The 72,089-nt window shown below is 43.4% G+C and overlaps 2 protein-coding genes and 3 long non-coding RNA genes across 8 annotated transcripts in view; 2 read left to right on the top strand and 3 right to left on the bottom strand.

The window, feature by feature from the left end:
• LOC100380715 (v-rel avian reticuloendotheliosis viral oncogene homolog B) overlaps positions 1–8,597 on the bottom strand; it is a 10,254-nt gene extending 1,657 nt beyond the window's left edge. The window contains exons 1-10 of one of the 4 annotated variants that reach the window (XM_082956167.1): positions 6,885–8,597; positions 6,461–6,648; positions 4,439–4,768; positions 3,505–3,671; positions 3,197–3,288; positions 2,924–3,055; positions 2,639–2,743; positions 2,204–2,419; positions 1,981–2,052; positions 1–229 (exon numbers count right to left, since the gene is read on the bottom strand). The exon at positions 1–229 is cut by the window's left edge and continues 1,657 nt beyond it. In XM_082956167.1, the coding sequence (XP_082812293.1) occupies positions 1–229; positions 1,981–2,052; positions 2,204–2,419; positions 2,639–2,743; positions 2,924–3,055; positions 3,197–3,288; positions 3,505–3,671; positions 4,439–4,768; positions 6,461–6,523 (1,406 nt within the window). In that variant the 5' untranslated portion in view covers positions 6,524–6,648; positions 6,885–8,597. Of the gene's footprint in view, positions 230–1,980; positions 2,053–2,203; positions 2,420–2,638; positions 2,744–2,923; positions 3,056–3,196; positions 3,289–3,504; positions 3,672–4,438; positions 4,769–5,282; positions 5,625–6,460 lie in introns of those variants that run through there. The other 3 variants (XM_082956166.1, XM_082956165.1, XM_014213473.3) reach the window with 3 other exon arrangements.
• Positions 8,598–9,656: 1,059 nt separating this feature from the next.
• Positions 9,657–20,120, bottom strand: LOC145858065 (uncharacterized). The gene is made up of 5 exons (XR_014378866.1): positions 19,973–20,120; positions 16,863–16,895; positions 12,364–12,421; positions 10,199–10,383; positions 9,657–10,108 (listed from the first exon to the last, which is right to left on the bottom strand). It is a non-coding gene; the product is annotated as an uncharacterized LOC145858065 (long non-coding RNA).
• LOC145858064 (uncharacterized) lies at positions 19,196–21,154 on the top strand. Its single transcript, XR_014378865.1, has 2 exons — positions 19,196–19,658; positions 20,944–21,154. It is a non-coding gene; the product is annotated as an uncharacterized LOC145858064 (long non-coding RNA).
• A 16,930-nt stretch (positions 21,155–38,084) lies between these two features.
• Positions 38,085–40,042, bottom strand: LOC145858063 (uncharacterized). Its single transcript, XR_014378864.1, has 2 exons — positions 39,580–40,042; positions 38,085–38,295 (listed from the first exon to the last, which is right to left on the bottom strand). It is a non-coding gene; the product is annotated as an uncharacterized LOC145858063 (long non-coding RNA).
• A 430-nt stretch (positions 40,043–40,472) lies between these two features.
• Positions 40,473–68,222, top strand: LOC123744717 (uncharacterized). The gene is made up of 13 exons (XM_045724370.2): positions 40,473–42,234; positions 42,335–42,367; positions 46,797–46,854; positions 47,119–47,261; positions 47,412–47,546; positions 48,184–48,374; positions 48,476–48,507; positions 49,001–49,131; positions 53,513–53,613; positions 54,364–54,593; positions 61,146–61,468; positions 61,720–61,776; positions 64,271–68,222. The coding sequence occupies exons 1-13, from the start codon at positions 42,195–42,197 to the stop codon at positions 64,522–64,524; spliced, it is 1,728 nt and encodes a 575-aa protein (XP_045580326.2). The 5' UTR covers positions 40,473–42,194; the 3' UTR covers positions 64,525–68,222.
• Positions 68,223–72,089: the final 3,867 nt, after the last annotated feature.

The raw sequence follows: 72,089 nt of genomic DNA, 5'->3' as shown, positions 1-72,089 counted from the left end.
GGGTCATTGAACAGAATTCGTGAGAGCATATTGATGTCGTCTGGGCTCACGTCCTCATTGAAGAAGTTGTCCTCCTGGGGGTCATTGTAGTGGATCTCCCCCATGGTGGAGGCCCCAGACTGGGCAGGAGGATGCAACTCTTCTGGGACCAGCTGGCTCTCTGCTGGGGGGAAGGTGAATGGCTCGAATGGCTGAGAGGTGGAGGCTCCTGCTGCAGCCACATTTTCAACTGTGGGTGATAGAAAGGACTTTCAGTGCATTCGGAAAGTATTCAGACCACTTGACTTTTTCCAAATTTTGTTACGTTACAGTCCTATTCTAAAATTGATGAAATTGTATTTTTTCCTCATCAATCTACAGACAATACTCCATAATGACAAAGCAAGAACAGGTTTTGGACATTTTTGCAAATGTATAAAATAATGAAATATTACACTTACAAAAGCATTCAGACCCTTTACTCAGTACTTTTCTAAAGCACCTTTGCCAGCGATTACAGCCTCGAGTCTTCTTAGGTATAACGCTACAAGGTTGGCACACCTGTATTTGCGGAGTTTCTCCCATTGTTCTCTGCAGATCCTCTCAAGCTCTGTCAGGTTGGATGGGGAGCGTCGTTGCACAGCTTTTTTCAGGTCTCTCCAGAGATGTATGATCGGGTTCAAGTCCATGCTCTGGCTGGGCCACTCAAGGACATACAGAGACTTGTCCCGAAGCCACTCCTGTGTTGTCTTGGCTGTGTGCTTAGTGTTGTTGTCCTGTTGGAAGGTGAACCTTCGCCACAGTCTGAGGTCCTGAGCAGGTTTTCATCAAGCATCTCTCTATACTTTGCTCCACTCATCTTTCCCTCGATCCTGACTAGTCTCCCAGTCCCTGCCACTGAAAAACATCCCCACAGCATGATGCTGCCACCACGATGCTTCAAGGATGGTGCCAGGTTTCCTCCAGATGTGACGCTTGGCATTCAGGCCAAAGGGTTTGATCTTGGTTTCACCAGACCAGAGAATCTTGTTTCTCATGGTCTGAGAGTCCTTTAGGTGGCTTTTGGCAAACTCCAAGCGGGCTGTCATGTGCATTTTACTGAGGAGTGGCTTCTGTCTGGCCAGTCTACCAGGTCTAATTCGTGGAGTGCTGCAGAGATGGCTGTCCTTCTGGAAGGTTCTCCCATCTCCACAGAGGAACTCTAGAGCTCCGTCAGAGTGACCATCGGTTTCTTGGTCACCTCCCCAACCAAGGCCCTTCTCCCCCGTTTGCTCAGTGGCCGTGTGGCCAGCTCCAGGAAGAGTCTTGATATTTGCATATGTCTTCCATTTAAGAATGATGGAGGCCACTTTGTTCTTGGGGACTTTCAATGCTGCAGACATTTTTGGTACCCTTCACCCAGATCGTGTCTCGGAGCTCTACGGACAATTCCTTCGACCTCATGGCTTGGTATTTACTCTGACATGCACTGTCAACTGTGGGACCTTATATAGACAGGTGTGTGCTTTTCCAAAGCATGTCCAATCAATTTAATTTACCACAGGTGGACTCCAATCAAGTTGTAGAAACATCTCAAAGATGATCAATAGAAACAGGATGCACCTGAGCTCAATTTCGAGTCTCATAGCAAAGGGTCTCAATACTTATGTAAGTAAATAAGGTATTTCTGTTTTTTATTTGTAATACATTTGCTAAACTTTCTAAAAAACCTGTTTTCGCTTTGTCATTATGGGGTATTGTGTGTAAATTAATGAGAAAAACAACAACAATTGAAGGCTGTAATGTAACAAAATGTGGAAAAAGTCAAGGGCTTAGAATACTTTCCGAATGTACTGAATATAAGAACACCTTATTGACACTCAGATGTAGTCTTTTATTTTGGAGAGGGTGCTGTGTAAGCAGCTGTTATTGTTCTCGCTTTCATTTTCTTTTTTACTTTCTGTCCTGAAATAGGTGCAGAAGTTTAAGCTCGAAAAAGAAAGAGCCGAGGCCAATCCTCACCTGCCACACAGGACCTCTCTGTGAAGCCGATGTCCGACTTGATCTTCCTCTTCCGCTTCACTTCATATGGATCTGAACACGGCATCAAAACAGAAAAAAAGATCTTTCATCCCTCTGTTTGAATAGCTTTTGTCTCTATAATGTTATATTATTGCACAATACATAACATGTTATAACACAGCATTATGATATCATATACATAACATTCATAAGTTGTATTAACCTGTGTTGTCGGGCTGGTAGGTAAATGTGACGGGGTCACTGTCCATGTGGTCCGAGAGACGACGCAGGAGGACATTTACTTCCACTTCCTCCCCCACATCCTGTTCCTGGTAGGACGGGGTCTTGAACACGATAGCGATCTGCCGGTGGACGTCCGTCTGGGCAAACTCCGCCTTGGCCTCCCAAGACCCCCTCTTAAAGATGATCTCTATGTCTTCTGAGCAGACAACACACACACACACACCAATCAGCTTGTATAGTCCTGCAGGCTGTATGACTTCAACAGCGTATTTCCAGAGAGGTGTCATTACACATCATGTGCCACTTCCATCTAGTTGTTTAAACAGGATTTTGACTTCCCCTTTAATTTGCTAGATATCAGCGTGCTCAACACAGTGTTTGTATATTACAACTTGGGAGTCTGGCTCCATCTCACCTTTCTGGACTTTGTCGCAGAGCATGTAGATCTCAGTCTTGCCGGTGCATGGCCCTTTAACAATGTTCAGACGGTTGATCTTCAACTCAGATGTCGTGGTCGCCTCTGTAAACACACACACACACACACACTGAGCACCTGCTGGATGGTTCAGGAAGGAAGTACATTTACATAGCTGTGGTGTTACGGTACTGGTTCGTATCACGTTTGAAGACTATTGTAAAAGCAGTCATGCACAGTTGTCAGTGTCAGGAGGATGTTTGGGAGGCAGGGGGGTGATCTTACTCTTGTCATAGACGGGGTTGGACACTATGGGGTTCAGGAAGTCCCTCTTTCCATCCTCCCACTCCAGCTCACACTGGAAACACAGCCGCACCACGTTCATGTCCATGTCCTCGATGCTTTTAGAGTGGCCCGCTGGGAGGACAGAGGAGAGGATATTACCCTACTGCTAATGACAACACAACTTTATTGTCCAATAATATTGGATTTATGTAATTGGGTAAGTTCTGTGTGCGCTTGCGATGTGCTTTGTGTGTGTGTCAGGGCTCTACTCACTTTTAAAGGGGTCGATCTTCTGATTCCGTCTCTTCTCGAGTGAGGCATCCAGCTCCTTCCGCCTTACACACTGGATGCCCAGGTTAGCGAAACTGCACACAACACATGGTCGGTTACCATCCATTAAAAACAGACATGTTTACACCAACCTAGTTTACACTAATCTAGTGCACTTTCCTGGCAAAGCACTCCCAAAGAGGTGAAGAATGAATGAGAAAGACATAGGATATGGGCCTCTGGTGGACAAAGGGAGAAAATGCGCTTGTCAAGAAAAGAGCGATGAATAGAGGAGAGAAAGAGAGGGGCACCTGTGACGTCGGTTGCTGTGAGGGTTTAAGCAGATGACACAGATTCCGGTACCGTCAGCACAGTCTTTACCCACAAGGCAGTGGGGGTGTGGGCGGTACGGGTAGTCTTTGGTCACCAGGGAAACAGTGACCATAGCTTTTTTTATGTTCTGAATGGGACCCTGGAGCTGAAAGAGGGAGGAGAGAGGGGAAAGAGTGTGAAGACAAGAAAGAAATGGGGAGAGAAAGCGGGGGAGGGACAAAGAAAGAGAAGGAGGAGGAGAGAGATATGCATGAATCAAACCGTCTTTCTTCCTCCAACGCAAGTGAGAGCATGATTAAAACTGAATAAATGTGCAGTGATGAACCAAAACTGTGCATCTCCCTTTCAACTGTCAAACTTCACACTTGTCTGGTTGTGTTAATCTTAGAGGGATGCGGTCTGAATTGTAGTATGTGGGTGCGAATCAACAGTGTTTAAAGGGTGGGGGGGGGGGGGGGGGTAATCCCCTTAGTTTGAACCACACAAAGATGTGGATTTGTGGGGTACTTTCTATTTCAGTTACATGTAATTCCTCCCCCTTCCCCTCTGCCCCTGCTCCTTACACTAGCAAGGCTCTACATGTTGAGGGCAGCAAAACCAACAAGGGGGGAAACACCTTTATTCTGGGATAGATGGTACATTCCGTTAACCCCCTTCCACTTCCCACACAACATACAAATCCAGTGCAGGTTAGGGATGACATTGGGAACACAACTTGCAGTAAACAAATATAAGGACTAGGTTCTATATTAATGAGACGTTAAACCAAGGCCCTGACAGAGTGGTCATGATGAAAGATGTCCCTTATCACAAGAGTAAGGGCATTAACTGACTTCGCTAAGTTGTTTTAAATTAAAGTGTTTCCAATCAACTTCAAATAAAGACAAAATACAATATGGATCTATTGGGTACCTCTATAGCAGGCAGGGTCTTGTTGGAGTCCCCACTGGAGGCCCCTAGGATGCTCCCTGCCGAGCGGCCCTCACACTCATAACGGAATCTCATGCCTCTCTCTTTGGGCTGCTCCACCACAGCCAGGGTGGGCCTCTCCAGGATCTGCTCCAGCAGATCTGTGTCTGTCTGGGCCTGTCGAGAGGGACTATCTGGCCCCCTGGAAGTCCCTGAACCAGAGGACCGTCCTCGTCGGTTTGAGCCCGAGTGAGAAACCCCACGAGTGGGGCGAGGTGCTGCCATATCTCTGGTGCTAGAGTGGTGCTGGGGCTGAGGGAAGAAGCAGGGCGGCTGCGGAGAGACGTCATTTAAAGTCAATGGCCATGTTTAAAAATCCATGTAAAGAACACAGCAGACGACAAACAGTTAACTTTGCATCCAAAACATCATCATGATGGTACTAAGAGTAAAATGGTGAGAGCGTTTTCAAAGATAAACAATAACAATGCAGGTTATCTACATATTCCCACTCAGTACACCACTTTCTATGTCCTCATTTGACACATTCTGTTGCCTTGCCCCCCTTTCAACCGTTAAACTAGAGAGCACCCCCTTCCGTTTTTGGTTAACCCCTCTATTCTTCCGTCTCCCTTCCACCCGCTCAGGCTGCTGAGATGCATGACTGTTCTTCATCCTTCATGCCTCCATCTCTCTAGCTCTGTCCATCTGCCCATTTCTCCTAGGTTCTCTTATACGTCAAAATGGTATACTTATATAAATAAATAAAAACGGCCTGTGGTCATTATAGACAGACGCAATCTCTCACACACACTTTGCCCTTCACTCTCCAAGTTCAACCACATACCTTCTAATTAACAGCTTGTTTGAAGAATCCCTAGAGACCAGCAACAGGAAAATCTATTCACCAAAAACAAACCGGAACAAAGAAAAAAAAGCTGGCCGACTTAAGGGATCGCCTTCTCCGTTTGTTATTACAAGCCGCCCTACAACTCAAGTCTGTCTAAACAAACCGCCAGAAGTTAATAAGGCTGTATGAGCAAAAAGAGGTGCGTGTGAGGTCATTGTGCTCCACCTCAAAGTAGCGTCAACAGGCGGAGTATATGTGTGTGTGTGTGTAAGAGTAATAGTGTTGGCATGCCTTAGAGCCTCTACACAAAAGCAACTAGGATCGAGCCGGGAGGCGCATGTTCAGGAAACAGGAAGTTGACATAATCTACAGCAGATCGACCAATTAGAAAAGCCTCCGAATGTGAACTTCCACCCTGAAAGGGTTGGGTCCCGGAAGGAAGGGAACTCAAAACGAAAGTAGGAATCAGATGACACTCTCTCTCCTTTTCTGCCACCTCCCCCACGAGATGCCACAACATGCAGACGGGGGTGTGTCAACTCAGCTCACAGTCTATCTCAAGGCACCGCTTTGACTCACAGATATACACAGACCACAACTGTCTCACTGTGAGTTCCAGACTATTGGAGAACAGCAACCCAGGGCATAATAACAAGGTCAAAGCACCAGTGAATTGAGTCACCACGCTTATCCATGGAAACTGTGAGTAATTGAGTTTCACTTATCCCTGAGGTGTGTCTGTCTGCCTTGGCTCCCACAACTAGCCCATGAGGAAGCGATAGCACACGTCCCTGATAAGACTAGACCTTAGCTGTTTTCTTGACTTTATCTCCCAGCTATTACAACAAACGGAGATACCAAGCCCTGACAGTGTGAACTGATGTGACCACCTGAGTGGCTGCAGAAACAAATCAAATCACTACACAACAACTACAAGTTTTGAGCTGGTGTGTAGGCCATCTGTGGACCCCAGGAAAAGTAGCTGCTGCTTTTTCGACAGCTAATGGGGAACTTAATGAAATGTCAAATACCAAAAAAGTAAACCCCTCCATTTTTCTATTGAACTCTATGAATCAATGGCCTAACAAAAACTATCATTTATTTAACATCCATTTTCCTCCAAGAGTGGCTGAATATATATTTTTGTATTAGATCCCGAAAGGCCTGGTACTCACCCTGGAGGTCGTGCCCCTTGGCACCAGTACTGAGGGCGTCAAGGAGGGGGTCTGCCTGGGCATGGCCCTGTGGTTCTGGGCCTGGAGGTCAGAGTCTACAGGGGGATGAGGAGGTCCGGGGAGGCAGAAACCAGACTGGGCCTGACAGGGAAACTCTCGGTCTGCAGAGATCACCTCTTGAATGATGTCTAAAAAAGTAGACGGAGTGGGATGAGGGAGACTGCAAACACGCTGATGGGGCCTGCAAACATTGAGCTGGTGGGTTGGCCATCTGAGTGTGATCCATGTCTGTATGTGTACAGTACCAGCTACATCAAACCACGAGCATGATGCACAGGCCTAGGAGGCCCGTACTTAGACTATAGGCCTACTTGCCATTTAAAAAAACAAATAACTATACATTAATAACAAATAGCCTACTCACCCAAGTCATTTGCTGTTGTACAAAGCGGGAGAAAAAGAGTTAACTCATTAATGATTACTTTGTGACAGGCAAGACTATATACATTTATGACAGTGATTGTAATAGTCTAAGTATAACAGGTAAGTATATGTATTACAATGTAATAGTATAGGTTAAACAGGTAGCCTAAGACTAGTGTAACGTCTCTGAAGTGGGTGTTGACTCTTCTACTCAACTGTCAGTCACGCTGGGGAAGACAGAATGACAACACAACTCAATTGAATAGCATGGCAGTGTGTGCCGTTTAGACTATAGGATCACTTGTCTGGGCGCCTGCTGTCGGTCCACTTTTTGACACAGACCCGTGACAATGCGTTTACACTACAAGTAGATAAATCATTTATGAAAATTATACTATTATTCGTGCATATGTGAATGACGTGGAACAACACACATGCGACACCGTAGATGCATAACTCAGATTCCGTTTATTTAAAAGAAAAAGACACTTACTTGCAGTGCAGTTTTGAACACTCATGTTTCTCATGGCACGTTACGATGTTTGTCCTGGAGCTGAAAACCTTGTTCGAGTATTTTTTTGAATGCCCTATTTCCCCTGACCGATCATTTCGTGGCCATGGTAGGCTACTGCAATCAAATATTGTCCTCTCTTCGCTCTCGTACTTCGATATGGTTCAATTGACCTTTCGTTTTTAAAAAGCATACAAATTCTACCTCTCTTGCATGCGATGAGCTCGTGCATATGTTATGGATAAAATGAGTCGCCTCACGAGCGCCCTGTTCGAGTGTGCGTTTAGTTCCGCACTTGTTGGATGGATCTGACTGGCTGTTCGGTTGGGTGGAAATCCCCTTACATCACTTCTTGGGAAACCCCCAGCGGCAGTGTTGTGCCGGCAGTAGCCATGTAGAAACTTCAGATAACGGCTCATTCCATCAACTATATTTTGCAAACTACTGTAGTATAATAGCCACAAGTGCAATGACCCGAGTGTGAATATCCTGATATATAAAAAGACCCTTCCTCATGGCCGGTTTTTACGCACAATGGGATCGATTATTGTACTTTAAAATATATCTACTTGCACCAAGTATATTTCAGAAAACAGTTAAGTATATTTCATTGTTTAATGAAAAATAGAGTGGGATATTTGCGAAACGTCATTGTGCTAAACGTCAGGAATATTTGCAGGTCTGCATACCCACACCTCCAAACAGCACTGGCCCTAGCGTTCTGGGGGGCATAAGAGAAATTATGTTGACGTAAGAGTGACAAAAAAAATAATCTATGGGGGGTGTCATGGCAAAAAGTGTCCCGCCAAATCACAATGGGATTCGATAAACTATTAGCGTTCGTTGCTATATCAACCTAATGCATCGAATTTTGGAGATCATTACCGCGACAATTTCGCTGTTTTAAACGAGTTTTGTTTAGCTAATAGGATGAAAACATTACTTCCAAGTGCTTTTGGGTATCTTGTTAATTAACATTTCAAGAACATGAAATCCATGTCTTAAACGTTGCTACGTTTCGGAAATAGCAGAGAAAATGTGTGACCTGTTTGGCACATTAATGTTACTTACCTTACAGATCACAAAGTCAGCTAATTTCCACACCATTCATATGCAAATATGTTTGATTCATACACGGGCTTGTCTGGCTGGCATGTTTTTCATTTAACATGTCCTTCCCTTATCGACACTGAAATAATATACTTTCAGTAGTCCTCTATTATGATACTTTTTTTCTATCTCGCATAGCTCATTAGTACACCCTTGTGGTTGAATATATGTATCTATTGTAGGTCCTAGAATACAACAATTAATCATGTTGAACTAACAAATACCATAAAGGGATACCTTACAACTTACAACAATGAACACCTTGTGCAACAGCTGAGAAAGCCAACCTTGGATTTTTTTTTTTGGGGGGGGGGGGGGGATTCTGCAACTTCGGGCACTTTGGCCCTACAAGCTTTCAGATTTTTTTTTTATTGAAACACCATTTTACCAGTATTATAATTGTCTTTGATTTTTCTAGAAATAATATCTGATAATGGCTGCGATCGTACTATTCAGGAATGTATATATTTTTGTAATTTTTCTAAGACAGCCATAGACAAATGTCATTTACATCACGTCATTTACATGTAAAGAATAAAAACATATTTAAAAAAAATAAAATCCCCAAAATTGACCCTGAGGACATAGAAGTTCCGTAATTGCAGAATCCCCCACTACACTCACATGACAATCATAGACTGAAATACTGAATTCTTGTGTGTGGAATAGAGAGGTGGTGGGTGCTGTGTGGTGGGAGGTTCTGTCTGTCTCTGAAAGGGGACTCAAAGAGGAAAACTGTAAAGTCCAGGCACTGCTGCTCTCTTTGTTCTGAGTGTTTGCAGTGCTAGTGTTTTTAGTTAAACTGTGTATGTAATCAAACACATGGCACCTGTGAGAACATTTGATGGATTAGTGCAGTGTTATAAATGGGAGATATTTACTTTTCAACAGTTGTTTAATGTATAGCCTACCTCAAGCTGCCCCCCCCCCCCCCTCCCCTCCAACTCAGAGCACAGAGAATCAGATCTCACTGGCTCTGGTGGATGGGATACCTCCTATGTGTCTCAGACAGTCGATGGTCCTAAAGTAATTTGGAGAGGTAAATTGAAGAGGTACATTTTTTATAAGCTCAGCATAACTACCATTTCTTGCTTTCTCATGTCACCCAAAGCTTAATATCACGTTTCAGGTAAAACCCAGATGCAGACAACGTCGAATTAACAACAGTTTATTTATCCAACAAGGGCAGGCAAAAGACAGGTCAAGGGCAGGCAGGGGTCAGTAATCCAGATAGGTGGGGCAAAGGTACAAGACGGCAGGCAGGCTCAGGGTCAGGGCAGGCAGAAAAGGTAAAAACCGGGAAACCAGGAACAATCGAGAGACATGAACAGAGGGAAACCGATTGGTAGGCTTGACCAAACAAAACAAACTGCCAACAGACAAACAGAGAACACAGGTATAAACACACAGGGGAATAATGGGGAAGATGGGCGACACCTGGAGGGGGGTGGAGACAATCACAAAACAGGTGAAACAGATCAGGGTGTGACATTTAACATACTTTGTCTCATGGGAATCATCAAAATGTAGGGTGTCAGGGCTTTCAGTGGTCGACCGTCCAACTGCTTCAACTGGAGAAGATTGTTGGCTTCCACGAGGTAACCCTAGGAAGGCAAAGAGAAAAATATCAGTGTTAGGGAAACTAAAACTAGCTTCAAATGCAAATAGTTATTATCTGAGATTTTTCTATTCACCTTAACGGATGGTGACCCCAGCTAGGAGTGAAAGGGCAGCAAGGTTTCCCAGGTCTCGCCTTCCTTGCATCCTTCTTCCAAACCAAGTCATTCGCCCGGATGTCGAAGCACTTGGTTCCCTTCTTGATTCTCCTCCAGTAGCTCTCCTTCTGTTTCTCCTGCGCCTTGTCGATGTTCAGTCTCACCTTGATTGATAACATACAGTACCGGTCAAAAGTTTGGACACACCTACTCCTCATTCCATGGTTTTTCTTAATTTGTACTATTTTCTACATTGTAGAATAATATTGATGACCTCAAAACTATGAAATAACACATATGGAATCATATAGTAACCAAAAAGTGTTAAACAAATGCTTTTCCAACAGTCTTGAAAGAGTTCCAAAATATGCTGAGCACTTGTTGGCTGCTTTTCCTTCACTCTGTGGTCCAACTCATCTCAAACCATCTCAATTGGGTTGAGGTTGGGTCATTGTGGAGGCCAGGTCAACTGATGCAGCACTCCATCACTGTATTGCAATCATCTCTGATGGGTGGTCGAATGTTCATGGGCAAGGAATAATTACTACATCATCTTCACCCTTCAACCAGTATTCTACAAGAGCACAGACACAAGGGACAACAGACACACCGGTCTCTACGTTGCAGGTGAGCTGAAGGTAGTCATCAATGACCTTGGAACACAGATGGTATTTGCACTGGTGACAGACAATGCTGCGAACATGAAGGCTGCTTGGTCTAAAGTGGAGGAGTCCTACCCTCACATCGCACCCATTGGCTGTGCTGCTCATGCATTGAATCTGCTCTTCAAGGACATCATGGCACTGAAAACAATGGATACACTCTACAAGAGAGCCAAGGAAATGGTTAGGTATGTGAAGGGTCATCAAGTTATAGCAGAAATCTACCTCACCAAGCAAAGTGAGACTGTCATGTTTGACAGTCTCCTGGAGGGGAAGGAGTCTTTCCAAGAAATGGCCATATCACAGTCTGCCGATATGGACAGCCCCATCAAGAGTATCCTCCTGGATGATGTATTTTGGAAGAGAGTGGTAAGCTTCCTGAAACTTCTGAAACCTATAGCAGTAGCCATTGCACGGATTGAGAGAGACAATGCGACCCTGTCTGATGTTCAGACTCTGCTTGCAGATGGAAGAAATAAATCCGTACTGCCCTGCCCACTTCACTGTTGCTCCAAACAGAGGAAACTGCAGTTCTGAAATACATCAAAAAGCGTGAAGACTTCTGCCTGAAGTCCATACACACCACAGCGTAAATGTTGGACCCCATGTATGCTGGCAAGAGCATCCTGTCTGGTGCAGAGAGCAACAAGGCCTATGGTGTCATCACTACCATGTCTCGCCACCTTGGCCTGGATGAGGGTGAGGTTCTTGGCAGTCTGGTGAAGTACACTTCCAAGCAAGGGCTTTGGGATGGAGATGCAATATGGCAGTCGTGGCAACATATCTCATCAGCCACCTGGTGGAAGGGACTTTGTGGATCTGAGGCTCTTTCCCCTGTTGCCTCCATCATCCTAGGTGTGAATCTATCTTGTGATTAAACAGACTTATTGAATGTTATTTTACTGATTTAAAGATCATGGACTGTTTCCCTGTTTTATATTAAGATAATATTTATTAGATTTAAATAAGTATCTTTAGAGTATCCTGTTAGGTAGATCAAAGTGCCCTATGGTCAGGAGGAGAGCAGCTTCTTGAAGGTTTTGGGGGAAACATTCCCCCAGATGAATCCAAATGTAGAGGCCTTTAAGACAGACAGGCAGGAGGAGGAGGCTCCTTCCCCTACAGCTGGCAATCAAGTCAGCGTCTTTTACTCCTTCACAGCAGGTGTATTCTAGAACGTCATAATTCAGCCCGCCGCAGACGTGATCTCTGGGAGACCTGAAAGGTAGAGACTCATCTTCATGTCTAGAGGGCATTATCTTCATCTATATGCAGCACATAAACTCGACATAGACAAAGTGGAGTCACAATGCTCACACATACAGTTACATCATGATGACACATCTTAATTAAAGAAAGGTAGTAGGATGAAGTTGCCCCTAAACACTGTTAAGGTCAGTTTTGCATAACCCCACTAAAGATCTGGGCCCAAGGGCAGCTTCTAACCAGAGCAGAGATCATAAGGGCACTTGCTATACTCACGTGCCGTAGAACTTCCCAGCATGGACGGAGACTGGAATTCCAAAAGGATTGACCTGCCCTGTGAGACAAGTAACATCCCCACATCAAGACAATGTCCTGGCTACGTATTCTGTGAGAAGCTCTATCTCAGATCATGCTATTAATCTAAGTGTGATATTTGCAAAACACACACTAAGAAAATATTGTAACTGTAAATTGCTTTACAGTAAAAAAAAAAAAATAAGTAAATTGTAAAGCAATGAATAATTTATCGCTTTAAAATCGCATATTACAACTGCCTATTAGTGACTGAAGTTGATTAGGATAAAACGCATAAAGATAATTCTATGATAAAATGCCTGAAAAACTGAGTAAGGTATGTCAGGAAGCAACGGTACCTATGGCTGCAGTTAGCGCTCCTTAAAGTTCTCTGCAGGCTTAATATCTCCAAAGCAACTATAAAAAACACATTCATTAGTATGCCCTAGAAGGCTATACTGTTTAGAGTAACTCATTTCACTGACTTACTATCTATACTGAACTAAAATATAAGACACAACATGCAACAATTTCAACAATTTTACTGAGTTACAGTTCATATGAGGAAATCAGTCACCTGAAATAAATTCATTAGGCCCTAATCTATGGATTTCACATGACTTTGAAGGGCGCAGACATGGATGGGCCTGGGAGGCCATAGACCCACCCACTTGGGAGCCAGGCCCAGCCAATCAGTGTCACGTCCTGACCAGTAGGGGTCATTTTGTTAATATAGTATGGTCAGGACGTGGCAGGGGTGTGTTTGATTTATGTGTCTTGGGTTTTTGGGTAATGTTCTATGTTGTCTATTTCTATGTTTGAATGTCTATTTAGTCTATTTCTATGTTCAGGTTTGGTTTGACCTTCAATTGGAAGCAGCTGTTCTTCATTGGTTCTAATTGGAGGCCATATTTAAGTAGGGGGTTTTTGTCACTGTGTTTGTGGGTAGTTGTTCCATGTATAGCTGTGTAGCCTTACGGGACTGGTTTTCGTCGTTGTTTGTTATTTTTGTTAAGTGTTCACGTTTATCCAAATAAAAAAGGAAGATGAGCACGATACCCGCTGCGCCTTGGTCCACTTTTTACAACGTGCCTGACAATCAGAATTAGATTTTATTTTGCACCTGTGTCGTGATCATGCTATTTAATCAGCTTCTTGATATGCCACAAATGTCAGGTGGATGGATTATCTTGGCAAAGGAGAAATGCTCACCAACAGGGATGTAAACACATTTGTGCACCAAATGTGTGAGAAATAAGCTTTTTGTGTTGTTGGGAAAATTTCTGGGGACTTTTGTTGCGTTCATATTTTTGATTAGTGTAGATTGCATATATCCCTATACAAGCAGAACTCTGTCAGGGAAGTAAGGTACATGATGCACAGGGGTGAAAGTAATGCCCGATGTCCACCAGATGAATAAACGTTTTGTTTTGCCGGATGTCTAGCACACATTTTCCATACTTGACGCACATGTACTTCGCTTTTCAACTAGCTACAATGAAAAAAAATGTAAACACAACATGTAAAGTGTTGGTCCCCAAATTGTTGCCACAAAGTTGGAAGCACAGAATCATCTAGAATTTCATTGTATGCTGTAGTGTTAAGATTTCCCTTCACTGGAACTAAGGGGCCTAGCCCAAACCATGAAAAACAGCCCCATACCATTATTCATTCTCCTCCAAACTTTACGGTTGACACTATGCATTGGAGCAGGTAGCGTTCTCCTGGCATCCGCCAAACCCAGATTCGTCTGTCGTACTGCCAGATGGTGAATCATGATTCCTCACTCCAGAGAAGACGTTTCAACTGCTCCAGAGTCCAATAGCGGCGAGCTTTACACCCCTCCAGCCGACGTTTGGCATTGCGCATAGTGATCTTAAGCTGTTCGGCTATGAAACCCATTTCATGAAGCTCCCGATAAAGTTATTGTGCTGACGTTGCTTCCAGAGGCAGTTCGGAACTCTGTATTGAGTGTTGCAACCAAGGACAGACTATTTTTTTTACGCGCTTCAGCACTAGGTGGTCCCGTTCTGTGAGCTTGAAGGAGTGTCCACATACAGTACTTTTGTATAGGTAATGTAGTTTGGAAAGCAAATGGCTATTGCTGTAAAGAGAAGGCAATGAAAAAAACTCTAATCTGTCTTGAAATGTATCAAAATGCTCACCTTAATTGAGCGAACAGTAGGCCTATAGCCCATCTTAGGATATTGGCACCAGCAGACATTTTGGGTTGAAGTTGAATTGAACAGTATACTGTAAAACAATCAGCATGGGGAAAGACCCATTGAAATCACATAGAATGTATGTGTTGCCAGCCTAGGGTCACACACTACTCAAAGCAATTTTATAACTTTTATTATTCAAAAACATAAAATACCTTTTTGTTTTACGCCAGCACCGTGGCCTAGTGGTTAGAGCGTTGGACTAGTAACCGAAAGGTTGCAATCCCCGAGCTGACAAGGTACAAATCTGTCGTTCTGCCCCTGTTCCTAGGCCGTCATTGAAAATAAGAATTTGTTCTTAACTGACTTGCCTAGTTAAAAAATATGAATAATAGCATGACATGATATTTTGGCCATACCACCAAGCCCTAATCAGACATTGTTTTTATTGATCTGTTTGTAAGTGTCAGTAGAGTAGCCCACCCTGTCATTTGTCTAATCAAAAAATATTATTTCAATGTCTCCAGTCATATAAAGTGAAGTAGAATCGCATGAAATGTGTTTATAAAAGACAAAATTCTTCACGTGCAAAGAAAATATAATAAATGTATCTGCTATAGCCTAGACCAACTCTTCCCCACTACGCGCTCAGCCAAGCATTGAACGGTCATTTTGTGAACAGTGATTGAGTTATATTAGCCTAAATTATGAATATCCAATGCACTGATCACATTAGGAATAGCAGGCTATCTTACATACGTCTGCAAATGTGATGGCGCATGTAATGCTTTATTATTAAGGTGCATTTCTATGGTGAACATTAGCTTCCCCAAACTTGAAACTCACGCGCCGCCTGAGTGGACACATCAATTCTGGCCTAATGACAATCGGCAAATATCATTACACTTTTTGGTGTTTTGTGTAACAGATGTCTCTTTGCATTCACCACTGTTTGGAGGCTTGAAATATGTTGGAAGTGGATGAATGTGCGCTGCTAGCCTGGTAAAGGAGCCCTTTGAAGTGACTGTTTGACAATCAGATGAAAACACCAAAACTGGTTGTGTTTATGCCACAATAAAAGGTAATGCATTTTAAAAGTAAAATGACAAATCTTTACAACTATGTCCACAGAGATCCAATTGATTTAATACTAGGGATTGTATATGTAATAATATAGCAAGCGTGTGCAAATACAGCTCCCGTACCGGGATTTTTTTTGTTTGTTTGTTTAAATCTTTATTTTAACAGGGAAAACACTGAGACCTGGATCTCTTTTACGGCTGTGCCCTGTGTAAACATGTTGACATGTACAGTTTTAGGCATACAGACAAGAACATTTCAAACATACAAAACAAAGACACAATTCAGCAGAAACAATCACAGACAACATCATATTGATCCTCCATAACATTTTTTAAATGGGCAAGGGACACCAGAGTGTCTAACTAAAGTTGGATCTGCAGTTTGTTCCAAAAATAAGGTGCAAAGGAACTAAAGGCAGTCCTACCCAACTGTGGAGACCGCAGGAGTCTCTAATGTAATCCACATCTGTGATCTGGTTTTAAAATTAATATATCTAGTGGAAATTAATGATGATATATATGGAGGTAGTTTTAAAAGTAGTGCTTTATAAATAAACAAGAGAGCATGTTGCTCTCGCCTCACAGATAGAGAGGCCCAACCCACATGTTGATATAGGATACAGTGATGAGTTTTGTAACTATCACCCGTGATAAACCTGAGTGCACAATGGTAAATAGCATCCAGTGGTTTTAAAGTATTTGCCGATGCATGCATATAGATAATATCACCATAATCTAAAATGGACATAAAAGTAGCCTGCACAATTTGTTTTCTATTTACGGAGGACAGACAAGCCCTGTTTCTGTAAAGGAACCCTATCTTGAATTTGAGCTTTTTTCCCAATTCAGTAACATGTTTTTTAAAAGAAAGCCTATCATCCAACCATACCCCTAAATATTTATATGCAGAGACCTGTTTGATTTGAGTACCATCCAAGCTAGTGATTACAAAAGTGTTTCTGAGAGTTTAGACCTAGAATCTAAATGAATTATACTTTTACTCCAATGATGCATAAACGCTCAAGTCCAAACCACAGAACAATAAGTAATAATGAATTCCACTGGGGATTATCGTAACTGAAGAGGAGCCCACATTACAATACTATCTCTGCTGTATACTGTACACACATCAATCTGAGAGGCAGAATAGTAGCCCACACGGCCCTACACCTCTCAACAGCTGGCCCCATTTAATTTATACAAACAGATGCAAGAGATGACAGTGCTTTCCACTTACCATGTGCGCTGTAGCAAGGTAGAGTCAGAAGAACTGCACAAATGAAACAAACAAATGTAAAGGAAAGGAAGTCCAGAGATTGTACACACAAATTCGAGCAAATGTGCAGAGTTTGATAGTGATGGTCACATACCAAACATCAGTAGTGGAGTTGTCATGGTGTTTCTTTCCATAACGCAGTCTCATTCATAGGTGAAAAACTAAGATGCACTGACATAAGTAGTCCAATTCAGCCCCACCTACAAGCACCTAGTGGTGGGGAGTCAACTTCTGCAACGAATCGACTCCTCGATTTTTGCAAGGGTGGAAACTACACTACATCACCAAAAGTATGTGGACACCCCTTCAAATTAGTGGATTCGGCTATGTCAGCCACACACCACCATGCAATCTCCATGGACAAACATTGGCAGTAGAATGGCAGTACTGAAGAGCTCAGTGACTTTCAAAGTGGCACTGTCATAGGATGCCACCATTCCCACAAGTCAGTTCGTCAAATTTCTTCTCAGCTAGAGCTGCCCCGGTCAACAATTCTCTCAACCAGCTTCACCTGGAATGCTTTTCCAACAGTCTTGAAGGAGTTCCCAAATATGCTGAGTACTTGTTGGCTGCTTTTCCTTCACTCTGCGGTCCAACTCATCCCAAACCATCTCAATTGGGTTGAGGTCAGGTGATTGTGGAAGCCAGGTCATCTGATGCAGCCCTCCATCACTCTCCTTCTTGGTCAAATAGCCCTTACACAGCCTGGAGGTGTGTTGGGTCATTGTCCTGTTGAAAAACAAATGATAGTCCCACTAAGCGCAAACCAGATGGGATGGGGTATCGCTGCAGAATGCTGTGGTAGCCATGCTTGTTAAGTGTGCCTTGAATTCGAAATAAATCACTGACAGTGTCACCAGCAAAGCACCCCCACACCATCACACCTCCTCCTCCATGCTTCACGGTGGGAACCACACATGCGGAGATCATCCGTTCACCTACTCTGCGTCTCACAAAGACACGGCGGTTGGAACAAAAAAAATCTCAAATTTGGACTCATCAGACCAAAGGACAGATTTCCACCGGTCTAATGTCCATTGCTCGTGTTTCTTGGCCCAAGCAAGTTTCTTCTTATTATTGGTGTCCTTTAGTAGTGGTTTCTTCGCAGCAATTCGACCATGAAGGCCTGATTCATGCAGTCTCCTCTGAACAGTTGATGTTGAGATGTGTCTGTTACTTGAACTCTGTGAAGGATTTATTTGGGCTGCAATCTGAGGTGCAATCAAATCTAATGAACTTTTCCTCTGCAGCAGAGATAACTCTGGGCCTTCCTTTCCTGTGGCGGTCCTCATGAGAGCCAGTTTCATCATAGCGCTTGATGGTTTTTGCGACTGCACTTGAAGAAACTTTGAAAGTCCTTGAAATTTTCCGGATTGACTGAACTTCATGTCTTAAAGTAATGATGGACTGTTGTTTCTCTTTGCTTCTTTGAGCTGTTCTTGCTATAATATGGACTTGGTATTTTACCAAATCTGTATACCACCCCTACCTTGTCACAACACATCTAATTGGCTCAAACGTATTAAGAAGGAAAGGAATTCCACAATGTTATTTGACGTGTATCTTTTTGACACGCAAAGACCCAAACTGCGTTACATATTGACGTGTCAAAAAAGATTCACGTCAAAATAACATTATTTGACGTGTCATATAACACTATTTGAGCTTGTTGACCAATCAGGACCTGAATTTGACTGCACGTCACGTAATAATTGAACGTGTTCATACATTTTTTACATAGTTATTACACATTAATTACACTATCACTCATACTTTATTTCACAACGATTCATCGATACCTATGCTATGATGCTGGTAAAGTTGTCTCGCGCACCTGCCCTTCCCCAAGCTTTGGACTAGTGATGGATCATTCGCGAAAGAGTCGGCTCTAAGAGCCAGCTCTTGTAGGTGAACGTTGGGAGCCGGCTCGCATATCAGAAGAGCCAAATGTATTTATAAAATGTAAAAAATAAATAAAATAAAAATGAATATATATATTTTTAAATGAATAGAATGAACTAATTCAAAGAACGAAAATAAATAAATAAATAATAATAATATAGGCCTAAATGGTCAAGCGCACACACATTCGTTCTGACTGTCTTGCTCAGACCAACAGCCTCACCTGTTGTTCCTGTCAATCAGACACGCAGTGTCAACCAATGAACCAAAGATGCGTGAGGGAGGCCAGAGCCAACTCACTCACAGTCACACACTTAGCAGCCGAGGAGAGAGAGGAAGGACAGCTGAGAAAACAATGTTATTGGTGTAAGATGGCACAGTGCTTCCATCTGTTGGTAAATGTTAATTACTGCAACTCCAGTGTTTTTACCGGTGTGCTTGAAATACCCGGATGTATTGCAATATACTGAACAAGACTGGTTACTCGCATCAATGCCTCTGTCTCGTCATTTAACATTCAAACATGGTGTCAGAGTCACCTGTTCTGGTTTACCCCCCAACAATGCTTATTTGAGTAAAACTTCGCCGGACGCCGGAATTGTCCTTAGCTAGAGTGAGTTTGCTAGTTAGCTTCAGTGTTGTTAGCACCGGTTAGACATGGCAGCGAACATTCCCTCTCCCGCCGTTATGAAGCACAAACTGGGATACGTTTAGAGGTGAATGGGAGGACTATGCACTAGCAACGGGACTTCGGGAAAAGGACGATGAGGTAGTGGCTGCCACTTTGACGACTATAATGGGAACTGAATGCCGACACGTATACAAACAACCTGAACCTAACAGCAGCTCAGCAAGGTAACGCTACAGCTTTTCTTGACGCTCTTGAACATTACTTTAAGCCAGCAAAGAACGTTATCTACGAGCGTTATGTTTTCGGTTGTTGCGAACAGGAGGACGGGTAGTCCATTGACAACTTTGTCACTAGGCTAAGGGAAAAGGCAGCTAGCTACATGTGACTATGGGGGTGGGTATAATTTGTGGAACGTTCCAACACGAATCCGTTCCAAAAAACTCCGTAAATGTCAAGGTTGCCAACCAACAACGCATACAAAGTCGTAGAACGAGATACCGGGTAGAGAGTGGGCTATGTAATTACGTTTTTCACTCACCACGTTTATCCCGAAAAATGTCTCTTCGTTCTGGTAGCCTCCACCATTCCTTGTTCGTTGGTTAAGTTATTATTTCCGGTATTCCTGCATTCGCTGGTGAGTTCTGTTGCGCCTCAATTAGGGAATCGCTATGGTTGAAATGTAACTAGTGACTGCCGGCCCCAGTATTTTATTAGCTTGGTGGATTGTACACAATTGTTACCGATGATGCTGTATATACCAGCCTTCTCGTATTACTGAAACATACATTGTATTTTGCCAAGTTCTCTGTGTTAATCCTGTTTCCCAAATATCAGCTAACTTGTGTCTGTGTCGATGTTGTTTAGTTCAACTTGCCTAGTTAAATAAAGATTAAATAAATTACAACGTATTAAATATGCTTGATTCACTATAGTTGCTTTTGAAGAACTTTCCAGTCGTTTGTGCTTTACATTCCGATTTTTGAACGTCTGTTTATTGGACATATATATTAGTGTCTAATAAAAAAGGGCAACGTATGTAAAGCATCCCATCTGTTTTAAGGTTAGTGTGTGCGCGTGGTGTAGTTCCTCTTAATGTCCACTAGGTGTCAGCACAGCTTCAATAATGTCACACCAAGGTCACAACATGTTTTCATGTGTAACCTTACAGTGAAATGCTGACTTACAAGCCCTTAACCAACAATTTCGTTTTAAGAAAAATGTGTTAAGTAAAAAATAAGAGATAAAATTAACAAATATTTAAAGAGCAGTAGTAAAATCAAAATAGCGAGGCTATATACATAGGTACTGGTTTGTCGAGGTAATTGAGGTGTTCCTTTCAATTCCAGTGGTGTAAATTACTTAACAAAAAATGTATTTAAACTACTCCACTACATTCCGTTTATATATCGGTTTATTTTGTATCTGTACTTTTACTCTGTTTCTTCACAACTTCAAATTTTACTTCACTACATTTCTAAATAAAATAATGTATTTTTTTACTCTATACAGTTTCCCTGGCACACAAAAGTACTTGTTTCATTTCAAATGCTGAGCCGGACAGGAAAATGGTCCAATTCACACACTTATCAAGAGAACATCCCTGGTCATCCCTACTGCCTCAGATCTAGCGGACTCGCTAAACACATGCTTCATTTGTAAATGATGTCTGATTGTTGGAGTGTTCCCCTGGTTATTTCTTAAATAAAATAACAGAATCGTGCTGTCTGGTTTGCTTAATATATGGAAGGTCAAATAATTTATACTTTTACCACTGATACTTAAGTATATTTTAGCAATGACATTTACTTAGTATTTTACTGGGTGACTTTCACTTTTACTTGAGTCATTTTCTATTAAAGTCATCTTATTATTGTACCTTTTTCCCTTCATTTGCCTACTACTGTCTATAAGCGATCATAACATGTGGGTTTTTTCTTGGGGACCAGGTATCGGAACGCCTTTTAAGGGTCTACAAAGCATGCCCCCAGGTAAAAGTTGCCTTTTGCAGACAAGGATTGTATTGTTACTCCACGACATATGTTATCACAACTCTATTAAAAGGACATTTTACACAAGGCGTCACTTCATTCCTTCTATTTGTTGGGAACTAGTCCCTACCGCCCTACACACCAAGGTAGCTCTTTCATGGCAACAAAATGCAACATCAAAAATGCTCTTCTTGGATTTGAACTCCCAAACTCTGGTTTGGGGAGCAACCACCATAACCACTACTCTACCGGACCGACAGAGGCAAAATGTTAAGGGGTACTTCAAAATGCACGCATCAAAGACAACATTTCAGAGGTTGGAGAACGATGTGGGGGTTTGTACTTCTTGGACCTATCAACCGTTACTCAATCTTCTTCTGATGACTACAATCAGAGATGATCAATCTTCAAAACCTACACTATAGGATGGATGTGTTTAGGAATGGGGGACGAAATTCCAAAGGGACCTGTTTCCAATTACCTGAACACTCTGCTGCCCACCTGAACAGTCTGCCTGCCTGCCCCTGAGATTGCCCACCTGACCACTCTGCCTGAGCCTGCCTGTCGACCTGGACCTTTGCTTCCCGTTTGATTTCTGACCTCTGCCTACCCCTATACTGAGCCTGCCATCTGGTACCGTTGCCCCACCTCTGGTTACTCACCCGCCATACCCGGGTGTTGGACATGCTGCTAGAGCAATTCCGCGGGTTCTCTGGAGGGCAGCCTGCCACGGGGGTAACCCCACCGTTCCTCAGTCACTCAATGGTTAGCAGCGCCGTCCCACCGGCCACTCTACCTTCCCGGGAACCTCGGATTACCTCCTCCAGAATGCTTTAATGGAGAGCCGAGCACCCGTCAGGCGTTTTTAGCCAACTGTGCCCTCATTTTCTAGCTTCAACCCTCCTCCTTCCCCTCGGATCGCTCCATAATAGCCTACCTCATCACTATGATGTCTGGAAGGGCTCTCACCTGGGCTACCGCCATATGGGAACAGCAGCCAGCCATATGCGTGAGCCTGGAGGGGTTCGTGGGTTTTTGATGCCCCGTTCTCCGGGAGATAAGCTGCCTGTACGTTAGTTCAGCTCCGGTAGGACGCCCGCAGGGTGGCCGACTATGCAGTGGATTTCCGCACGTTGGCAGTGGAGAGTGCATGGAACCCGGAAGCACTGTTTGACATGTTCCTGCACGGCGTCTCGGAGGAGGTTAAGGACGAGCTTGCTGCTGGGGAGTTACCCACTAGTCTTGACTCTCTCTCATCGCTTTGACATCCCTACTCGCCCCTCTTTATTCCCATTGATGTTCGAGCATTGAACGAGCGCTCTATAGGTCGGGTCACCCATAACACCACTCCCATCAACCTATGGGTGTCAGGGAATCACAGCGAGACCATTCAGTTCCTGCTCATTAAGTCCCCCCAGATTCCCGTGGTTTTGGGATTCTCCTGGATCAAATGGCACAATCCACTCATCAACTGGTCTACTGATGCTATCATGGGCTGGAGTTCGTTCTGCCACGGCCATTCTCTGAATTCGGCACAACCTGCCCCGGGAAGGCTTCCTGGGTCCTTGTAGGTGGTTACGGACCTCTCCATCATTCATGCAGAGTACCAGGACCTCTGGGAGGTTTTCAACAAGTCCCGGTCCACTTCCCTTCCGCCGCACCGCCCCTATGACTGCGGGATTGACCTTCTCCCTAGCACCACACCGCCCCGGGGACGTCTGTACTCATTGTCAGGACCAGAGACGAAGGCTATGGAGAACTACATTGGGGACTCTCTAGCTACAGGATTTATCCATCCCTCTTCCTCTCCTACTGGCGCAGGCTTGTTCTTCGTGAAGACCCTCTGCATTGACTACAGGGGACTCGATGACATTACTGTTAAGAACCGATATCCGCCACCACTCATTTCCTCGCCCTTCGAGCCTTTCCAGGTGGCAACTGTAGTCTCCAAGCTGGATCTACGAAATGCCTACCACCTGGTGGGGATACGAGAGGGGGACGAGTCTTCTGTCTTCAACACGGCCAGCGCCCACTAAGAATATCTGGTCATGCACTTTAGCATCACCAACTCCCCTATCGTGTTCCAGACTCTGGTGAATGATGTTATCTGTGACATGCTGAATCGGTTTGTTTTCGTCTACCTTGATAACATCCTTGTCTTCTTCCGCTCCCCTCAAGAACACACGCTCCATGTCCAGCAGGATCTCCAGCGCCACATTCCCTTTCTGGGCTACATGATCTCTGCTGGGAGTGTCCAGATGTATCCCGAGAAGGTGAAAGCGGTGGTGGATTGGCCTCCGCCTACGTCCAGGATGCAGCTGAACACCTCCTGGGGTTAGCCAACTTTTATCGCCGCTTTATCTGGGATTACAGCATCCTTGCCTCCCCCGTCTGCCCTCACCTCTACCAAGGTTCAGTTCACGTGTTCCACGGCCGCTGACCGGGCGTTCCGGGACCTGAAATAGCACCACAGCTCTGATCTTGGTTCATCCGGACCCTTCCTGTCAGTTTGTGGTGGAGGCAAATGCTTCTGATGTCAGAGTGGGGGCTGTTCTGTCGCAACGTTCTGCTCTGGATTGTAAGTTGCACCCCTGCGCTGCCTTCTTCCACCGCCTCAACACCACAGAGGAATTATGATGTGGGGAATCGGGAGCTTCTAGCAGTGAAGATGGCAATGGAGGCACTGGCTTGAAGGGGCGGAGCATCCGTTCATTGTGTGGACAGACCACAAAAATCTGGAGTATCTCCGCACCCCCAATCGCCTCAACTCCAGGCAAGTGAAATGGGCACTGTTGTTTACCCAGTTCTTCCCTCTCCTACCGGCCGGGGTCCAAGAACATCAAGCCAGATGTTTTGTTTCATCGCTTTAACCCCACGGCTAGTACCCTGGAGCATGGGACAATCCTTCCTACCTCTTGCCTGGTGATGGCACTCAGCTGGGGTATAGGGGAACATGCCCGGGAGGCGCAGCGGTCTTAGCCGAAAACCTGGGGGGTAACCAGATGTTCGTGCCTGACGCTGTCCGCAACGCGGTCCTGGAGTGGGCCAATTCCTCCAGGCTAGCCTGTCACACTCACCGTCCCTAGTCCAACATATCCCTGGATTTCGTCACGGGTCCCCCCCCTGTCTGAGGGCAACACTGCCATCCTGACTGGTCGACCGGTTTTCCAAAGCCGCCCACTTCATTCCTCTCCCCACACCAACCCATGGTGTAGCTCGTCTTCCGGATCCATGGACTGCCCGTGGACCTGGTCTCCGACCAGGGGCCTCAGTTCTCATCCCGGGTCTGGAAGGCATTCGGCGCCCTCATTGGATCGTCGGCCAACCTGTCCTCTGGGCTCCACCACCAGTCCACTGGCAAGTCGGAGCGAGCAAACCAGGATCTAGAGACTACTCTGCACTGCCTGGTCTCCACCAACCCCACCACCTGGAGCCAGCAGCTGGTGTGGGTCGAGTACGCCCTACCCTGCTCTGCCATGGGCCTATCTCCGTTAGTGTTCCCTGGGGTATCAGCAGAGGTCGGCATACCTTCTGCCGAGATGTTTGTCCGCAGCTGTCGTCTTACCTGAAGGAGAGCCCGATTGGCCCTCAATACCACCTCAAGGTATCGAAGACAAGGGGATCGCTATCGGACCCCAGCTCCCCAGTATCGGCTAGGGCAGAAGGTATGGCTGTCCACCCGGGATCTGCCACTCCGGGTGGATCTCGCAAACTCTTCCCCCCAGGTTATTGGCCCATTTCCCATCCAAGATTATTAGGCCCTCTGCTGTTCATCTTCTGTTGCTCCGTACTCTTCGTATACATCCCACCTTTAATGTGTCCAGAGTTAAAACCATGTCTCACAGCTCTTTGTCTCCTGTTTCTGACCTCTGCCTTCCCAGAACCTTAGCCTGCCTGCGGTCTGGTACCGTTGCCACATCTCTGGTTACTGACCCCTGCCTGCCTTGTACTGTCAAATCAAATGTTATTAGTCACATGCGCCCATTTTTCAAGCTGGCATATAATGTCACAAAAACCAAAACCACAGCTAAATGCAGCACTAACCTTTGATGATCTTCATCAGATGACAACCCTAGGACATTGTTATACAATACATGCATGTTTTGTTCAATCAAGTTCATATTTATATCAAAAACCAGCTTTTTACATTAGCATGTGACATTCAGAACTAGCATTCCCACCGAACACTTCCGGTGAATTTACTAAATTACTCACGATAAACGTTAACAAAAAACATAACAATTATTATTATTATTTTAAGAATTATAGATACAGAACTCCTTTGTGCAATCGAGGTGTCCAATTTTAAAATAGCTTTTCGGTGAAAGCACATTTTGCAATATTCTGAGTACATAGCCCGGCATCACAGGGCTAGCTATTTAGACACCCAGCAAGTTTAGCCTTCACCAAACTCCGATTTACTATTACAAAAGTTTGATTACCTTTTGGTGTTCTTCGTCAGAATGCACTCCCAGGACTGCTACTTCAATAACAAATGTTGGTTTGGTTCAAAATAATCCATAGTTATATCCAAATAGCGGCGTTTTGTTCGTGCGTTCAAGACACTATCTGAAGTGTAAATAAGGGTCATGCGCACGACGCATTTCGTGACAAAAAAATTCTAAATATTCCATTACCGTACTTTGAAGCGTGTCAACTGCTGTTTAAAATCAATTTTTATGCCATTTTTCTCGTAAAAAAGCGATAATATTCTGACCGGGAGTGGTGGTTTTCGTTCAAAGAGAGAAAATAAACAATGGAGTCAACTCGTGCACGCGCCTCAGTTTCATAGTACTGTGACTGGCCACTATCCAACCGCGCTAATGTTTTTCAGCCAGAGCCTGCAAAGCCACGATTCAGCTTTTTGCCGCCTTCTGAGAGCCCATGGGAGCTGTAGGAAGTGTCACGTAACAGCAGAGATCCCCTGTAATGGATAGAGATAATCAAGAAGGCCAAGAAATTGTCAGACAGGGCACTTCCTGCATGGAATCTTCTCAGGTTTTGGCCTGCCAAATGAGTTCTGTTATACTCAGACACCATTCAAACAGTTTTAGAAACTTTGGAGTGTTTTCTATCCAAAGCTAATAATTATATGCATATTCTAGTTTCTGGGCAGGAGTAATAATCAGATTAAATCGGGTACGTTTTTTATCCGGCCGTGAAAATACTGCCCCCTAGCCATAACAGGTTAAATTGAAAGGAAAAGGTAATGTGTGAAAACATTAAGGTAACAGAAAAACAGAAAAAATATCGAAGGCATGTTGGATTTTTAAACCTATTTTTACTCAGTACTTTAATTTATATACTTGTAGTGTTTTTTTTTTTCAATTTAAAGTTAAGTTTTGTTTTTCAACCAACAAAACACATTCCACATTCACAGATGTGACAGACTTAAAAAAAGTATCATATAAAATAGTAAAGAGATTAAAAAAAAGATATATACATAAAAATAAATAAAAACTAATTATTCAAATAGAATTAGATACACTGCTCAAAAAATAAAGGAAACACTAAAATAACACATCCTAGATCTGAATGAATGAAATAATCTTATTAAATACTTTTTTCTTTACATAGTTTAATGTGCTGACAACAAAATCACACACAAATAATCAATGGAAATCCAATTGATCAACCCATGGAGGTCTGGATTTGGAGTCACACTCAAAATGAAAGTGGAAAACCACACTACAGGCTGATCCAACTTTGATGTAATGTCCTTAAAACAAGTCAAAATGAGGCTCAGTAGTGTGTGTGGCCTCCACGTGCCTGTATGACCTCCCTACAACGCCTGGGCATGCTCCTGATGAGGTGGCGAGGTGGCCGCAGCCCGCGAGGTGGCCGCAGCCCGTCTGGTGTTCAACCTTCCCAAGTTCTCTCACGTCACCCCGCTCCTCCGCTCTCTCCACTGGCTTCCAGTCGAAGCTCGCATCCGCTACAAGACCATGGTGCTTGCCTACGGAGCTGTGAGGGGAACGGCACCCCCGTACCTTCAGGCTCTGATCAGGCCCTACACCCAAACAAGGGCACTCCGTTCATCCACCTCTGGCCTGCTCGCCTCCCTACCTCTGAGGAAGCACTGTTCCCGCTCAGCCCAGTCAAAACTGTTCGCTGCTCTGGCACCCCAATGGTGGAACAAGCTCCCTCACGACGCCAGGACAGCGGAGTCAATCACCACCTTCCGGAGACACCTGAAACCCCACCTCTTCAAGGAATACCTGGGATAGGATAAAGTAATCCTTCTAACCCCCCCCCTTAAAAGATTTAGATGCACTTTTGTAAAGTGGTTGTTCCACTGGATATTATAAGGTGAATCCACCAATTTGTAAGTCGCTCTGGATAAGAGCGTCTGCTAAATGACTTAAATGTAAATGTTAAATGTGGCGGATGGTCTCCTGAGGGATCTCCTCCCAGACCTGGACTAAAGCATCCGCCAACTCCTGGACAGTCTGTGTTGCAACGTGGCGTTGGTGGATGGAGCGAGACATGATGTCCCAGATTGGATTCAGGTCTGGGGAATGGGCGGGCCAGTCCATAGCATCAATGCCTTCCTCTTGCAGGAACTGCTGACACACTCCAGCCACATGAGGTCTAGCATTGTCTTGCATTAGGAGGAACCCAGGGCCAACCGCACCAGCATATGGTCTCACAAGGGGTCTGAGGATCTCATCTCGGTACCTAATGGCAGTCAGGCTACCTCTGGCGAGCACATGGAGGGCTGTGCGGCCCCCCAAAGAAATGCCACCCCACACCATGACCGACCCACCGCCAAACCAGTCATGCTGGAGGATGTTGCAGGCAGCAGAACGTTCTCCACGGCGTCTCCAGACTCTGTCACGTCTGTCACATGTGCTCAGTGTGAACCTGCTTTCATCTGTGAAGAGCACAGGGCGCCAGTGGCGAATTTGCCAATCTTGGTGTTTTCTGGCAAATGCCAAACGTCCTGCACGGTGTTGGGCTGTAAGCATAACCCCCACCTGTGGACGTCGGGCCCTCATACCACCCTCATGGAGTCTGTTTCTGACCGTTTGTGCAGACACATGCACATTTTTATGCCTGCTGGAGGTCATTTTGCAGGGCTCTGGCAGTGCTCCTCCTGCTCCTCCTTGCACAAAGGCGGAGGTAGCGGTCCTGCTGCTGGGTTGTTGCCCTCCTACGGCCTCCTCCACGTCTCCTGATGTACTGGCCTGTCTCCTGGTAGCGCCTCCATGCTCTGGACACTACGCTGACAGACACAGCAAACCTTCTTGCCACAGCTCGCATTGATGTGCCATCCTGGATGAGCTACACTACCTGAGCCACTTGTGTGGGTTGTAGACTGCGTCTCATGCTACCACTAAAGTGAAAGCACCGCCAGCATTCAAAAGTGACCAAAACATCAGCCAGGAAGCATAGGAACTGAGAAGTGGTCTGTGGTCACCACCTGCAGAACCACTCCTTTATTGGGGGTGTCTTGCTAATTGCCTATAATTTCCACCTGTTGTCTATTCCATTTGCACAACAGCATGTGAAATTTATTGTCAATCAGTGTTGCTTCCTAAGTGGACAGTTTGATTTCACAGAAGTGTGATTGACTTGGAGTTACATTGTGTTGTTTAAGTGTTCCCTTTATTTTTTTGAGCAGTATGTGTATATATATATATATATATATATATAAGACTTGCAGCAGCACTATCAAGGTTCTTATTAGCTATTTCCAGCCTCAGCTGAGACGATGAGCAAATCTTTAGTTTTTACAGCACCTTACACAACATGTATCTGCTCATTTCCCTAATCACCCCATTCACTCTGTCCAATTTGAAATATAATTGAGTAGTGGAGACCGGAGTCTATCAAACTTGGGCTGTCTCTTGCTGAGGTCATAAGTGAGCTTTTCAAGCGGGAGAAAGTCAACAATCTGGTCAATCCACATTTTAAATGTAGGAGAAGTATTAGAGGCCCACAATAGAAGAATTCATTTCTTAGTCAGGATCAAGAACAAAGTCCCGCTGGGCATTAAGAAGATTGCTATCATCCCGTGTATCTAACTGTACATCTAGTATTTTGTGTGCAGCAGTATGTTTACATTTACATTTAAGTCATTTAGCAGACGCTCTTATCCAGAGCGACTTACAGATTTTGGCAATCTCTCTACAGCTCAAATACATGCATATAGGTCCTCTTTCAGAGGTACATCTTCTACGTTTAGGATAAATGTCTGTTTTCATTCTGTGGAGTCTCATTGGAGTGTAATAAAATGTGTAATTAGATTCTTTCATTTTTACCTTAGTAGAGGAGCAGTATACCCTGTCGCAAACCTCCGCCCATAACTCATCACTGATAGTCAGACCAAGGTCCTTTTCCCAGATTATTTTCAAAGGAGTAAAGGAGGAGGCTCCTTTCTCAGAAAGGAGTCTATAGATATGAGATTTTTCCTTTAATGGATTGTGCTGTGACAAGAAGGGTTTCAACTTCATTCAGCTGAGCTCTAAACCTCCTCTTGGAAGTAAATGAGTGAATGACGTCTAAATTGAAAATATTAAAAAAACAAAATGGGATCTTGGCACATTGAATTCACCGCAGAGCTCTTGAAAGGATTTCAGTGTAGTGATTTTCTGATGAAATAGGTCTGAAAAGGTCCTGATTCCAAGAGTATGCCAAAGATCAAAGTTGGCATCACTCTGGGCTTTTGGCAAGTCTGGGTTGCCTACTATAGGCGAGTGAGAACATATTTTGGAGGAAATGCCCAGGTATTTCTTAGTCCCTTCACACTAGTAGGGTGCTGTAAATCAAAGGTTTTGGCTGGGTTGGCCACTTCAATAAAGTTATTAATTAATATAATTGAGCTTAGGGGCAATGAACCACAGGATTGAGCTTCTATCTGAATTCACGTTGACTCTTGTCTGTTTGTGATCCATGTTAGCATGTTGCGGATTTGGGCAGACCAGTAGTACAATTGTTGAGATTTCTAGCTCACTCAGGAAAAGAAAAAAATATATAAATAGATAAGAGAAGCAAATGGGTCTGATGTGTTCAATTAAATGGGGAACGAGTGATTTCTTTAAGTTTCTTAGATATGTTACGTTATGCGCGCATGCGCAGCTTCACTAGAATCTTAAATTACAGCACCTGGTAATCACTTCACCGTAGACAATCATCAGGAGCACACAGCCCGTTGGTATGCAACTGCGAACTACTCAGTCTAGCATTGATGTTTAAGTCACATATGTTTGTGCACTGAACGTTTACCTCACTGTCGGTGTTAGTTGGCCGGGAGTAACTTGTAGCTCGCTGGGTGCGGTAGCTCAGCGAACCAGATGCTATATAGCATTAGGCTATTATTATCAGCCATTTGCATTGTGCTGATTGTTCGGAGCACTCTGCTGGTTTCTGGTGGCGGTGGTGATAGCGGTGGTTTGGTTCGGTGATCCATGGTGGAGTGCTGCATTATGTTGCGTTTGTGTGTAAATCCTTTGGACGAGGCATGTGGTGGCATGGGTTCTGTGTCCTGTGACAGCGTCCATAGCAACCTGTGACGGCAGAGTCACTGTGCGCATGCTCCTCTGGCGCTGGGCATTCTGGGTGATGTAGTCGGTGCTGTTTTAAGCCAGATTCGCCACATCTTTGATGGTGTTGCAGGCTTATTTGATTTATTATTATTATATTACTTGAATAATATACTAAATAATATATCTGAATAATATATTGTCATTACTTGTTTGTTGTATTTCAGGTTTATGACCTGTGGTCATTTGATTTAAAATAAAATTAAGGACAAAACACGAGTCATGACATTGTGTGCTTCCTGGTGAGCCTTTTCGGAGGGCTAAATAACAAAAATCCGAACAACAATTGAAGGGAGGGAAGGGCAAGACCACTCTTAGATTCAGGTTTCGATAGAGTGGAGAACTTGATCCTAGGTTTTTTATTGCCCCATTTATAAATTTGGTGATGCTTTGGTTAGTTGTTTTGAAAAAGCAAACTGGGAGATAGCATGGGAGGATGTTCATACGGATGACATTAATTCTTCCTACTAAGCTAATTGGGAGGGAGATCCAGGTTTAGAGATTGTTCATTATTCGATCTAGGAGTGGAAGATGATTTTCCGTAAAGGCTATTCAGACCTGGTGTTATGAAGATCCCAAGGTATTGAAACCCGTTCTTCCATTGAAATGGACATAGTGTCTTCATAGAGCTGGTGAGTAAGATTGAGAGGGCAGACAGTGGATTTGTTAAAATGTATCTTATAACCTGAAAACTTGCCATACTGAGCAATTGTGTATAAAATGGGAGGCAGGGATTTCTCAGGGTTGGATATGTCGAGCAAGACATCATCCGCGTAAAGCGAAATCTTGTGCCGCAGGCTGCCTGCAGAGATACCCATAATACTTGGATTGCTCCTTATCAACTCTGCCAGAGGCTCCACCCCCAACAAGTAGAGCAGGGGGGACAGCAAGCACCATTGTCTTGTGCCCTGTCCCAAAGGGAATCTGTCAGAGTTCAGTCCGTTAGTAGTCACCATGGCATTTGGATGAGAGTATAGGGACTTAATCCATTTAATAAAGTTTGGCCCCATATTGAACTTTTCTAAGACTGAGAACAGAAAGCTCCACTCCATCCTGTCAAACACCTTCTCAGCATCCAGTGAAGCCAGCAGGACAGGGGTCTTCTGTGCGTTTACTTGATCAATAATATAAAAAAGACAGCGAATGTTATCAGAAGACTATCTGTCTAATAAATCCAGTTTGGTCCGCTTGTATTATTTTGGGAAGAAGAGTGTTTAGTCATTTGGCAATTATTCTGTAGTCGAAATCCAACAAGCTTATGGGCCGGAAGGACGAGCAGGATAGAGGGTCCTTGTCTTTTTTGAGCAACACTGTAATGCGAGCTGTGTGCATTGAGTCTGGGAGAACTCAGTTTTTGTAAAAATCATCCAGCATTGGCATGAAAATAGGGCTAAGCTGGGGCCAAAAAGCTTTGTAGAACTCTGGGGAATCCATCTGGGCCTGGGGACTTATTAGGTGGCATGGAGGTAATTGCCTCCAGGACCTCCTCAGGAGTGAAGGGGGAGATGAGATCTTCTCGGTCAGTTTCTGATAGTTTAGGTAGCGAGATTCCCTCTAGGAAGGAGTGGAGTTCTGCCTCCGTATGTTTTCTCTCAGAGGTATATAGTTTGCAGTAAAAATCATGAAAAGTTACATTTATCTTTTTTGGGTCATATGTGACCTCGTCCTCTGCTGTTCGGATAGCCATGATTGTACACTGACTGCTCTTGTTTTAATTGGCAAGCAATCTACTCGGCCTATTGCTATACTCATGGTATTTCTGTTTAGTGAAACTTTATAGTCCAAATTCAGCTTTGGCTGCTTTAAGTTGACTCCAGGAGGTGCTGTCTGGGGATTGTTTGTACTTTTTCACAGCGTTCCAGCTCCCTCTCAGGATCTAGCCTGTGTTTCCATTGCTTTTTTCTTAGAGGAAGCATATGCAATTAGATGACCTCTTAGTCTGGCTTTGGCAGTGTCCCACATTGTGGCTGGAGAAACAGGAGAATCTTTGTTGTCTATCCATGTAGTTACCAATGTATGGAACGCTTCATTTGATAACATGGAGGTGTTGAATTTCCCGCTCTTTGACCTCGGAATGTTGTTGCAGAGGTCAAAGCGGAGGTGGACAAAAGCGTGATCTGAAAGTGCTATGGGTCCAACTGTACACGTGGCTGAATTTATGAAACTCTTTGGGATGATATAAATGTAATCTATACGGGAGTAGGTGTTATGGACATTAGAGTAGTATGTATAGTCCATAGATGAGCTATTAGTCTCTCCAGATATCTATCAGTCCCATCTCTTTAGTAAGAGACTTCAACATCTTTGCAGATCTAGGATTTGTGGTGGGGACTTGATGATTTGTCTAGGGTTGGGTTGAGGGTACAATTAAAATTGCCGGCCACCACTCCAAAGGAAGCACAATGCTCATTGAACAGGGTTATCATTTTTGACATGAAAGCAGGAGTATCTGTGTTAGGGGCGTATATGTTTAAGATAGTAATTGGTTGCCAATAAAGTGACCCAGTTTTCTAAATAAATCTCCCCTCCGGATCAGATATGTTTTTGTCAATTATGAGTGGAACATTCTTATGGATAAGTATGGCTGTACCTCTACTGTTTGATTTGAAAGATGAGAAATACACCTGTCCCACCCAAGCTCTGCGGAGTTTGGCATGACAGAGGTGTGTCTCTTGTAATAGCGCAATGTCTGCTTTTTTTCCCTTTTTTAGAGCAAATAGTATCTTTTTCCGTTATATTGCATGACCTAGACCATGGCAGTTCCATGTCAAGAGATTTAAGGTACTAGTCATCGTCATCGAACTTTAGTGCAAGTCATCTCTGGATGAAGGTGGATAATAGTTACAGCTGCGTTCACATAAAATAACACTCTGAACACCCCAGCCGAGTTCCCAAACAACTCGACACATCCCGTTGGATCTATTACCCCCCCCCCCCCCCGCTCAGTCTCAATTTTGTTCCCCAAAAAAACGGGAACAGTTAGCAACGCACAACGTCTCCCCCTCCCCACCAAAGAAATGCCTCATCCTCTCTGCCCCGCATTGAGTAAATGACAACGTAGCTCCTGTCCAGACCACATTAAGAGGGAGAAAATAAAATCTATAGCCCAGCCTACATATACCTCCCCCAAGGGACATAGGGAACCACAAGTAATAATAGCACAAAAAAGGGAAATAAAAGTAGGCTGAAACGTTAGTAGGCCTAGGTTAGGCGATAGAACCTATCCCTCTCAGCTAAAGGAAAATAAATATAGATTAGACAGCGGGGCGGGTGGGTTTTTGGATGTCGGCTATATGTTGTCTTCCCTCCTTTTAGTAATAACAGTAATCGCATTTAGTCATTGGTCCATTTCTCATTGACCAGGATTGTCTTTCAAAAAGCTTTTCGCCTCCTAGGGAGTTTTGAAGTGTCGCAGGGCTCCTTGGTGAAGAATCCTGAGCTCGTTTGGGTATTTGAATCCCCTAAAGATGCCTCGGTCAATGGAGTATTTCACCTCGTCAAACTCTCGGCATATTCCAGCTAACAGGTCCTGGTGTAAAGTGAGTTTGGCGTTTCCCACTGTAATGGTGTTGATTTTCACCGCCTGTAGGACTCGTTCCTTGTCGGTGAATCTCAGGAAACGTATGGTGATTGGGTGCGGTGGTTGTCTGGCTGCTGGTGGGGGCCTCAGTGCTCGGTGAGCTCTCTCGAGTTCTATGGGCCTGTCGGTGGACAGGTGGAGCCACTCGGGGAGTTTGTTGTAGGTAGCGGATCATTGGCATGTTTCGCTCTTCTTTTTCGGCCTGGTTTAATAGAGCACTGTTATTCCTTCGCCCCCTGTTTTCCAGGTCCTCTGTTTTCTCTTCCAGATGCTCTATTTTCTTTTTAGCATATGCTATTGTTTCCATGGAGTCTGTCAGTAAGTTTTCCATGGATAGGATTCGCCCCTATGCCTCGTCCAGGCACCCCGCTTTGATGGTTCTTGTTGTTGTCAGGCAAAGCATTTTCCAGGATTGTCACCTTGCCCCCTATCGCACTGAGCTGAGAGTTAATGGCATCTAATTTAATGTTGAATTCTGTACGTTGGGATCGCAGTTCAGAAAGGATGTCTTCGACAGAGTGCGAGGTTGGGCCTTGTAATCTAATGTATTGGAAGACTGTACTAAATGTCTTGGGTATGATGGGATAAGTTATACTATCCTGACTGTATTAGTCTCAACCTACCATTTCTAAATTTAACTATATGGTTTAAAACATTTGGTACAAGGTGACTTGTCAATATTTACAGCGCTTCAGAAAGTATTCAGACCCCTTGACTTGTTTGACATTTTGTTACGTTACAGCCTTCTACCATTGATTTTCTCTCATCAATCTACACACAATAGCGAACAATGTCAAAGCAAAAGCAGGTTTAGTATAAGAGCACAAAGCGAGACCCAGATGCAGACACGGGAGGCAGATGGTTTGAGTCTTGATATTTATTAAACAATCCTAAAGGGCTAGGCAAGAGTGGTCGTGGAAAGGCAAAATGTCAACCAGTTCAGAGTCCAGGAGGTACAGAGTGGCAGGCAGGCTCGAGGTCAGGGCAAGCAGAATGGTCAGGCAGGCAGGTATGGAGTCCAGAAAACAGGCAAGGGTAAAAAAAAAAAAAAAAAAAAGGGAGGACTAGCAAAAGAGAATAGAAGCAGGAGTAAGGGAAACGCTGGTTGCCTTTAAAAGCATACAAGACGAACTGGCACAGAGAGACTAGGGATAATAAGCGACACCTGGAGGGGGTGGAGACCATCACAAGAAAGGTGAAACAGATCAGGGTGTGACGTTTAAAAATGATTTCCAATTTATTAAATCAAAATTTGATTAAATTTACATAGGTATACAGACCCTTTACTGAGTACTTTGTTGAAACACCTTTGGCAGCGATTACAGCCTTGGGTCTGATGCTACAAGCTTGCCACACTTGTATTTGGGGAGTTTCTCCCATTCCGAAGTGTCTCCCGACCACTCCTGTCTCAGCCCCAATTATTTACGTTGCAATAGTTTGTGTAGGGGGGTTAGGGTCAGTCAGATATACCTGGAGTATTTATCCTGTCGTATCCAGTGTCCCGTGTGAATTTAAGTATGCTCCCTCTAATTCACTCTCTCCCTCTCCTTTCTATCCCGGAGGGGCTGAGCGATATAAAAAATATCGATATTTTAAATGTGATATGAAATTAGACCATTTCGCATATCAATATAGTTCAAATTTGCGCTTTGATCCTTGCTCCAAGCAAGCTGCAGACCCGGAGCTCTCTGCGCTGCGCCCCGCCCCTCCTCTTTCATGCACAGAGGGGGGAGGGGCAGGAACAGACACTTCAACAAACATGGAGGAAGCAACAGCGTCTGCGGAGCGTTTTGAGGAGGAATTGGTTAGTAAAAGATAAAGCATTGGCTCAGTAATTTGGAGATGGTTCGGATTCAAAGTATCAGATGAGCAACAAAATCACGTTATATGTAGGCAGTGCCATAAAAAAAGTTACAGCCAGGGGTGGAAGCACTACAAATCTTTTTCACCACCTAAAACAGTGGCACAAACTGCAATACGAAGAGTGTGTGAAACTACGCGCTGCAGAAGCCCCAGCTGCCGAAACCCGAAAAAGCTCCAGCCCCGAAACAAAGCTCACTGCAAACTTCATTTTCCCGCAGTGTGCCTTATGAAAAGAAAATTGGCAAGTGGTGTACTATAACTAAAGCGGTGTCCTATCACATTGGTAAAGATATGGTCCCTGTTGCAACTGTGGAACAAGTCGGATTCAAAAAGCTACTGAAAACTATGGACCCGAGATATGAGCTTCCCAGTCGCAACTACTTTGCACGAGAAGCACTGCCACAAATGTACACTGAAGTCAGGCACCTTATGGAGCTTTGATTTCAAAAAAGGTACTCCTGTTGCTATACAGTGTTTACATGTTATTGTTATTTGAACAGCTGAGCATTTAATCTGAACCAGGTGAAGAGCCCTGTTTATTATTTATTCATTTTAACTGTTCATTGAAATAGCCGGTTTCAATAAAACTACTTGAGACATGTCATATCTGGCTTTGACTTTGACTGAACATTTGCTCTCACTTTGCGGAAAAAATATTGGGATATATATCTTATATCGATATTCAGCCTAAATATATCGGGATATGACTTTTGGTCCATATCGCCCAGCCCTAACCTGAGCCCTGGGACCACGTCTCAGGACTACCTGGCCTGATCACTCCTTGCTGTCCCCAGTCCACCTGGTCATGCTGCTGCTCCAGTTTCAACCGTTCTGCCTGCGGCTACGGAACCCTGACCTGTTCACCGGACGTACTACCTTGTCCCAGACCTGACATTTACTCCTGAGATGCTGACCTGTTGCACCCTCTTGAACCACTGTGATTATTATTATTTGAGCCTGCTGGTCATCTATGAACGTTTGCCCATGTACTGTTATAATCTCCACCCGGCACAGCCAGAAGAGGACTGGATACCCCTCAGAGCCTGGTTCCTCTAGGTTCCTGCCTTTCTAGGGAGTTTTTCCTAGCCACCGTGCATCTGCATTGCTTGCTGTTTGGGGTTTTAGGCTGGGTTTCTGTACAGCACTTTGACATCGGCTGATGTTGAAAGGGCTTAATGAATAAAATTTGATTGCATACGGCCGAGTACATCATTGAGTAGAAGCTTACTGCCATCCAGGATCTACTGTATATACTAGGCGGTGTCAGAGGAAGAGCAAAAAAAATGGTCTAAGACTCCAGTCACATTGTAAAGTATGTCATTTCAATAGTGTTGCGATATCAGATGTCATGGAGTAACAAACTTTAAGATGGATTTGATACTATCTCTGCAAAAGGCAACTTTTACCTGGGGGCATGCTTTGTAGACCCTTCAAAGGTGTTCCGATACCTGGTCCCCAAGAAAAAACCCACATGTTATGATAGCTTATAGACAGTAGTAGGCAAATGAAGGGAATAAGGTACAATAATAAGATGACTTTAATAGAAAATGACTCAAGTAAAAGTGAAAGTCACCCAGTAAAATACTAAGTAAATGTCATTGCTAAAATATACTTAAGTATCAGTGGTAAAAGTATACATTATTTGACCTTCCATATATTAAGCAAACCAGACAGCACGATTCTGTTATTTTATTTAAGAAATAACCAGGGGAACACTCCAACAATCAGACATCATTTACAAATGAAGCATGTGTTTAGCGAGTCCGCTAGATCTGAGGCAGTAGGGATGACCAGGGATGTTCTCTTGATAAGTGTGTGAATTGGACCATTTTCCTGTCCGGCTCAGCATTTGAAATGAAACAAGTACTTTTGTGTGCCAGGGAAACTGTATAGAGTAAAAAAATACATTATTTTATTTAGAAATGTAGTGAAGTAAAATTTGAAGTTGTGAAGAAACAGAGTAAAAGTACAGATACAAAATAAACCGATATATAAACGGAATGTAGTGGAGTAGTTTAAATACATTTTTTGTTAAGTAATTTACACCACTGGAATTGAAAGGAACACCTCAATTACCTCGACAAACCAGTACCTATGTATATAGCCTCGCTATTTTGATTTTACTACTGCTCTTTAAATATTTGTTAATTTTATCTCTTATTTTTTACTTAACACATTTTTCTTAAAACGAAATTGTTGGTTAAGGGCTTGTAAGTCAGCATTTCACTGTAAGGTTACACATGAAAACATGTTGTGACCTTGGTGTGACATTATTGAAGCTGTGCTGACACCTAGTGGACATTAAGAGGAACTACACCACGCGCACACACTAACCTTAAAACAGATGGGATGCTTTACATACGTTGCCCTTTTTTATTAGACACTAATATATATGTCCAATAAACAGACGTTCAAAAATCGGAATGTAAAGCACAAACGACTGGAAAGTTCTTCAAAAGCAACTATAGTGAATCAAGCATATTTAATACGTTGTAATTTATTTAATCTTTATTTAACTAGGCAAGTTGAACTAAACAACATCGACACAGACACAAGTTAGCTGATATTTGGGAAACAGGATTAACACAGAGAACTTGGCAAAATACAATGTATGTTTCAGTAATACGAGAAGGCTGGTATATACAGCATCATCGGTAACAATTGTGTACAATCCACCAAGCTAAAAAATACTGGGGCCGGCAGTCACTAGTTACATTTCAACCATAGCGATTCCCTAATTGAGGCGCAACAGAACTCACCAGCGAATGCAGGAATACCGGAAATAATAACTTAACCAACGAACAAGGAATGGTGGAGGCTACCAGAACGAAGAGACATTTTTCGGGATAAACGTGGTGAGTGAAAAACGTAATTACATAGCCCACTCTCTACCCGGTATCTCGTTCTACGACTTTGTATGCGTTGTTGGTTGGCAACCTTGACATTTACGGAGTTTTTTGGAACGGATTCGTGTTGGAACGTTCCACAAATTATACCCACCCCCATAGTCACATGTAGCTAGCTGCCTTTTCCCTTAGCCTAGTGACAAAGTTGTCAATGGACTACCCGTCCTCCTGTTCGCAACAACCGAAAACATAACGCTCGTAGATAACGTTCTTTGCTGGCTTAAAGTAATGTTCAAGAGCGTCAAGAAAAGCTGTAGCGTTACCTTGCTGAGCTGCTGTTAGGTTCAGGTTGTTTGTATACGTGTCGGCATTCAGTTCCCATTATAGTCGTCAAAGTGGCAGCCACTACCTCATCGTCCTTTTCCCGAAGTCCCGTTGCTAGTGCATAGTCCTCCCATTCACCTCTAAACGTATCCCAGTTTGTGCTTCATAACGGCGGGAGAGGGAATGTTCGCTGCCATGTCTAACCGGTGCTAACAACACTGAAGCTAACTAGCAAACTCACTCTAGCTAAGGACAATTCCGGCGTCCGGCGAAGTTTTACTCAAATAAGCATTGTTGGGGGGTAAACCAGAACAGGTGACTCTGACACCATGTTTGAATGTTAAATGACGAGACAGAGGCATTGATGCGAGTAACCAGTCTTGTTCAGTATATTGCAATACATCCGGGTATTTCAAGCACACCGGTAAAAACACTGGAGTTGCAGTAATTAACATTTACCAACAGATGGCAGCACTGTGCCATCTTACACCAATAACATTGTTTTCTCAGCTGTCCTTCCTCTCTCTCCTCGGCTGCTAAGTGTGTGACTGTGAGTGAGTTGGCTCTGGCCTCCCTCACGCATCTTTGGTTCATTGGTTGACACTGCGTGTCTGATTGACAGGAACAACAGGTGAGGCTGTTGGTCTGAGCAAGACAGTCAGAACGAATGTGTGTGCGCTTGACCATTTAGGCCTATATTATTATTATTTATTTATTTATTTTCGTTCTTTGAATTAGTTCATTCTATTCATTTAAAAATATATATATTCATTTTTATTTTATTTATTTTTTACATTTTATAAATACATTTGGCTCTTCTGATATGCGAGCCGGCTCCCAACGTTCACCTACAAGAGCTGGCTCTTAGAGCCGACTCTTTCGCGAATGATCCATCACTAGTCCAAAGCTTGGGGAAGGGCAGGTGCGCGAGACAACTTTACCAGCATCATAGCATAGGTATCGATGAATCGTTGTGAAATAAAGTATGAGTGATAGTGTAATTAATGTGTAATAACTATGTAAAAAATGTATGAACACGTTCAATTATTACGTGACGTGCAGTCAAATTCAGGTCCTGATTGGTCAACAAGCTCAAATAGTGTTATATGACACGTCAAATAATGTTATTTTGACGTGAATCTTTTTTGACACGTCAATATGTAACGCAGTTTGGGTCTTTGCGTGTCAAAAAGATACACGTCAAATAACATTGTGGAATTCCTTTCCTTCTTAATACGTTTGAGCCAATTAGATGTGTTGTGACAAGGTAGGGGTGGTATACAGATTTGGTAAAATACCAAGTCCATATTATAGCAAGAACAGCTCAAAGAAGCAAAGAGAAACAACAGTCCATCATTACTTTAAGACATGAAGTTCAGTCAATCCGGAAAATTTCAAGGACTTTCAAAGTTTCTTCAAGTGCAGTCGCAAAAACCATCAAGCGCTATGATGAAACTGGCTCTCATGAGGACCGCCACAGGAAAGGAAGGCCCAGAGTTATCTCTGCTGCAGAGGAAAAGTTCATTAGATTTGATTGCACCTCAGATTGCAGCCCAAATAAATCCTTCACAGAGTTCAAGTAACAGACACATCTCAACATCAACTGTTCAGAGGAGACTGCATGAATCAGGCCTTCATGGTCGAATTGCTGCGAAGAAACCACTACTAAAGGACACCAATAATAAGAAGAAACTTGCTTGGGCCAAGAAACACGAGCAATGGACATTAGACCGGTGGAAATCTGTCCTTTGGTCTGATGAGTCCAAATTTGAGATTTTTTTTGTTCCAACCGCCGTGTCTTTGTGAGACGCAGAGTAGGTGAACGGATGATCTCCGCATGTGTGGTTCCCACCGTGAAGCATGGAGGAGGAGGTGTGGGGGTGCTTTGCTGGTGACACTGTCAGTGATTTATTTCGAATTCAAGGCACACTTAACAAGCATGGCTACCACAGCATTCTGCAGCGATACCCCATCCCATCTGGTTTGCGCTTAGTGGGACTATCATTTGTTTTTCAACAGGACAATGACCCAACACACCTCCAGGCTGTGTAAGGGCTATTTGACCAAGAAGGAGAGTGATGGAGGGCTGCATCAGATGACCTGGCTTCCACAATCACCTGACCTCAACCCAATTGAGATGGTTTGGGATGAGTTGGACCGCAGAGTGAAGGAAAAGCAGCCAACAAGTACTCAGCATATTTGGGAACTCCTTCAAGACTGTTGGAAAAGCATTCCAGGTGAAGCTGGTTGAGAGAATTGTTGACCGGGGCAGCTCTAGCTGAGAAGAAATTTGACGAACTGACTTGTGGGAATGGTGGCATCCTATGACAGTGCCACTTTGAAAGTCACTGAGCTCTTCAGTACTGCCATTCTACTGCCAATGTTTGTCCATGGAGATTGCATGGTGGTGTGTGGCTGAAATAGCCGAATCCACTAATTTGAAGGGGTGTCCACATACTTTTGGTGATGTAGTGTAGTTTCCACCCTTGCAAAAATCGAGGAGTCGATTCGTTGCAGAAGTTGACTCCCCACCACTAGGTGCTTGTAGGTGGGGCTGAATTGGACTACTTATGTCAGTGCATCTTAGTTTTTCACCTATGAATGAGACTGCGTTATGGAAAGAAACACCATGACAACTCCACTACTGATGTTTGGTATGTGACCATCACTATCAAACTCTGCACATTTGCTCGAATTTGTGTGTACAATCTCTGGACTTCCTTTCCTTTACATTTGTTTGTTTCATTTGTGCAGTTCTTCTGACTCTACCTTGCTACAGCGCACATGGTAAGTGGAAAGCACTGTCATCTCTTGCATCTGTTTGTATGAGTTAAATGGGGCCAGCTGTTGAGAGGTGTAGGGCCGTGTGGGCTACTATTCTGCCTCTCAGATTGATGTGTGTACAGTATACAGCAGGGATAGTATTGTAATGTGGGCTCCTCTTCAGTTACGATAATCCCCAGTGGAATTCATTATTACTTATTGTTCTGTGGTTTGGACTTGAGCGTTTATGCATCATTGGAGTAAAAGTATAATTCATTTAGATTCTAGGTCTAAACTCTCAGAAACACTTTTGTAATCACTAGCTTGGATGGTACTCAAATCAAACAGGTCTCTGCATATAAATATTTAGGGGTATGGTTGGATGATAGGCTTTCTTTTAAAAAACATGTTACTGAATTGGGAAAAAAGCTCAAATTCAAGATAGGGTTCCTTTACAGAAACAGGGCTTGTCTGTCCTCCGTAAATAGAAAACAAATTGTGCAGGCTACTTTTATGTCCATTTTAGATTATGGTGATATTATCTATATGCATGCATCGGCAAACACTTTAAAACCACTGGATGCTATTTACCATTGTGCACTCAGGTTTATCACGGGTGATAGTTACAAAACTCATCACTGTATCCTATATCAACATGTGGGTTGGGCCTCTCTATCTGTGAGGCGAGAGCAACATGCTCTCTTGTTTATTTATAAAGCACTACTTTTAAAACTACCTCCATATATATCATCATTAATTTCCACTAGATATATTAATTTTAAAACCAGATCACAGATGTGGATTACATTAGAGACTCCTGCGGTCTCCACAGTTGGGTAGGACTGCCTTTAGTTCCTTTGCACCTTATTTTTGGAACAAACTGCAGATCCAACTTTAGTTAGACACTCTGGTGTCCCTTGCCCATTTAAAAAATGTTATGGAGGATCAATATGATGTTGTCTGTGATTGTTTCTGCTGAATTGTGTCTTTGTTTTGTATGTTTGAAATGTTCTTGTCTGTATGCCTAAAACTGTACATGTCAACATGTTTACACAGGGCACAGCCGTAAAAGAGATCCAGGTCTCAGTGTTTTCCCTGTTAAAATAAAGATTTAAACAAACAAACTAAAAAAATCCCGGTACGGGAGCTGTATTTGCACACGCTTGCTATATTATTACATATACAATCCCTAGTATTAAATCAATTGGATCTCTGTGGACATAGTTGTAAAGATTTGTCATTTTACTTTTAAAATGCATTACCTTTTATTGTGGCATAAACACAACCAGTTTTGGTGTTTTCATCTGATTGTCAAACAGTCACTTCAAAGGGCTCCTTTACCAGGCTAGCAGCGCACATTCATCCACTTCCAACATATTTCAAGCCTCCAAACAGTGGTGAATGCAAAGAGACATCTGTTACACAAAACACCAAAAAGTGTAATGATATTTGCCGATTGTCATTAGGCCAGAATTGATGTGTCCACTCAGGCGGCGCGTGAGTTTCAAGTTTGGGGAAGCTAATGTTCACCATAGAAATGCACCTTAATAATAAAGCATTACATGCGCCATCACATTTGCAGACGTATGTAAGATAGCCTGCTATTCCTAATGTGATCAGTGCATTGGATATTCATAATTTAGGCTAATATAACTCAATCACTGTTCACAAAATGACCGTTCAATGCTTGGCTGAGCGCGTAGTGGGGAAGAGTTGGTCTAGGCTATAGCAGATACATTTATTATATTTTCTTTGCACGTGAAGAATTTTGTCTTTTATAAACACATTTCATGCGATTCTACTTCACTTTATATGACTGGAGACATTGAAATAATATTTTTTGATTAGACAAATGACAGGGTGGGCTACTCTACTGACACTTACAAACAGATCAATAAAAACAATGTCTGATTAGGGCTTGGTGGTATGGCCAAAATATCATGTCATGCTATTATTCATATTTTTTAACTAGGCAAGTCAGTTAAGAACAAATTCTTATTTTCAATGACGGCCTAGGAACAGGGGCAGAACGACAGATTTGTACCTTGTCAGCTCGGGGATTGCAACCTTTCGGTTACTAGTCCAACGCTCTAACCACTAGGCCACGGTGCTGGCGTAAAACAAAAAGGTATTTTATGTTTTTGAATAATAAAAGTTATAAAATTGCTTTGAGTAGTGTGTGACCCTAGGCTGGCAACACATACATTCTATGTGATTTCAATGGGTCTTTCCCCATGCTGATTGTTTTACAGTATACTGTTCAATTCAACTTCAACCCAAAATGTCTGCTGGTGCCAATATCCTAAGATGGGCTATAGGCCTACTGTTCGCTCAATTAAGGTGAGCATTTTGATACATTTCAAGACAGATTAGAGTTTTTTTCATTGCCTTCTCTTTACAGCAATAGCCATTTGCTTTCCAAACTACATTACCTATACAAAAGTACTGTATGTGGACACTCCTTCAAGCTCACAGAACGGGACCACCTAGTGCTGAAGCGCGTAAAAAAAATGGTCTGTCCTTGGTTGCAACACTCAATACAGAGTTCCGAACTGCCTCTGGAAGCAACGTCAGCACAATAACTTTATCGGGAGCTTCATGAAATGGGTTTCATAGCCGAACAGCTTAAGATCACTATGCGCAATGCCAAACGTCGGCTGGAGGGGTGTAAAGCTCGCCGCTATTGGACTCTGGAGCAGTTGAAACGTCTTCTCTGGAGTGAGGAATCATGATTCACCATCTGGCAGTACGACAGACGAATCTGGGTTTGGCGGATGCCAGGAGAACGCTACCTGCTCCAATGCATAGTGCCAACTGTAAAGTTTGGAGGAGAATGAATAATGGTATGGGGCTGTTTTTCATGGTTTGGGCTAGGCCCCTTAGTTCCAGTGAAGGGAAATCTTAACACTACAGCATACAATGAAATTCTAGATGATTCTGTGCTTCCAACTTTGTGGCAACAATTTGGGGACCAACACTTTACATGTTGTGTTTACATTTTTTTTCATTGTAGCTAGTTGAAAAGCGAAGTACATGTGCGTCAAGTATGGAAAATGTGTGCTAGACATCCGGCAAAACAAAACGTTTATTCATCTGGTGGACATCGGGCATTACTTTCACCCCTGTGCATCATGTACCTTACTTCCCTGACAGAGTTCTGCTTGTATAGGGATATATGCAATCTACACTAATCAAAAATATGAATGCAACAAAAGTCCCCAGAAATTTTCCCAACAACACAAAAAGCTTATTTCTCACACATTTGGTGCACAAATGTGTTTACATCCCTGTTGGTGAGCATTTCTCCTTTGCCAAGATAATCCATCCACCTGATATTTGTGGCATATCAAGAAGCTGATTAAATAGCATGATCACGACACAGGTGCAAAATAAAATCTCATTCTGATTGTCAGGCACGTCGTAAAAAGTGGACCAAGGCGCAGCGGGTATCGTGCTCATCTTCCTTTTTTATTTGGATAAACGTGAACACTTAACAAAAATAACAAACAACGACGAAAACCAGTCCCGTAAGGCTACACAGCTATACATGGAACAACTACCCACAAACACAGTGACAAAAACCCCCTACTTAAATATGGCCTCCAATTAGAACCAATGAAGAACAGCTGCTTCCAATTGAAGGTCAAACCAAACCTGAACATAGAAATAGACTAAATAGACATTCAAACATAGAAATAGACAACATAGAACATTACCCAAGACACATAAATCAAACACACCCCTGCCACGTCCTGACCATACTATATTAACAAAATGACCCCTACTGGTCAGGACGTGACACTGATTGGCTGGGCCTGGCTCCCAAGTGGGTGGGTCTAAGGCCTCTCAGGCCCACCCATGTCTGCGCCCTTCAAAGTCATGTGAAATCCATAGATTAGGGCCTAATGAATTTATTTCAGGTGACTGATTTCCTCATATGAACTGTAACTCAGTAAAATTGTTGAAATTGTTGCATGTTGTGTCTTATATTTTAGTTCAGTATAGATAGTAAGTCAGTGAAATGAGTTACTCTAAACAGTATAGCCTTCTAGGGCATACTAATGAATGTGTTTTTTATAGTTGCTTTGGAGATATTAAGCCTGCAGAGAACTTTAAGGAGCGCTAACTGCAGCCATAGGTACCGTTGCTTCCTGACATACCTTACTCAGTTTTTCAGGCATTTTATCATAGAATTATCTTTATGCGTTTTATCCTAATCAACTTCAGTCACTAATAGGCAGTTGTAATATGCGATTTTAAAGCGATAAATTATTTATTGCTTTACAATTTACTTATTTTTTTTTACTGTAAAGCAATTTACAGTTACAATATTTTCTTAGTGTGTGTTTTGCAAATATCACACTTAGATTAATAGCATGATCTGAGATAGAGCTTCTCACAGAATACGTAGCCAGGACATTGTCTTGATGTGGGGATGTTACTTGTCTCACAGGGCAGGTCAATCCTTTTGGAATTCCAGTCTCCGTCCATGCTGGGAAGTTCTACGGCACGTGAGTATAGCAAGTGCCCTTATGATCTCTGCTCTGGTTAGAAGCTGCCCTTGGGCCCAGATCTTTAGTGGGGTTATGCAAAACTGACCTTAACAGTGTTTAGGGGCAACTTCATCCTACTACCTTTCTTTAATTAAGATGTGTCATCATGATGTAACTGTATGTGTGAGCATTGTGACTCCACTTTGTCTATGTCGAGTTTATGTGCTGCATATAGATGAAGATAATGCCCTCTAGACATGAAGATGAGTCTCTACCTTTCAGGTCTCCCAGAGATCACGTCTGCGGCGGGCTGAATTATGACGTTCTAGAATACACCTGCTGTGAAGGAGTACCTCATAACGGGGCGGGGCTGTCCTGCTGTGGAAACAGGGCCTTTAACCTCACCCAGGCTTCCTGTTGTGAAGGTGATATAGACAGTCGCATCTCCTAGCGGTATCCCACAAAATCTATTCACTTAAACCTGGTAACTGGGTTAAAATCATTGTTTTTTCAGCACCTCCTGAATTTGAATTGATATGCTGTGTGGGTGTTTATCTGTGATTCAACCATTGCAGGTCAACTGACTCTGAATGTGAGCCAGCTGGTGTCAGATTGCTGTGGGTTTAGGGCCTACGACCCACTCAACCAACTGTGTTGTGACTCACGGATACTAAACAGGACCCATCCCCATGCCAAGTGTTGTGGAAAAGGTCTGTGAGGTCCGGTCTATTGACGTGTTTGCTGTCATCATTGATGATGTAGTTGTGTTTGTTTTATTCTCCCCAAAGGCATAAACAGAGGTGGTGTTGTCGTGTGCATTTCAAACTGTCTTTTTCAATCTGCCTATAGCAGGCAATATATTATTACCCCACTCTGCAGTCTATTAAAGCCAAAAAAGGTGAACATGCTTGTGTTCCTTGCTAGAAACCTTTAGGTAGGTTAATATATAATGAAAAGAAAAATTGTCGGAATGGTTCTTCATTGCACTTTTTATTTCTTACATTTTCAACGCCTGTATTCGCAGATGTCTTCCTCGAAATAAATGTAGCCTAGGCAAGAATATTCTGTTGTGTGCCTTAAACTTATTTGCACTGTAATTTATTTGGTTTATTTCGTACTTGTTTTGTTTACTTTATTGGTTTTGTAATTTGTAGCCTATCCAAATGTAGGTTTATAGGCAACGTTTATGCTGACTCCCTGTGACAACATCATTTCCCAGCTGCACCTCATGGTTTCTATGCTCACTCACTCCCCTTCACAATGTCAAGCTTGTAACACTTGAGCACTTGAAAGCACTTCTGTGCTTTTAACAGTACATCTCATCAATTGTTATTACTTGTCCCACAGAGTGTTACGATGAAGACCACCAGCTTTGCTGTGGAAATATTGTCAAAGGAAGGAAGGTCCTGACCAAAATGTCCAGTCACCACCGATGCTGTGGAGACCACCAGTTTGACCAGCAAAGCCACTGCTGCTGCTCTGAACCACTGTCCCCAGAGCCTCTCAATGCAAGCTGCTGTGAACCATCAAGTTCTAATGTTAGTGAAAAGCCAACCTGCTAGTTTTGTATGGCTGTAATGAAACTTCACATTATGATAGTTTGTCATCTTTGTGTGTATTTTGTTCTCTATTTTTTCAGCTGACGGAAATTGATGCGAGTTCTCCAAACTGGTAAAGGTTGCCTTCATCCGTATAAAGAACCTCATACCGTCTCACTTTTCTTTATTCAATGTTCAATTCAACCATTTCATTAACAGTCAGGGTTTCAAATAATCATTTTGATGTCTTAGTTGCTAAAAGCCACGTTGGGGGTGGCATCCATTTCAAATGATGCGATATCATTTAAAAAACGACCACTACATGTCAATAGATTTTAAATGAACTGAACATCTGCAGGTGTCAGGGATTGCTTTATTTTCCTTGTGGCTTTTGATCGAGGCCCGAGATATTGAATGGCCTGCCAACAAGCACAAGAAGGGAGTTTAACTGGTAACTTTTTGTCTGTAGAAAAAGAGTGGTGGAATAATTAGAAACGTGACGATGATTGTTTTTTAGCATGGTTTTTCACAACTATGTTTGTGTACATATACGTTTATTGTTTGTTTATGTATGTGTAGGTGCATGTGTTTGTATTGCATCTCTCTCGCTCTCTGCATGCCTCCAGTATGCCAGGGGAGAGGCCCTGTGGTCGAGGTGCCTGTTTTAACCCAACAACAGAGAGTTGCTGTGTGAACACTACATCTCTCCAAGGGAAGCGTTACTTGCGTCACCAGACCTGCTGTGAAGGAATACCATGTAAGACAGCACAAGGTGTCAAACTAGTTTTATTTATTTTTGTTTTTATTGGAAGGGGCAATAGGCTGGTGGGAAGAGCTATAGGTGGACAGGCTCATTGTAATGGCTGGAATGGAATAAATGGAACAGTATCAAACATATTGAAACCACACGTTTCACTCTGTTTCATCTATTCTATTCCAGCCATTACAATGAGCCGGTCTTCATATAGCTTCTCCCACCAGCCTCCTCTGATTTGTATGTACACTGAGTGTACAAACATTAGGAACACTTGCTCTTTCCATGACAGACTGACCAGGTTGAAAGCGATGATCCCTTATTGATGTAATTTCTTAAATCCACTTCAATCAGTGTAGATGAAGGGGAGGAGACAGGTTAAAACCTCTTAGATGTAAAGTCCCTTTGTTTATAAATCGATCTGTGGACCCCGTAGATCGAAATGGCTTGCATTGAGCGATAGCCCTGGTTCCCCCTGGTTCTTTAGCCTGTGTGACATAGGATGTGAAATCTGAAACCACTTGAAGCTGGGATGTTCCTCCTAGCATTTCAATCACTCTTCTTACTGTCCATCAATTCCTGGCTAAACCCTACATCACAGCCAATGACAAAGCACATGCTTGCAATGGGGTTGGACCATGTCTGGAATGACACATCATCCCATGGACCTGTCCAAGCATTGTTGATATACGATTGTATCGTCAATTTCTTTTTACCCGGGGCAGGGGGAGAGCGAGTCGTTGTGTTGCCTAGCAATGCAGTAAAGGATCTGTAATGCAGCCTGAGACTGCGCACAAACATGTGGTGGCAAAACATTGAAAAAGAGGTTGAACTGCACGTGAAGTCCTGGCCAGCATGTCAAGTGAATGGCACACCACCAAAGCAGGTCCCCACAGTCAGAAAAGAGCTAAACCGTGGCAGATCTAGCCACCTCGTAAAAACATATTCAAATAAAATGTTATTTGTCACATGCGCCAAATACAACAGGTGTTCACCCTCCACCATACTTTACAGTTACGATGAGGTTTTGATGTTGGTGTGCTGTGCCTTTTTCTCTCCACACATAGTGTTGTGTGTTCCTTCCTTCCAAACAACACAACTTTAGTTTCATTTGTCCACAGAATATTGCCAGTAGCGCTGTGGAACATCCAGGTGCTCTTTTGCGAACTTCAGACGTGCAGATTTTTTTGGGGACAGCAGTGGCTTCTTCCATGGTATCCTCCCATGAACACCATTTTTGTTTAGTGTTTTTAACGTATTGTAGACTCGTCAACAGAGATGTTAGCGTCTTCCACAGATTTCTGTAAGTCTTTAGCTGACACTAGGATTCTTCTTAACCTCATTGAGCATTCTGCGCTGTGTTCTTGCAGTCATCTTTGCAGGACAGCCACTCCTAGGGAGAGTAGCAACAGTGCTGAAATTTCTCCATTTTTATAGACAATTTGTCTTACCGTGGACTGACATTTAGAGATACTTTTGTAACCCTTTCCAGCTTTATGCAAGGCAACAATTCTTAATCTTAGGTCTTCTGAGATCTCTTTTGTTCGAGGCATGGTTCACATTAAGGCAATGCTTCTTGTGAATAGCAAACTCAAATTTTGTGAGGGTTTTTTATGAGGCAGGGCAGCTCTAACCAAAATCGACTAACTCGTCTCATTGATTCGACTCCAGGTTAGTTGACTCCTAACTCTAATTAGCTTTTGGAGAAGTTATTAGCCTAGGGGTTCACATATTTTTCCAACCTACACTGTGAATGTTTAAATGAGGTATTCAATATAGACAAGGAAAATACAATAGTTCGTGTGTTATTAGTTTCAGCACACTGTGTTTGTCTATTGTTGTGACTTAGATGAAGGTCAGATCAAATTTGATCTCAAATTTATGCAGAAATCCAGGTTATTCCAAAGGGTTCACATACTTTTTCTTGCAACTGTAGGTTAAACTATCGTCTGTCGCATCACGGTGTTATTGCCATCGACGATGTCTGTCAAACATCATTGATTTCTGATTTATATCGTAATATTGTCCAACCCTAACCCTCAATCCTTACATCATAGCACATTGAGTTTGATTTACAGCCATTCCTCTAAAATAATGAATAGATTTTAAACAAAAAAAAACGTTATGTTCGTCATAGATGGACAACAGTGATATGGGGTGAAAGGTGGGTTCCTAACAAGTTCAGGAAGCCAAGCAAGAGCTCTGTGTAACGTTCACAGCAGTTGGGGCAAGAGAGACCTTTAGAAAATATGTACATTTCTCTAACACTAAACATACAAATATGTATTTTACAGTTATAAGGAAGGTGAAATCTCATAGTTAGTGGTTTTATAATTGTATTATACTATATTTAGAAAGCATAGAAGTCATTTCAAGCCTTATTCATACAGTTTTGTTGAATAGGAAATATGTTTGTACTGTGTACTTGAGCTTGTGTCCTGAAAAGTGACTACACTAGCAATTTATAACTATCTTTACTAGAGAGGTGAGATTTTAACGTTTCTTGGGAGTATGCAGCGTTACTAGTTATTGTTTATGGTCCTCTCATGAGACATAATTACTTTCGGAAATTACATTTTAGATTACATATAGTTACATTTGACTTTTTAAAGAAGGATTTTCCAAGCCTTGAGACAATTGAGATATGCGTGTATATGTGTGCCATTCAGAGGATGAATGGGCAAGACAAAATATTCAAGTGCCTTTGATTGGGGTATGCTAGTAGGGGCCAGGTTAGTGTGTCAAGCATGAGGTTTAAGTGTCTGTCCTATATCTAGGAGATATAAGAAAGCTTAGAAAATATATATACAGTGCATTTGGAAAACATTCAGACCCCCTCCCTTTTTCAAAATGTTGTTACGTTACAGCCTTATTCTAAAATTGTTAAATTGTTTTTCAATCTACATCACCTTTGGCAGCAATTACAGCCTTGAGTCTCCTTCTGTATGATGCTACAAGCTTGACACACCTGTATTTGGGCAGTTTTTCCCATTCTTCTCTGCAGATCCTCTCAAACTCTGTCAGGTTGAACATCTCTCCAGAGATGTTCGATCGGGTTCAAGTCCGGGCTCTGGCTGGGCCCCTCAAGGACATTCAGAGACTTGTCCTGAAGCCACTCCTGCATTGTCTTGGCTGTGTGCTTGGGGTTGTTGTCCTGTTGGAATGTGAACCTTTGCCCCAGTCTGAGGTCTTGAGTGCTCTGGAGAAGGTTTTCGTCAAGGATCTCTCTGTACTTTGCTCCGTTCATCTTTTTCTCGATCCTGACTAGTCTCCCAGTCCCTGCTGCTGAAAAACATCCCCACAGCATGATGCTGCCACCACGCTTCACCGTAGGGATGGTGCCAGGTTTCCTCTAGATGTGACGCTTGGCATTCATGCCAAAGAGTTCAATCTTGGTTTCATCAAACCAGAGAATCTTGTTTCTCATGGTCTAAGAGTCCTTTAGGTGCCTTTTGGCAAACTCCAAGTGGCCTGTCATGTGCCTTTTACATTACATTTTAGTCATTTAGCAGACGCTCTTATCCAGAGCGACTTTCATTTCATACATATATTTTTTTTTTCTTCTCCATCCTGGCCCCCCGTGAGAATCGAACCCACAACCCTGGCGTTGCAAACACCATGCGTTGCAAACACCGTGCTCTACAGGGAAGGAGTGGCTTCTGGCCACTCTACCATAAAGGCCTGATTGGTGGAGTCCTGCAGAGATGGTTGTCCTTCTGGAAGGTTCTCCCTTCTCCACAGAGGAACTCTGGAGCTCGGGTTCTTGGTCACCTCCCTGACCAAGGCCCTTCTCCCCCCAATTGCTCAGTTTGGCCGGGCAGCCAGCTCTAGGAAGAGTCTTGGTGGTTCCAAACTTCTTCCGTTTAAGAGTGATGGAAGACTGTGTTCTTGGGGACCTTTAATGATGAAGAAATGTTTTGGTACCCTTCCCCAGATCTTTGCCTTGACACAATCCTGTCTTAAGAGCTGTAGGGACAATTTATTTGACCTCATGGCATGGCTTTTGCTCTGACATGCACTGTCAACTGTGGGACCTTATATAGACAGGTGTGTGCCTTTCCAAATCATGTCCAATCCAATCAAGTTGTAGAAACATCTCAAAGATGATCAATGGAAACAGGATGCACCTGAGCTCAATTTGGAGTCTCATAGGCAAGGGTCTTATATCTTATGTAAATAAGGCATTTCTGTTTTTTAATACATTTGCAATCATTTCTAAAAACCTGTTTTCGATTTTATCAATTTTAGAATAAGGCTGTAACGTAACAAAATGTGGAAAAAGTCTAGGGGTCTGAATACCTTCTGAATTCTATAGCAAACTAGTATTTTTTTCATGTGGGTCATCACCATCTCTGTCCTCCCTCCTTCCCATCTCTCTAACCAGGTCCCTACAATGTTGCTAGCTGTGGCTCTCAGGTTTACAATCCAGTTATCAACATCTGCTGTGCCGGACAGCTTTCTAATAGGGTGCTTGGGAAAAACCTGGTGAGTCCATTAGCCCACAGAGCTTAGGCCTACAGCTACATTTAGTTCACTGAACCTCCTCTGCAACATAAAAATTTGTTCTAATCTCAGTCAAATTAAAGTAAAACAGCTAAATCATCCACCCACTTGTTGAGTAGTTGTTTGTCAAGGCATGAAGACAATGCTGTACTGTAAACGGATGTGTTTGTAAAAAACTTTACTGGTGAAAATAACTAAAAGTGTCAAACTATACGTTGTCCACAGACTAGTTTCAATACACTCAGAATGTTTAGACAGGGCCCCAGTTGGAAGAGGGTGTCCTATACTCAATGCCAATATTCTAGAGTGCTGTTTGATCTAAAAGTCTATCACGGAGAAAATCTGCCCCATGATTTGCCAGTAACAATGACTCTTTATAGTGGTGATTGCTTTACTTTGGCTACATGCTGTACTATGTCATTTTCCCCATTCCACAACCAATTAGAGTAGAGCAGTTCCTCTTCAGTGTGAGAGTGTACCTGACGGGTAACGAGAGCTCTCTTTGGGTCTCTTTTCTATCACGGCACTCTGTTGGTAGAAGATGTGTGCACAGGTTTACTGGTAAGAAAGTCAGACTTTCTTTTCTAGCGTTTTGACTTTCTTTTGTGATTGTGTGTGAATTTTGTGTATGTGCATGCTACGGTTTGTGAGTGCATGATGTCTGTATGTGTGTCTGTTATTCGTGCGTATGTGTGTGTTGATACCCTGCTGACTGGTGTGTGTCTCTCCCAGTGCTGCGGTACAACTCCCTATGCTGTAGAGGAACGATGGGTGCTGTGCTGTAACCAGACGTTGCACCGTGGGGTGGAGGCTGGGCACCAGTGCTCCCCAGGTGGCCACTTGTATCTGCCATCCCGTGAAATGGTGTGTGAGTCACACGTTCATCTCAACAATCCAGGCAAACACTGCTGTGGAGAGGAGACATACAACCCTAAGGATGAAATCTGCTGCAACGGACTGAAGTGAGTTGCTCTGTAGGGTGGAAACTGTAGGTAGTTGAACCTAGCCAGGCAGTTTATCCTGAAGACGTGGGGTTATCACTGCAAGCACAGTTCAGAGTGCCTAAGCGCTAACGATTAGATCACTTCATCTTCAACAGAATGTATCCAGCCTCCCCTGTCCAAGTGATGATGCAATCCCACTAGGCACGTCAATTCAACATATCTATTCTACGTTGGTTCAACGTGATGTCATTGAAATCACGTGGAAACAATGTTGATTCAACCAGTGTGTGCGTGTGCATCTTTGTACTATAACTAACCGTGGAATATATTTTCCAACCATCAGAGACTGGGTTTGCGTCGTTGTATGTTTATGTCTGGGAAACATGAATGGATGCGATTGTGATGAAAAAAAACATACCCACATTCCCAGGCCCACTACCGTAGATTTTGGAGAATTCCGTTGGCGAATTCCGTGGGCTGCTTAATGGAATGCACTAAGTCATACAAACCACTGACTCCCAGAGGTTGTCTACCGCTGCAGCCAAAGGTCTAAGGGTCTCCTCCCATTCTGTACTTCACTTCCCTTTTTCCAGTCAGAGGCATTCAGACAGACTGCCAGACATCTAAGAGAGGTGGTGTGTCTGCTTCGGGGTCTCTGAGGAGACCAGACACCTGTTTTGGTTTGGGGGGTGGGTCGTTGTTTTTGTCTGCCTAGCCCTGTTGTGTGACTTGTGCTTGACCTCAGTGTCTGACTCTAGGAGGAAGCTGGTTGATTCCTGTTTGGGATTTGAGGAATGTTATTAATGTACATTCCATGTAAATATTGGCTGAAGTGTGTTTATAGGGAATACAGAAGAATGTACCATGTCTGAGGTGATCCATGATGCGGATGGGAATAATATATTTTTTTAAAGCACTACTACTTGTTTTGACTCTGTACAGTGGCTTCACACACTGATCTAAAGTCTGTGGAAACGTGGTCGAACACATTAACAAACAATGCTCCAATGTTATAGGCTCTCACCCTGTCATTCAAAATGTGGGTCGTGAAACCTGGTTAGGTCCCCACGAAGTTGCATGGCAGTCTGAATTTATACAGATGCCAATTCTCAATACTTTAGTCATGGAAAATGTATGGAGTAAAAAGTACATTATTGTCTTTTGTAAAGTAAAAGTTGTCAAAAATATAAATAGTAAAGTACAGATATTTTATTTCATTTAACCTTTATTTAACTAGGCAAGTTAGTTAAGAACAAATTCTTATTTACAATGATGGCCTGGGATTAAATGATGGCCTTGGATCAAATTCTTATTTACAATGACGGGGGCTGGGATTAAAAAAATTATAAAAAATAACAAATATAGGACAAAACACACATCACGACAAGAGAGACAACACAACACTACATAAAGAGAGACCTAAGAAAACAACATAGCAAGGCAGCAACACATGACAACACAGCATGGTAGCAACACATAACAACAGCATGGTAGCAACACAACATGGTAGCAGCACAAAACATGGTCCAAACATTATTATGCACAGACAACAGCACAAAGGGCAAGAAGGTAGAGACAACAATACATCACGTAAAGCAGCCACAACTGTCAGTAAGAGTGTCCATGATTGAGTCTTTGAAAAAAGAGATTGAGATAAAACTGTCCAGTTTGAGTGTTTGTTGCAGCTCGTTCCAGTCGCTAGCTGCAACGAACTGAAAAGAGGAGCGACCCAGGGATGTGTGTGCTTTGGGGAGCTTTAACAGAATGTGACTGGCAGAACGGGTGTTGTATGTAGAGGATGAGGGCTGCAGTAGATATCTCCGATAGGGGGGAGTGAGGCCTAAGAGGGTTTTATAAATAAGCATCACGCGACGGGTAAACAGAGATTACCTGTTTACAGAGGAGTATAGAGTGCAGTGATGTGTCCTATAAGGAGCATTGGTGGCAAATCTGATGGCTGAATGGTCGAGAGCACCCTTACCTGCTGATCTATAAATTATGTCTCCGTAATCTAGCATGGGTAGGATGGTCATCTGAATCAGGGTTATTTTGGCAGCTGGGGTGAAAGAGGAGCGATTACGATAGAGGAAACCAAGTCTAGATTTAACTTTAGCCTGCAGCTTTGATATGTGCTGAGAGAAGGACAGTGTACTGTCTAGCCATACTCCCAAGTACTTGTATGAGGTGACTACCTCAAGCTCTAAACCCTCAGAGATAGTAATCACACCTGTGGGGAGAGGGGCATTCTTCTTACCAAACCACATGCCCTTTGTTTTGGAGGTGTTCAGAACAAGGTTAAGGGTAGAGAAAGCTTGTTGGACACTAAGAAAGCTTTGTTCTAGAGCATTTAACACAAAATCGGGGATCTGTTAGTGTGCCCCTGGCTATCCGTAAATTTAAAAAACAAGATAATGGTGCCATCTGGTTTGCTTAATATAAGACATTTTGAAATTATTTATACTTTTACTCTTGATACTTAAGTATATTTTAGCAATTACATTTACTTTTGAGTTTTAATGACTCCAACCTAAGTGTATGTAAACTTCCGACTTCAACTGTAGATTGATTAGCCAGATCTGTTTTTGGTCCAATAGCATATTTAAAATAATCCATCTTCCTTGCAGAGCTGTTTTCACAGTTTGCACAATCGGATCATTTTTACATTTACATTTTAGTCATTTAGCAGACGCTCTTATCCAGAGGATCAAAATGTGTATTAATTGGTATAATCACCCCTTTTGAGTTTCTTTGCCCATGACACAAATATATTTCTCCTTCCCAGTCCTTTTCCCACCCAACCTCATCTGTATTTGTAGAATGAGTTTCCTGTAAACAATAGATATTATATTCTCTTTTAGCCATGTAAAATGTATCTTCTTTTTTTATGATCTGCTAAGCCATTACAATTATAACTGCCTATACTTATTTCCAGACTTACCATAATGATACACAAGTTTCAATTATACTTACCACAACCAATGTTTGTAAACTTACAATTAAAAAGCACCACGATGATTTAGTGTCAAAAAATGGCGCCGACGAGGATGGCTGACGATTTACATGCCCATAATCAATTGTGCTATTTTGTTCGTATTTTTGCGTTGTTTGAAACTTATTTTTTTAACTTATTTTGTACATAATGTTGCTGCTACCGTCTCTTATGATCGAAAATAACTTCTGGACATCAGAACTGGGATTACTCACCACGGACTGGAAGAAGCTTTTTCATTTAAGGAGTCCGACGAGAAAGATGTACTGCTCTCCCAGATCCCCGCCTTTTGCGTGAAGAAAAGACGGCGGAAAAGAGGACACAGATCAGGCTGCCTTTTGAGAATCCGTAGGTGAGCGAGTAAACTCTCATTGCCATCAATTCTACTTGCTAACATGCAATCATTAGAAAATAAAATAGATGACCTATGATTACGATTATCCTATTAACGGGACATTAAAAACGGTAATATCTTATGTTTCACCGAGTCACGGCTGAACGAAGACACGGACAATATAGAGCTGGAGGGATTTTCAATGCACTGGCAGAACAGAGACGCTACCTCTGGTAAGAGGAGGGGTGGGTCTTTTTGTCAATAACAGCTGGTGCACGATGTCTAATATTAAAGAAGTCTCGAGGTATTGCTCGCCTGAGGTAGAGTACCTCATGATAAGCTGTAGACCACACGATCTACCAAGAGAGTTCTCATCCATATTATTCGTAGCCGTCTATTTACCACCACAGACAGATGCTGGCACTAAGAACGCACTCAACCAACTCTATAAGGCCATAAGCAAACAAGAAAATGCTCACCCAGAAGCAGCACTCCTAGTGGCTGGGGACTTTAATGCAGGCAAACTTAAATCAGTTTTACCAAATTTTTACCAGCATGTCACATGTGCAATCAGAAGGAAAAAAATTCCAGACCACCTTTACTCCACACACAGAGATGCATACAAAGCTCTCCCCCGCCCTCCATTTGGCAAATCTAACCATAATTCTATCCTCCTGATTCCTACTTACAAGCAAAAATTAAAGCAGGAGGTACCAGTGACTCGCTCAATACGGAAGTGGTCAGATGGTGCGGTTGCTACGCTACAGGACTGTTTTGCTAGCACAGACTGGAATATGTTCCGGGATTCATCCAATTGCATTGAGGAGTATACCACCTCAGTCATTGGCTTCATCAATAAGTGCATCGACGTCATCCCCAAGGCTAGAGCTGCCGCTTTCAAGGAGCGGGACAATAATCCGGACGCCTATTAGAAATCCCGCTATGCCCTCAGACGAACTATCAAACAAGCAAAGCGTCAATACAGGATTAAGATTGAACCGGCTCTGACGCTAGTCAGATGTGGCAGCGCTTTAAAACTATTACGGACTACAAAGAGAAACCCAGACGCAAGCTGTCCAGTGACGCGGGCCTACCAGACGAGCTAAATGCATTTTATTCTCACTTCGAGGCAAGCAACACTGAAGCATGCACTAGAGCACCAGCTGTTCTTGATGACTGTGTGATAACGCTCTCGGTAGCCGATGTGAGCAAGACCTTTAAACAGGTCAACATTCACAAAGCCGCAGGTCCAGATGGATTACCAGGACGTGTACTCAAAGCATGCCCGGATCAACTGGTACATGTCTTCACTGACATTTTCAACCTCTCCCTGACTGAGTCTGTAATGCCTACATGTTTCAAGCAGACCACCATAGTCCATGTGCCCAAGGAAGCGAAGATAACCTTCCTAAATGATTACCGCCCGTAGCACTGACGTCGGTAGCCATGAAGTGCTTTGAAAGGCTGGCCATGGCTCACATCAACAGCATCCTCCCGGATACCCTAGACCCACTCCAATTCGCATACCGCCCCAATAGATCCACAGATGACGCAATCTCAATCACACTCCACACTGCCCTTTCCCACCTGGACAAAAGGAACAGCTATGTGAGAATGCTGTTCATTGACTACAGCTCAGCGTTCAACACCATAGTGCCCACGAAGCTCATCACTAAGCTAAGGACCCTGGGACTAAACACCTCCCTCTGTAACTGGATCCTGGACTCCCTGACGGGCCGCCCCCAGGTGGTAAGGGTAGGTAACAACACGTTTGCCACGCTGATCCTCAACACTGGGCCCCCTCAGGGGTTTGTACTTAGTCCCCTGCTGTACTCCCTGTTCACTCACAACTGCATTTTGCAAACACGACTCCAACACCGTCATTAAGTTTGCTGATGACACAACAGTGGTAGGCCTGATCTCCGGCAAGATGAGACAGCCTTTAGGAAGGTCAGAGACGTGGTCGTGTGGTGCCAGGACAACAACCTCTCCCTCAATGTGAGCAAGACAAAGGAGCTGATCGTGGACTACAGGAAAAGGTGGGCCGAACAGGCCCCCATTAACATCAATAGGGCTGTAGTGGAGTAGGTCGAGAGTTTCATGTTCCTTGGTGTCCACATCACCAACGATCTATCATGGTCCAAGCACACCAAGATAGTTGTGAAGAGGACACAACAAAATCAGGAGACTGAAAAGATTTGGCATGGGTCCCCAGATCCTCAAAAAGTTCTACAGCCGCACTATCGAGATGTAATATTCCACCCACTAAGACCATCAGACCATCTGCCTGACTCATGACGCGCCTTTGCGTCCTAAGGCAAACCCTTGGCTGCCAATTAGCGTTGGCCAGAGGGAAATATGGGCAGTCCCATGATAACATAAATATCTATGAGGGTGCTTAAGAGAACTAACCAAATAACATGGAAAACAGTCAGAAAAAAATAAATAGTAGCAATAATTGATCATTTTAATATAAATAATAACAGCACAATCTTATAAATGCATGCTCATATTTTGAAAGTCCTAGCAAGGCTATAAGCATGTCAGCCCAGCCTGCTCAGTTAATTGGATTCAATTGTTAGAAACATTTTGAAAAAATGAAGAGAAAACAACCTAAATATATCACAAGACCAGTCCTTTTTTTTAATGTCCAATACATGCAAGACATATTTCATGTAGTCCTCATTATATCCTGTTGTTTTCCAACAAAAAAAAGGAAGGAAAAAAGAACAGATTCTAACGGCTGCTAATGACTGGAAGTAAAAATGTGTTTTAGGCATCACACTGCCCATAAAGGAATTCCCAAGTTGAACTTACAATCGACTCTGACACAGCCATGGCACGACAGCCAAGAATACATGCAGTACTGACAATCCAGAGCGAGTGAACCTGTAAACCAACCCTCTCTCCACCCATACACGTTTTGTTTTTTATTCCACGGTCATTACTCATCACCTTGGCTGTTGTACACCTAGGCCTATATCATTAGGATCAATAATATAAAAGGTGGCATAAATAGTTTATATAGAAATATATAATTATACCTCTCTCACATAGAGAAGTGCTTCCATAAGCCAGTTATTGTGTTAGTTCTACCGTTAACTTTAATCAATTTATCCAAGTGTTAACTAACCCGCCACACACTAATAGAGACAACAACCCTGTTGACAATACCTAACACACCAGCAAATTGATATCGGAACAGCTCTCTTTCTATTGGGAGGTCAAATCTTTTTTCTCTGCACAGACACCGCAGGTTGGGAAACATGTCCTGCTGCGGAAGGAAGGGCTACAGCCCCAGCACGGGCCAGATGAAGTGCTGTGCAGGGACTCTGTACGACCTGCAGGTTCAGGGCATGCCCACAGAGGATGCCCAATGCTGTGGGAGTGTCCTGATGGAGGCCGGATCCACCTGCTGCTCCGCCCCAGGACTAGACCTGCTCTACCCTACCCAGTCAGGGTTCACCTGCTGTGGGCACCGCTACCCCAACTCCTCCCTGTGGTCTTGCTGCGCGGGGGTCCTGCACCCAAGGACTGAACGAAACACCACCAGCAAAAACATGATTCCAGGTCAGTGGGAACAGGATGAAATCCGAATTTGATTCCCATTTTTCATCGATCTATGATTTATGTCACAGTTTGAGTTGCGTCTCTTTATCTCTGAAAGGCCCTACGAAAGACCAACCCATAGGTCAGACGATTGATATGATGAGTCTATATGTAGTTCATAAAAGATAAAGGGGGTGTTTTTTGATGGGTCCCTGCCTGGATTCTGTCTCTGTCTAAGCCCATTTGATTAGACTGTTGTTTACTATCCTCAGGACCCAGGCTTCTACCACTGGGGGATTTGAAGACTGAAGATCTGTGTTACACCGAAGGTAAGGCCTCCAGTTTGAAGCACAGAATGAAGGAAACATGACTCTATACTTTGACCTTTAGCAAGAACAGTGGGAAGCACTTGAATCTACACTGAACAAAAATGTGGCCAACCGGCTGGATTCGGTCTTATGTAGCAAAATTTGAGGTAGTGTTTTTTTACATTGGATAAAAGTATAGACTCAGAGCTAGAAAATGGCATATCATGCACTAGAGTTGAGGAACAATGGGAAAGTAATTATGCTTTGAAAGTTGATACACTTGTAACCCCACTTTTGAGAAAATGGATGTTGAATGAATGTTTTGAATGTTTTGGTACCACTACTGGAGAGCTCTTCTTTGTCTACACCCATTCAGCATCGTTCACATCCTCTTAAGCCAGCCCCACCCTTCTCTTTAAGGATTCACATGTGAGGCTAAACAGAGTGAGTACACCTTGTGCTGGGGACAATAAAAGGCCTCTTTAAAATGTGCAGTTTTGTCACACAACACAATCCCAGAGATGTCTCAAGTTTTGAGGGAGCGTGCAATTGGCAGGAATGTCCACCAGAGCTGTTAATTTCTCTACCATAAACTGCTTCCAACATCGTTGTATATAATTTGGCAGTACGTCCAACCGGCCTCACAACCGCAGACCACGTGTAACCAGCCCAGGACCTCCACATCCGGCTTCTTCTTCGTCTGAGGGGTGGTTGGGAGGAGTAGTTCTGTCTGTAATAAAGCCATTTTGTGGGGGGAAATTATTTCTGATTGGCTGGGCCTAGCTCCCCAGTGGATCCCCTCCCAGGCCCAGCCATGGCTACACCCCTACACAGTGATGTGAATTCCATAGATTAGGGCCTAATTTATTTATTTCAATTGATTGATTTCCTTATATGAATCGTAACTTAGTCTAATCTTTGAAATTGTTGCATGTTCTGTTTATATTTCTGTTCAGTATACAGTTGAAGTCGGAAGTTTACTTACACTTAGGTTGGAGTCATTAAAACTCGTTTTTCAACCACTCCACAAATTTCTTGTTAACAAACTATAGTTTTGGCAAGTCGGTTAGGACATCTACTTTGTGCATGACACAAGTAATTTTTCCAGCAGTTGTTTACAGACAGATTATTTCATTTATAATTCACTGTATCACAATTCCAGTGGGTCAGAAGTTTACATACACTAAGTTGACTGTGCCTTTAAACAGCTTGGAAAATTCCAGAAAATGATGTCACGGCTTTAGAAGCTTCTGATAGGCAAATTGACATCATTTGAGTCAATTGGAGGTGTACCTGTGGAGGTATTTCAAGGCCTACCTTCAAACTCAGTGTCTCTTTGCTTGACATCATGGAAAAAATCCAAAGAAATCAGCCAAGACCTCAGAAAAAAAATGTAGACCTCCACAAGTCTGGTTCATCCTTGGGAGCAATTTCAAAACACCTGAAGGTACCACGTTAATCTGTACAACCAATAGTACTCCTAGAGATGAACGTACTTTGGTGCGAAAAGTGCAAATCAATCCCAAAACAACAGCAAAGGACCTTGTGAAGATGCTGGAGGAAACGGGTACAAAAGTATCTATATCCACAGTAAAACGAGTCCTATATCGACATAACCTGAAAGGCCGCTCAGCTCCAAAACCACCATAACAAAGCCATACTACGGTTTGCAACTGCCCATGGGGACAAAGATCGTACTTTTTGGAGAAATGTCCTCTCGTCTGATCAAACAAAAATAGAACTTTTGGCCATAATAACCATTGTTATAGTTGGAGGAAAAAGGGGGAGGCTTGCAAGCCAAAGAACACCATCCCAACCTTGAAGCATGGGGGTGGCAGCATCATGTTGTGGGGGTGCTTTGCTGCAGGAGGGACTGGTGCACTTCACAAAATAGATGGCATCATGAGGGAGGAGAATTATGTGGATATATTGAAGCAACATCTCAAGACATTAGGCAGGAAGTTAAAACCAATGGGTCTTCTAAATGGACAATGAGCCCAAGCATACTTCCAAAGTTGTGGCAAAATGGCTTAAGGACAACAAAGTCAAGGTATTGGAGTGGCCATCACAAAGCCCTGACCTCAATCCTATAGAAAATGTGTGGGCAGAACTGAAAAACCGTGTGCGAGCAAGGAGGCCTATAAACCTGACTCAGTTACACCAGCTCTGTCAGGAGGAATGGGTCAAAATTCACCCAATTTATTGTGGAAGGCTACCCGAAACGTTTGACCCAAGTTAAACAATTTAAAGGCAATGCCACCAAATACTAATTGATTGTATGTAAATTTCTGATCCACTGGAAATATGATAAAATAAATAAAAGCTGAAATATATAATTCTCTCTACTATTTTTCTGACATTTCACATTCTTAAAATAAAGTGGTGATCCTAACTGACCTAAGACAGGGAATTCTTACTAGGATTAAATGTCAGGAAAAGTGAAAAACTGAGTTTAAATGTATTTGGCTGACTCTGTACAGTGGCTTCACAAAGCTGATCTGAATTTTGTGTCCAGTTCTGCTAGGGACAGTGGAGACTGTGTCTATGAAGATGAACGAGCGGTCCATCGTGATGCTAAACGCCATGTCTGTGCAGGCCTCACGTGGCAATGTCAACGCCCTGCCTTCCACTCTGTACCACACATTACCCGACCACTGCAGCTTCCCTGAACTGGTGCCGGGCAACACTTACATCTGGGTGAAAACAGGATTCATCTCTGATCTCAGCGATCATTCCTCCCCTCTCCATTCCATCCTTTCCAGGTGTTGAACCTTTATCCAGCCCAGAGGAAAGAAGCCCAACCCTCTCAACATAATGTGAATTCTGGGTATTTCCATAGCCTATTGTTGAGAAATCTGGTATGTTAACTGATGATAAGCTTAAAACTAGCATCTTTATAGTCTCTAATGAGCCATATCTCTGGATAATGTGTCAGTCTGGGTAGTGGTGTTCTGTAATATCACAAAATACTGACAACATTTTGTGTTGCTTTAAAGATGCAATTGGTGCATCCATTTCTGGACTTTCACATTAGTGCATTCGGAAAGTATTCAGACCTTGACTTTTTCCACATTTTGTTATGTTACAGCCTCATTTTAAAATTGATTGAATAGTTTTTCCCCCTCATCAATCTACAGACAATACCCCATAATGACAAAGCAAAAACAGCTGTTTTTTTGTATTTGGGAGTTTCTCCCATTCTTCTCTGTAGATCCTGTCAAGTTCTGTCAGGTTGGATGGGGAACATCTTCAGAGATGTTCAATCGGGTTCAAGTACAGGCTCTGATTGGATCACTCAAGGACATTAAGAGACTTGTCCCGAAGCCTCTCCTGCGTTATCTTGGCTGTGTTGTTCGGGTCGCTGTCGTTTTGGAAGGTGAACCTTCGCCCCAGTCTTAGGTCCTGAGCAGGTTTTCATCAAGGATCTCTCTGTACTTTGCTCCATTCATATTTGCCTCGATACTGACTAGTCTTCCAGTCCCTGCTGCTGAAAAACATCCCCACAGCATAATGCTGCCAAATCAAAGTCAAATTTTATTGGTCACATACACATATATTGCAGGTGTAGAGAAATGCTTGCCACCACCATCATGCTTCAACGTAGGGATGGTGCCAGGTTTCCTCCAGACGTGACAATTGGCATTCAGGCCAAATAGTTAAATCTTGGTTTCATCAGACCAGAGAATCTTGTTTCTCATGGTCTGAGAGTCCTTTAGGTGCCTTTTGGCAAACTCCAAGTGGGCTGTCGTGTGCCTTTTACTGAGGAGTGGCTTCCATCTGGCCACTCTACCATAAAGGCCTGATTGGTGGAGTGCTGCAGAGATGGATGTCCTTCTGGAAGGTTCTCCCATCTCCACAGAGGAGCTCTGTCAGAGTGACCATCAGGTTCTTGGTCACCTCCCTGATCAAGGCCCTTCTCCTCAGATTGCTCAGTTTGGTCGGGCAGCCAGCTCTAGGAAGAGTCTTGTTGGTTCCAATCTTCTTCCATTTAAGAATGATGGAGACCACTGTGTTCTTGGGGACCTTCAATGCTGCAGAAACTTTTGGTACCCTTCCCCAGATCTGTGCCTCGACACAATACTGTCTCAGAGCTCTCTGGACTATTCCTTCAACCTCATGAGTTGGTTTTTGCTCTGACATGCATTGCCAACTGTGGGACCTTATATAGACAGGTGTGTGCCTTTCCAAATCATGTCCAATCCAATCAAGTTGTAGAAACATCTCAAGGATGATCAATGGAAACAGGATGCACCTAAACTCAATTTCGAGTCTCATAGGCAAGGGTCTTATTACTTATGTAAATAACGTATTTCTGTTTTTTGTTTTTACTAAATTTGCAAACCATTTAAAAACCTGTTTTTCGCTTTGTCATTATGGGGTTTTGTGTGTAGATTGATATTTTTATTTTATTTAATCAATTTTAGAATAAGGCTGTAACGTAACAACATTTGGAAAAAGTCAAGGGGTCTGAATACTTTCCGAATGCACTGTATATATATATAAAAAATGTGTGTGATCTATCTATCTATCTATCTATCTATCTATCTATCTATCTATCTATCTATCTAGCAGCAGCACTATCAAGGTTATTTCCACCCTAAGCTGAGACGACGAGCAAATAATTAGTTTTTAGATTTTACAGCACCTTACACAACATGTATCTGCTCATTTCCCTAATCACCCCATTCACTCTGTCCAATTTGAAATATAGTTGAGTAGTGGAGACCGGAGTCTATCAAACTTGGGCTGTCTCTTGCTGAGGTCATAAGTGAGCTTTTCAAGAGGGAGAAAGTCAACAATCTGGTCAATCCACATTTTAAATGTAGGAGAGGTATTAGAGGCCCACAATACAAGAATACATTTCTTAGCAAAGTATGTAATAGTCATCAGCAAATTTTCTCTCTCAGGATCAAGAACAAAGTCCTGCTGGGCATTAAGAAGATAAATACACGGGGTCATATCAAACTGTACATCTAGTATTTTCTGTGCAGCAGTATGTATAGATTGCCAGATTTTGGCAATCTCTCTACAGCTCCAAAATACATGCATATAGGTTCCACTTTCAGAGGTACATCTTTTACAGTTAGGAGAAATGTCTGTTTTCATTCTATGGAGTCTCAAAGGAGTGTAATAAAATTTGTACAAAAATTTGTAATTAGATTATTTAATTTTTACATTAGTAGAGGAGCAGTATACCCTGTCGCAAACTTCCGTCCATAACTCATCACTGATATTCAGACCAAGGTCCTTTTCCCAGATTATTTTCAAAGGAGTAAAGGAGGTGTCCACTTTCTCAGAAAGGAGTCTATAGATATAAGATATTTTGCCTTTAATGGATTGTGCTGTGACAAGAAGAGTTTCAACTTCATTCAACTGAGTTCTAAAGCTCCTCTTGGAAGTAAATGAGGAAATGACATGTCTAATTTGAAGAGATTTCAAAAAATGGGATCTTGGCACATTGAATTCACTGCAGAGCTCTTGAAAGGATTTCAGTGTAGTGGTTTCTGATGAAATAGGTCTGAAAAGGTCCTGATTCCTAACCCATTGATTCTTAAAGAATATAATTTGTCTCATGGGTTTAGTTCAACACTGGTTACATTTCTCCAGACCCATCCCTCAGCTGTTTACCAAAGACAATAGCGGGGTGTACCTGCAGATTTGTTGCCTGAACATTTGTTTGAACTACAGATTGCCCCTTTAATGGTGCTAGGTTAATAAAAATATTTTCTTAGAGTACCACAGTATGAGTCATTATACCCATTAAACCTATTTTAGAAACTCTTAAAATAAGGGATGTGTTTTGTGGCGTCATGTTTTGATAACCATGCCATGATGCTCTGGATGAGACTGCCGAATCGAGGAAAAGGTAAGAATTTCTGCATTAACCATCTGTTAACTAAATTTAGTAAGGAATAAATTGGCAAAATATCCTTAAGTTGACAATTCTGTGAACTGTCATGGACATGTTTGAAATGTACACAATAGCTGTTAGCAAAGGTGTCATCTAAAGATGACATGCAGGAACTTGCAGGGATTTGTAGTCTTGCATGATGTCTACTTTGATGCTAATTATCATTTTAAAAATCTGAGAATAAATAGAACCGAATATATTGATAAGTCACCTTGTCCGAGAGAGATTTACACGGTTAATAAAGTGTCACGCCCAGATAAGCCTACACAAAACACAGCCCTTATTTTAAGTGTTTCTAAAATCCCTTATGGGAATAATAAATGGTGGAAAACCGATTGGAACCATTTCCCTGTTTGACCGCTAGGTTTTCTGGGTATATGACTCATCCACTATGGGGCTCTATGGCTATTCCCTCCAAATCCATACTGAAGCCATTTCTTCACTGAATGTTAATGCTTTGTTCAATGTGACACTAACATCGTAGGCGTAAACCTGTCTATGAAGTGATTGCACCACGTTGTGAAACAACAGGAAATAAAGCCTATTTTTAAGCAAGTATTTGTGTAGGTGTGTGACTTTACCGCGGGTTGCCTTTATGCCAGCGTTTCCCAAACTGGGTCCTGGGCACCCCAAGGGGTGCATGTTTTGGTTTTTGCCCTAGCACTACACAGCAGATTCAAATAATCTAAGCTTGATGATTAGTTATTTGAATCTGCTGGGAAGTGCTATGGAAAAAAACAAAATGTGTAGCCCTTGGGGTCCCCAGGACCGAGTTTGGGAAACACTGCTTTATGCTATTCCACATACAGTGAGTGTACAAAACATCATGAACACCTGCTCTTTCCATGACAGACTGGGTGAATCCAGGTGATGTCACTTGTTAAATCCTCTTCAATCAGTAGATGAATGGGAGGATACAGGTTAAAATATATTTTTACGGCATGGATTGTGTTTATGTGCCATTGAGGGTGAATGGGCAAGACAAAAGATTTGAGTGCCTTTGAACGGGTTATGGTGTTTGAGTGGCAAGAACTGCAACACTGCTGGGTTTTTCTCACTCAAAAGTTTCCTGTGTGTATCAAGAATGGTCCACCACCAAAGGACATCCAGGCAACTTGACAACTGTGGGAAGAATTGGAGTCAGCATTGCCCAGCATCTCTGGAATGCTTTCGACACCTTGTAGCGTCCATGCACCTACGAATTGAGGCTGTTCTGAGGGTGGGTTGTTAATGTCTTAGGTGTTCTTAATGTTTTGTAGACTCGGTGTATGTCAAGGTGGTCCTGCTTTGTGTGTGAATATATTAAACAATTCATAAATCAAAAGTCCAGGCAAAGACTTGTAAATCAGCTATTGGTAGACATTTTGACATCAGTATTAACATTACAAGCTGAGATTCTGTTGTTTCAGAACATACAAAATAAATTCAAATGACTGAAAAACAGAAATCAAGTCATTCATATATTTATATTAATACCTACAAGGTTGTTGTTTTTTTTGCTCAAGTTTGGAACATCGAACATTTGTTTAAAAATGGAGGGTAGTCTGACTTTCGTGGGTAGCAAGGCCGGCCCTACCATTAGGCAAGATTAGGCCGTCGCCTATGGCGGCACTTGAATTTGAGGCGACATTTTGACAATTGGCTGCCGCCTTGCGGCGCCCCTGATTGTCTACTTCGCCGCCCGCGGAACCCCAGCCATGGGGTGCAGTTCCCGCCCTCACCCCATTCCCGCTTCTCCCGAAGTTCACTCCCACTATCCTTGGTAGCTATGGTGATGAATGTGTTTATATGGGATTATCCAATTGTGAAACAATAATAAAAATGAATCCGCCAAATAAGTGATTCTATATATTTTTTTACATTTGTGTGTGACGAAGACGATTATTGATTAAGGCAGCAGCCTAAACTAGCCTGTTAACGTTAGCTAGCTACTACTAGTGGATATAATTTTAGCTAAAAGTAATCTATAGAGATTTGAAACAATTTGCTACCACGTCTAAGAAACAAAAACTATCAGGAAGCAAATATTTTTTTTTAAACAATGAGAAAAGAGGCACAATCTCTGGACCAAAGAAATTCGCTGGTGAAATGTATCAGTGTGCAGCAATGTCCATCAGCCGGTGTGGAGAATGACAAGCCTACGAGAACAGGCTTTTCATACGACGAGCCCCCATTCACTGATTCTAGCAGGGAAGAGGGCGAACCGGAGGAGTCCGAGCCATGCACTTCCACCGATGATGACAGCTCTCTGGCTGGACAAGAACAGGTGGTCGCACCAGGCGTAGCCACACCTCCAAACAATGCTGGCGAAGACCCTACTATCTTGGACCCAGATTCGTCGCTCCCTGTCCCCGATGGCAGTTGTGGTGCTGCTGCTAAATCCGAGGGTAGCCTAGTGGTTAGAGCGTTGGGCTAATAACCGAATGGTTGCAAGTTCAAATCCCCGAGCTGACGGGGTACAAATCTGTCGTTCTGCCCCTGAACAAGGCAGTTAACCCACTGTTCCTAAGCCGTCATTGAAAATAAGAATTTGTTATTAGCTGACTTGCCAAGTTAAATAAAGGTATTGTAATGACCTGACTAGATCATGAAGGAACAATTGTCCAGACAGAGGATGGAGTTAACGAATGGACGGTTTATTAACACAACTTAACACAGGCTACTGTTTGGCCGTAGCCCACGCCAAATAAATGAAAGGTACACTACAAACCAACCGTGACCTTCTCTTGTGAAGCCCAGACATAAGAGAGAGAACAATGGCTAAACCCGGTCTTAACTTCCAATGCTCCATCCCCCTGCCCAACCCCCATTCATGCCACTCCGCCAACCACCAGGCTGCCCGGTATCCAAACATTCCGGGCATTCCCGTGATTGGCAGATAGCAGGTTGATTGGCATGACCCCGCGAACACTGGTAAGTACGACACAACCCACTAATAGCCTAACACATAACCCACAACTGTCTGTGCGGGTCGCTACACAGCCCCCCCACCACAAAGTCCCTCGTCCCCGAGGGAACAAACAAAGTCTCTGAAGCGACCCGGAGGTCTCCTTTGCCTGCGTGGCCGTGATGGTCGCAGAGTGTCCAGATGTGAAACAGGGGGCTCCATCCGTGGCAGGGGGCTGCCCCTCTGGGACCCAGGGGATGAAGGAAGGGATATGGGAGACAAGGAAGCGGGAACGGGGAATACAGTCCGTGGCACCGGGGAACCACGCGGTGACACAGGGAGGGAGACGGGGAGTGGGCCGTCTGGAGCCTTGTCGACGGCACCTGGGGGTGGGTGCCTGGAGAATGTCCTTGCCAGAGAGGGGAATTGTGGGGGTCCCTGGGGTTTGGGGAGAAGCGGCCCCTCTGTATGGGGCTAACCTGTCCCGGTGCAGTGCCACCTTTCTCCCCCTGGAAGGAAGCTGCACCCGGTACACAACCTCCCCTACCCTCTCCAGGACGCTGCAGGGCCCCACCCAGTGACTGTCCAACTTGGGGCATCTGCCTTTTTTCCTTAGGGGGCTGTAGACCCAGACCAGCTCCCCAGCCACAAAGTGCCTTCCTCGGGTGTGCACGTCATAGTTCCTCTTCTGCCTCACACCTGCATTCACCAGCTGCTCTCTGGCGAAGTTGTGGGCTGTCTCCAGGCGGTCCTGGAGTCTCCGGGCATACTCCGGCCCCGGGGGAACATGAGGGCTATCCAGGGGCCGACCAAACGCCATCTCCGCAGGGGTGCGGATCTCTCTCCCCAGCATGAGGAGGGCAGGCGTGCAGGAGGTGGAGTCTTGGACAGCGGAACGGCATGCCATGAGGACCATAGGCAGGTGCTTGTCCCAGTCACGCTGGTGTTTGGCAGAGACGATGGCCAGCTGCTGTCCAAGCGTTTTGTTGAAGCGCTCCACAAGGCCATCACTTTGAGGATGGAGAGGAGTAGTGCGGGTCTTGTGCATACCCAGCCTCTCACACATGGTGGCGAACACACGGGACTCAAAGTTTCTGCCTTGGTCGCTGTGGATGGACTCCGCAGCTCCAAACCTGCTGAACATCCCCGCTGTCAGGGCGTCGACGATGGTCTCTGCCTCCTGGTCAGGCAGAGCATAGGCCTCAGGCCATTTTGTGAAATAGTCCATAGCCGTGAGCACCCAGCGGTTTCCACTGTCTGTGGTGGGGAACGGCCCAACTACATCCACTCCCACCCTCTCCATGGGAGCCCCCACTGGGAACTGTTGGAGCTGAGCATGAGAGCGGCCTGGGGGGCCCTTTCTCGCTGTGCAGTTGTCACAGCGGCGGCAAAAGTCCTCCACATCCCTCTTGTGCTGCCCCCAGTAAAAGCCCTGACGGAGGCGGCGGAGTGTTTTTGTGACCCCAAAGTGTCCAGTCCCCACCCCCCCATGAGTACTCTGGAGCACCGCCTCCCGCAATGCTTTTGGGACCACCA

Source organism: Salmo salar, chromosome 09 (genome assembly GCF_965601325.2).
Source record: "Salmo salar chromosome 09, fSalSal1, whole genome shotgun sequence".
Lineage (NCBI taxonomy): Eukaryota > Metazoa > Chordata > Actinopteri > Salmoniformes > Salmonidae > Salmo > Salmo salar.
Note: the sequence above shows the minus strand (reverse complement) of the source record. Positions and strands in the feature narration are given on the sequence as shown.

Excerpts from the sequence above, each read along its gene's own strand:
- LOC123744717 (XM_045724370.2), top strand. The coding sequence starts at position 42,195 with ATGGAAAGAAACACCATGACAACTCCACTACTGATGTTTG. Across the intron at positions 42,235-42,334 it reads AACTCCACTACTGATGTTTG|TTCTTCTGACTCTACCTTGC; the intron begins GTATGTGACCAT and ends TCATTTGTGCAG. Across the intron at positions 61,777-64,270 it reads AGATCTGTGTTACACCGAAG|TTCTGCTAGGGACAGTGGAG; the intron begins GTAAGGCCTCCA and ends TTTTGTGTCCAG.